Below are 72,089 nucleotides of genomic sequence, written 5' to 3' on the forward strand. Positions count from 1 at the left end.
TGACATCCCTTCCCTTCCATACAGGCATAACTGCGACAAGCAGTCAAATACCAACAGAAAACAGCTACTACAGCTCTGTTGAAACCTGGGTCTGTACATTGTCAATGGTAGGTTCATAGGAGACCTCCTAGGAAGATCGACCTATTGCTCACCTCTTGGCTGCAGCACAGTAGACTATATGATTACAGACTTAGACCCATCCTCTTTCAGAGCATTCACAGTCAAACCACAAACAACACTGTCAGATCACAGTCAAATTACTATGTTCCTCAAAAAGACAGAAACAAACAACATAGAAACACAACCCAGTAAACTGTACAACACCAAAAAATCGTACAGATGGGCCAAAAACGACACGGAAAAATACCAGAAAACAATTAGCAATGCATCAACTCAAGCTCTCTTAGACACCTTTCTGGATAACATATACACTCACAATAAAGAAGGCGTAAACCGGGCAGCTATTAAACTAAACAATATTTTTGATAATTTGGCAACAAATGCAAACTTGAAAGCTCGCAAGAACAAACCCAAAACAAAAAACTATGAAAAATGGTTTGACCGAGATTGCCATAACATGAGGAAAAAACTTAGAAAAATATCAAACCAAAAACACAGACATCCAGAAAATGAGGAATTACGCCTTACTTATTGTCAGACACTAACACAATACAGAAACACACTCAGAACCAAAAAAGAGCAATATATTAAGAATACACTCAGCTCCATGGAGGAATCCATTGACTCCAATTGTTTCTGGGAAAACTTGAAAACACTACACAAAAAACAACACGACGATTTGGCCATTCAAAATGGGGACACATGGGTAAACCACTTTGAAAAATTATACCAGAAAAACACACTAAGACCAGAGCAACACCAAATATGCAAAAAACTGGAAAAGCTAGAAATGGCCATAAAAGATAACCAAAACCCGCTAGACGCCATAATAACAGAAAAAGAACTTCTTGAAAAACTCAAGGACCTGCGACCAGGTAAAGCCTGCGGGACAGACGGCATACTAAACGAGATGATTAAACACACAGACAACAAAATGAAACTGGCTATCCTAAAACTCTTCAACTTGGTTCTGAGTGTCGGTTATTTCCCTGATATCTGGAACAAAGGACTCATAACGCCCATATACAAAAGTGGGGACAAAATCGACCCAAACAACTATCGAGGCATCTGTGTAAACAGTAACCTGGGGAAGGTATTCTGTAGCATCATAAACAAAAGACTTATAAACTTCCTTGAGGAGCACAATGTCTTGAGTAAAAGCCAAATTGGATTCCTGCCAAACTATAGAACATCCGATCATATCTTCACCCTACAGACCCTAATTGACAAACACGTTCACCATAACAAAAGCAAAATCTACGCATGCTTTGTAGATTTCCAGAAGGCTTTCGACTCCATCTGGCATGACGGTTTATTCCTAAAACTTATCGAAAGCGGGGTAGGAGGGAAAACATATGATGTAATTAAATCAATGTATACAAACAACAAATGTGCAGTTAAAATTGGAGACAAACAAACAAAATACTTCCCACAGGGGCGGGGGGCGACGCAGGGCTCGCCAGTCTCACCGACACTCTTTAATATTTACATTAATGGATTGGCAAAACTACTTGAACAATCTACAGCACCCGGCCTCACCCTATATGAATCCAAGGTTAAATTCCTCCTCTATGCAGATGACCTGGTTCTGCTGTCACCAACTAAAGAGGGTCTACAGCAGAACCTGGACCTGCTGGAGTCGTACTGCCAGACTTGGGCCCTGACAATAAATCCCCAAAAAACCAAAGTCCTTGTGTTCCAGCAAAGATCCAAACATCAGGGACCCAAAATAAATTTCACATTAGGAACAACCAAAATTGAACAAACCACTAACTACACATACTTGGGCTTAAAAATCAGTTCTACGGGAAACTTCAAACTGGCTGTGAATGAACTGAAAGAGAAGGCAAGAAGGGCTTTCTATGCCATCAAAAAAATCAATCCAAATAGAAATCCCAATTAGCATTTGGCTCAAAATTTTCAAATCAGTAATTGAACCAATTGCACTCTATGGCAGTGAGGTATGGGGACCGCTAACTCAACAAGAATTCGCAAAATGGGACAAACACCCAATTGAGATCCTACATGCAGAATTCTGTAAAAGTATCCTCCGGACTCAAAGGAAAACAGTAAACAATGCATGCAGGGCGGAACTAGGCCAATATCCATTAATAATCACTGTCCAAAAAAGAGCCACCAAATTTTGGAATCACCTACAAATGAGCAATCCCCAATGCTATCACTACGACGCCCTGAAATGCCAAGAGCTGACCATAAAGAAGAATACCCTCAGTCAACTAGTCCTGGGACTCAGTGAAGTAACCACTAACAATACTAACAATAACCAGCCCCAGGACAGTGACAGGGTAACACAAAGAATTCGACCCAACACAATCGTCGCTAATCAAAAGGAAAAATATCTGACATATTGGGCAGAAACAACAAAAACCCAAAGCAAACTCAATTGCTACTTGGCCCTAAACAGACAATACAACATAGCTCATTACCTGACCATGGTAAAGGATAACAAACTGAGAAGAAGCTTGACAAGGTACAGACTTAGCGAACATAGCCTAGCGATCGAAAAAGGCAGACACAGGCAGACCAGGCTGCCAAGAGAAGACAGGATATGCTCTCACTGCAGTCAGGGAGTAGTGGAGACAGAGATGCACTTCCTCACAGCCTGTGGAAAATATCAGGACATCAGGGAGAATTTCTACCAAAAATTCTCACAAATATGCCCTGAATTCAGAAATCTGAATGACAACCAAAAACTCCCATTCCTACTGGGAGAGGAGAGAAGCTGTGTAACACTGGCGGCACACTATGTTACAGCTTGCCATGAACAGAGGGACAACCAGTAAACTAAGAAAAGAATATATATAAACAATGCGAATGTATATTTATACACTCAGGGATATACCTGTTTATACACTGTATGAATAGAACTGCGTTTATGTGCTCAACCATAAATGTATTTTGATGCTTTGGCAACATAAGATGCAACTTATCATGCCAATAAAGCGATTTGAATTGTGAACTGTGAATTGTGACTGGGTGTACAGGGGGTTCCGGGGGATTCAGTGGGTGTACAGGGGTCCCGGGGGATTGACTGGGTGTACAGGGGGTCACGGGGGATTGGCTGGGTGTACAGGGGGTCCCGGGGGATTGACTGGGTGTAGAGGGGGCCCCGGGGGATTGACTGGGTGTACAGGGGCTCCCGGGGGATTGACTGGGTGTACAGGGGGTCCCGGGTGATTGACTGGGTGTACAGGGGTTCCCGGGGGATTGAATGGGTATACAGGGTGTTCCGGGGGATTGACTGGGTGTACAGGGGGTCCCGGGGGTTTGACTGAGTGTACAGGGGGCCCCGGTGGATTGACTGGGTGTACAGGGGGACCCGGGGGGATTGACTGGGTGTACAGGGGGTCCCGGGGGATTGACTGGGTGTACAGGTGTCCCAGGGGATTGACTGGGTGTAGAGGGGGTCACGGGGGATTGTCTGGGTGTACAGGGGGTCCCGGGGGATTGACTTGGTGTACAGGGGGCCCCGGGGGATTGACTGGGTGTAGAGGGGGTCCCGGGGGATTGACTGGGTGTACAGGGGGTCCCGGGGGATTGACTGGGTGTACAGGGGTTCCCGGGGGATTGACTGGGTATACAGGGGGTCCCAGGGGATTGACTGGGTGTACAGGGGGTCCCGGGGGATTGACTGAGTGTACAGGGGGCCCCGGTGGATTGACTGGGTGTACAGGGGGTCCTGGGGGATTGACTGGGTGTACAGGGGGTCCCGGGGGGATTGACTGGGTGTACAGGGCGTCCCGGGGGATTGACTGGGTGTACAGGGGGTCCCGGGGGATTGACTGGTGTACAGGGGGTCCCGGGGGATTGACTGGGTGTACAGGGGTTCCCGGGGGATTGACTGGGTATACAGAGGGTCCCGGGGGATTGACTGGGTGTACAGTGTGTCCCGGGGGACTGACTGAGTGTACAGGGGGCCCCGGTGGATTGACTGGGTGTACAGGGTGTCCCGGGGGATTGACTGGGTGTACAGGGGGTCCCGGGGGGATTGACTGGGTGTACAGGGGGTCCCGGAGGATTGACTGGGTGTACAGGGAGTCCCAGGGGATTGACTGGGTGTATAGGGGGTCCCGGGGGATTGACTGGGTGTACAGGGGTTCCCGGGGATTGACTGGGTGTACAGGGGGTCCTGGGGGTTTGACTGGGTGTACAGGGGGTCCCGGGGGATTGACAGGGTTTACAGGGGGTCCCGGCGGATTGACTGGGTGTACAGGGTGTCCCGGGGGATTGACTGGGTGTACAGGGGTTCACGGGGGATTGACCGGGTGTACAGGGGTTCCCAGGAGATTGACTGGGTGTACAGGGGGTCCCGGTGGATTGACTGGGTGTACAGGGGGTCCCGGGGGATTGACTGGGTGTACAGGGGGTTCCGGGGGATTGAGTGGGTGTACAGGGGTCCCGGGGGATTGACTGGGTGTACAGGGGGTCACGGGGGATTGTCTGGGTGTACAGGGGGTCCCGGGGGATTGACTGGGTGTACAGGGGGCCCCGGGGGATTGACTGGGTGTACAGGGGGTCCCGCGGGATTGACTGGGTGTACAGGGGTTCCCGGGGGTTTGACTGTGTATACAGGGTGTCCCAGGGGATTGACTGGGTGTACAGGGTGTCCCGGGGGATTGACTGAGTGTACAGGGGGCCCCGGTGGATTGACTGGGTGTACAGGGGGTCCCGGGGGATTGCCTGGGTGTACAGGGGGTCCCGGGGGGATTGACTGGGTGTACAGGGGGTCCCGGGGGATTGACTGGGTGTACAGGGGGTCCCGGGGAAATGACTGGGTGTACAGGGGGTCCCGGGGGATTGACTGGGTGTATAGGGGGTCCCGGGGGATTGACTGGGTGTACAGGGAGTCCCGGGGGATTGACTGGGTGTATGGGGGTCCCGGGGGATTGACTGGGTGTACAGGGGGTCCCGGGGATTGACTGGGTTTACAGGGGGTCCTGGGGGATTGACTGGGTGTACAGGGGGTCCCAGAGGATTGACTGGGTGTACAGGGGGTCCCGGGGGATTGACTGGGTGTATGGGGGTCCCGGGGGATTGACTGGGTGTACAGGGAGTCCCGGGGGATTGACTGGGTGTATGGGGGTCCCGGGGGATTGACTGGGTGTACAGGGGGTCCCGGGGATTGACTGGGTTTACAGGGGGTCCTGGGGGATTGACTGGGTGTACAGGGGGTCCCAGAGGATTGACTGGGTGTACAGGGGGTCCCGGGGGGATTGACTGGGTGTACAGGGGGTCCCGGGGGGATTGACTGTGTGTACAGGGGGTCCTGGGGGGGGGATTGACTGGGTGTACAGGGGCTCCCGGGGGATTGACTGGGTTTACAGGGGGTCCTGGGGGATTGACTGGGTGTACAGGGGGTCCCAGAGGATTGACTGGGTTTACAGGGGGTCCCGGGGGATTGACTGGGTGTAAAGGGGGTCCCGGGCGATTGACTGGGTGTACAGGGGGTCCCGGGGGATTGACTGGGTGTACAGGGGGTCCCGGGGGATTGACTGGGTGTACAGGGGGTCCCAGGGGATTGACTGAGTGTACAGGGGCTCCCGGGGGATTGCCTGGGTGTACAGGGGGTCCCGGGGGATTGATTGGGTGTACAGGGGTTCCTGGGAGATTGACTGGGTGTACAGGGCGTCCCGGGGGGATTGACTGGGTGTACAGGTGGTCCCGGGGGGATTGACTGGGTGTACAGGGGGTCCCGGGAGATTGACTGGGTGTACAGGGGGTCCCGGGGGATTGACTGGTGTACAGGGGGTCCCGGGGGATTGACTGGGTGTACAGGGGTTCCCGGGGGATTGACTGGGTATACAGAGTGTCCCGGGGGATTGACTGGGTGTACAGTGTGTCCCGGGGGACTGACTGAGTGTACAGGGGGCCCCGGAGGATTGACTGGGTTTACAGCTGGTCCCAGGGGATTGACTGTGTGTACAGGGGGTCTCGGGGGGATTGACTGGGTGTACAGGGGGTCCCAGGGGATTGACTGTGTGTACAGGGGGTCCTGGGGGGATTGACTGGGTGTACAGGGGGTCCTGGGGGATTGACCGGGTGTACAGGGGGTCCCGGGTGATTGACTGGGTGTACAGGCGGTCCAGGGGGATTGACTGGGTGTACAGGGCGTCCCGGGGGTTTGACTGGGTGTACAGGGGGTCCCGGCGGATTGACTGGGTGTACAGGGAGTCCCGGGGGATTGACTGGGTGTAGTGGTGGTCCCGGGGGATTGACTGGGAGTACAGGGGGTCCCGGGGATTGACTGGGTGTACAGGGGATCCCGGGGGATTGCCTGGGCGTACAGGGGGTCCCGGGGGATTGACTGGGTGTACAGGGGGTCCCGGGGGATTGACTGGGTTTACAGGGGGTCCCGCGGGATTGACTGGGTGTACAGGGGTTCCCGGGGGTTTGACTGGGTATACAGGGTGTCCCAGGGGATTGACTGGGTGTACAGGGGGTCCCGGGGGATTGACTGAGTGTACAGGGGGCCCCGGTGGATTGACTGGGTGTACAGGGGGTTCCGGGGGATTGACTGGGTGTACAGGGGGTCCCGGGGAGATTGACTGGGTGTACAGGGGGTCCCGGGGGATTGACTGGGTGTACAGGGGGTCCCGGGGGAATGACTGGGTGTACAGGGAGTCCCGGGGGATTGACTGGGTGTATGGGGGTCCCGGGGGATTGACTGGGTGTACAGGGGGTCCTGGGGATTGACTGGGTTTACAGGGGGTCCTGGGGGATTGACTGGGTGTACAGGGGATCCCAGAGGATTGACTGGGTTTACAGGGGGTCCCGGGGGATTTACGGGGTGTACAGGGGGTCCCGGGGGATTGACTGAGTGTACAGGGGGTCCCGGGGGGATTGACTGTGTGTACAGGGGGTCCTGGGGGGGGGATTGACTGGGTGTACAGGGGCTCCCGGGGGATTGACTGGGTGTACAGGGGGTCCCAGGGGATTGACTGAGTGTACAGGGGCTCCCGGGGGATTGCCTGGGTGTACAGGGGGTCCCGGGGGATTGATTGGGTGTACAGGGGTTCCTGGGAGATTGACTGGGTGTACAGGGCGTCCCGGGGGGATTGACTGGGTGTACAGGTGGTCCCGGGGGGATTGACTGGGTGTACAGGGGGTCCTGGGGGATTGACTGGGTGTACAGGGGGTCCCTGGTGATTGACTGGGTGTACAGGGGGTCCCGGGGGATTGACTGGGTTTACAGCTGGTCCCAGGGGATTGACTGTGTGTACAGGGGGTCTCGGGGGGATTGACTGGGTGTACAGGGGGTCCCAGTGGATTGACTGTGTGTACAGGGGGTCCCGGGGGGATTGACTGGGTGTACAGGGGTCCCGGGGGATTGACTGGGTGTACAGGGGATCCCGGGGGAATCACTGGGTGTACAGAGTGTCCCGCTGGATTGACTGGTTGTACAGGCGGTCCAGGGGGATTGACTGGGTGTACAGGGCGTCCCGGGGGTTTGACTGGGTGTACAGGGGGTCCCGGCGGATTGACTGGGTGTACAGGGAGTCCCGGGGGATTGACTGGGTGTAGTGGTGGTCCCGGGGGATTGACTGGGAGTACAGGGGGTCCCGGGGATTGACTGGGTGTACAGGGGATCCCGGGGGATTGACTGGGCGTACAGGTGGTCCCGGGGGATTGACTGGGCGTACAGGGGGTCCCGGGGGATTGACTGGGTGTACAGGGGGTCCCGGGGGATTGACTGGGTTTGCAGGGGGTCCCGGGGGATTGACTGGGTGTACAGGGTGTCCCGGGGGTATTGACTGGGTACACAGGGGGTCCCAGGGGATTGTGTGGGTGTACAGGGGTCCCGGGGGATTGCCTGGGTGTACAGCGGGTCACGGGGGATTGTCTGGGTGTAGAGGGGGTCCCGGGGGATTGACTGGGTGTACAGGGGGCCCCGGGGTATTGACTGAGTGTACAGGGGGTCCCGGGGGATTGACTGGGTGTACAGGGGGTCCCGAGGGATTGATTGGGTGTACAGGGGTTCCCAGGGGATTGACTGGGTATACAGGGGGTCCCGGGGGATTGACTGGGTGTACAGGGGGTCCCGGGGGATTGAATGAGTGTACAGGGAGCCCCGGTGGATTGACTGGGTGTACAGTGGGTCCCGGGGGATTGACTGGGTGTACAGTGTGTCCCGGGGGGATTGACTGGGTGTACAGGGTGTCCCGGGGGATTGACTGGGTGTACAGGGGGTCCCGGGAGATTGACTGGGTGTACAGGGATTCCCGGGATATTGACTGGTTGTATAGGGGGTCCTGGGGGATTGACTGGGTGTACAGGGGGTCCCGGGGGATTGACTGGGTTTACAGGGGGTCCCGGGTGATTGACTGTCTGTGCAGGGGTTCCCGGGGGATTGACTGGGTGTACAGGGGGTCCCGGGGGGATTGACTGGGTGTATCGGGTGTCCCGGGGGATTGACTGGGTTTACAGGGGGTCCCGGGGGATTGACTGAGTGTACAGGCGGTCCCGGGGATTGACTGGGTGTACAGGGGGTCACGGGGGGATTGACTGGGTGTACAGGGGGTCCCGGGGGGATTGACTGGTTGTACAGGGGGTCCGGGGGGATTGACTGGGTGTACAGGGTGTCCCGGGGGATTGACTGGGTGTACAGGGGGTCCCGGGGGATTGACTGGGTTTACAGGGGGTCCCGGGGGATTGAGTGGGTGTACAGGGGGTCCCGGGGGATTGACTGGGTTTACAGGGGGTCCCGGGGGATTGAGTGGGTGTACAGGGGGTCCCGGGGGATTGACTGGGTGTACAGGGGGTCCCGGGGGGATTGACTGGGTGTGCAGGGGGTCCCGGGGGATTGAGTGGGTTTACAGGGGGTCCCAGGGGATTGACTGGGTGTACAGGGGGTCCCGGGGATTGACTGGGTGTACAGGGGGTCCCGGGGGGATTGACTGGGTGTACAGGGGGTCCCGGGGGGATTGACTGTGTGTACAGGGGGTCCCGGGGAGGGTTTGACTGGGTGTACAGGGGGTCCTGGGGGATTGACTGGGTGTACAGGGTGTCCCGGGGGATTGACTGAGTGTACAGGGGGTCCCGGGGGATTGACTGGGTGTACTTGGGGTCCCGGGGGGATTGACTGGGTGTACAGGGGGTCCCGGGGGATTGATTGGGTGTACAGTGGTTCCCGGGAGATTGACTGGGTGTACAGGGGGTCCCGGGGGGATTGACTGGGTGTACAGGTGGTCCCGGGGGGATTGACTGGGTGCACAGGGGGTCCCGGGGGATTGACTGGGTGTACAGGGTGTCCCGGGAGATTGACTGGGTGTACGGGGGTTCCCGGGGGATTGACTGGGTTTACAGGGGGTCCCGGCGGATTGACTGTGTGTACAGGGGGTCTCGGGGGGATTGACTGGGTGTACAGGTTGTCCCAGGGGATTGAGTGGGTGCACAGGGGGTCCCGGGGGGATTGACTGGGTGTACAGGGGGTCCCGGGGTGTTGACTGGGAGTACAGGGGGTCCCGGGGGGATTGACTGGGTGTACAGGGTGTAATGATATCAGCAAATAGAGATGGTATTTGCCTGTTCGATTATGATGCCTTAATTGCATGTTTGCATGTATTGATTGCTTTTGCCTGACCAGCAGAGGGCATGTGACCGAGAGAAGCAAGGCAGTTAGTTTGGTTTCGGTTTCATTCTAGATGCATCACTAGAATGGTGTCTCCTGAAATGCTGTATAAAGAGTTGAACAGACTTTAGATTAAAAGACATTCTCTTTCATAAATGTCTCGTCATTGAACCCACAAAGAAATCAATACATGGTGTCAGAAGTGATTGAAAGAGATGAAAAGGAAAAATCTGAAGTTAAATCAGCTCTCCACAGATTAGCAAGCAACATCGTTACTTACCATTAGAGAATAGCTAACGAAGTGAAAAAATGGAAGGTTTACACCCACCGGCGATGCTTCAGTTGACAGGTAATGTGGCTGAAAATTGGAGGAGATTCAAACAACGTGTGGGGTTGTATTTAGCGGCAATTGGAGCTGACGAGAAAAGTAATAATAAGAAATCGTCAGTGTTCTTACATGTCGTGGGTGATGAAGCGCTGGAGGTGTATAATAACTTCACATTCGCTGTTGATGGAGACAAAATGAAACTAGATAAAATAATGGAACGGTTTGAGGCCTACTGCATACCTAAACGTAACGTGACGTTTGAGAGGCACAGATTTTTCACATGTGTACAGAAAACAGGTGAGACTATTGATCAGTATGTGACTGAACTGAGAAACAGAAGCAAATCGTGTGAATTTGGGGGACTGACAGACTCGCTGATAAAAGACAGACTGGTGTGTGGTATTACAGATAATGATCTAAGGGAAAGACTGCAAAGAAAGCAAGATCTAGACCTGGGAAAAGCCATAGCACTGTGTAGGGCTACAGAGACTGTGAAGTTGCAGGCAAAGGAGCTGTTCAGTGACAGTAGCTGCAACGTGGATGCAGTGAGAAAGAACGGATACAAACCGTTTAACAAAAAGAGTGCCAATGTGAAAAAAGCGGCTTGGCCAGCGAACGAAAATGAAAGGGACAATCGAAAGTCATGTCGTCGATGCGGTACACAGCATCCACCAAGAAAGTGTCCAGCATATGGTAAAACATGCAATAGTTGCAACAAGAACAACCATTATGCCCGTTGCTGTAAGAACCAAGCGCAACAAAGCAAGGTCCATGCAGTAGATGAAAGCGAGATAAAGGAGTTCAATGTGGATGTTATGTCTGATAACAAAAAAGAAGAAAGAGACTGGATGTTGACACTAAAAGTGAATGACATACACATTCCATTTAAATTGGATACTGGAGCACAAGTTAATGTGATATCAGAGACTGATTTTAAGAAAATTAGACCCAGACCAAAGTTACATGGAATAAAAGTGAAAGTGACAGGATACTCAGGTACTGATATACCAGTGAAAGGAAGATGCATTGTCAAAGTTAACACACAAGGACAGAGAGCACACGCTAGCATTAATCGTGGTGCCAAAGGATGTGCAAGCCATACTAGGTTTAAAAGCCTGTGAGAGACTGAACCTGGTAAAGAGAGTCCTCATTGTGGAAAGCGAAGGAGAGACAGTCTATGATGAACTCATGAAAGAGTACAACGACCTATTTAAGGGTCTAGGCTGCATTCCAGGAGAACACATGATCAGAGTAGATATAAGTATGACACCGGTCATACATCCATGCAGAAAAGTCCCGTTTGCTCTTCAAAAGCAACTGAAGGCAGAGTTGGACAGGATGGAAAGCCTGAACGTGATTCGGAAGATAGATGAGCCAACCGAGTGGGTGAGTTCCCTCATCGTAGTGGACAAAATGAATGGAAAGCTCAGAATTTGCCTGGATCCAAGAGATCTAAACAGAGCAATAAAGAGAGAGCACTTCAAGCTTCCTACACGTGAGGAAATCATGGCACAGTTTGCAAATGCAAAGTATTTCAGCAAGTTAGATGCACCATCAGGATTTTGGCAGATGAAACTGGACGAAGCAAGTTCAAGACTGTGCATGTTCAACAGTCCATTTGGCAGATACAGATTCCTAAGGTTACCATTTGGCATTGCCTCAGCTCCTGAAGTGTATCACAAAACTATCCATATGATCTATGAGCACCTGGAGGGAGTTGATACATCAATGGATGACATCATAGTATGGGGAACCACGAGAACTGAGCATGACGAGAGACTGAAAAAAGTGCTGGAAGCAACAAGGAAAACAAACCTGAAGCTGAATAGAGAGAAATGCCAGCTCGGGGTGACAGAACTGACATTCGTGGGAGATATCCTTAGCAGTGAGGGCATCAGACCAGATCCCAGAAAGGTGTCCGCCATTGAGAATATGCCAAAGCCACAATGCAAAAAGGACGTGCAGAGGTTTAATGGAATGATCAACTACATGGGGAAATTCATATCCAACCTCTCAGAAAAGATGGCGCCACTGAGAAGACTAACTGAAAAGAACATAGAATGGGAATGGAATCATGAGCATGAGAAGTCATGGAGCGATCTAAAGAAACTGCTCACAGAGGAACCAGTTCTGAGGTTTTATGACCCAGCGAGACCCATCAAGATATCATCAGATGCATCACAGAGTGGGCTCAGTGCCGTTCTTCTGCAACAATATGACTACTGGCAACCTATTGCATATGCATGGCGCTCAATGACAGACGCGGAGACGCGATATGCTCAAATAGAAAAGGAGCTGCTCAGCATCACATACGCCTGTGAAAGATTTCACCAGTTTGTGGCAGGACAAGCAATCAGTGTAGAGACTGACCATAAGCCCTTGATTGCATTGTTCCAAGAGCCACTAAATAGCTGTCCGCTTAGAATACAAAGAATGATGATCAGGCTGCAACGCTATACACTGAATGTTGCGTAAACACCGGGTAAACTGATGTATACAGCAGAGACGTTGTCCAGAGCTGTTGACCCAAGTGAGCCCGCAAACACCACAATGGATGAAAAAGTGAATGCCTATGTGGACATGATCACAAGTGCACTGCCCATAGCAGATGCAAAAATGGAGCTCATAAAGACTGAGACAAACAAAGATGAAACAATGAGACGACTGAGAAAAAGCATCTTGGATGGATGGCCCAACATGAAGCAAGACTGCTCACCTGACATGGCAGAGTACTGGAACTGCAGGGCGGAACTATCAGTGGTCGAAGACATCATCTACAAAGGAAGTAAAATAGTTATCCCAAAGAGTCTGAGAAAAGAGATGTTAAAAAAGATCCATGGAGGACATCTGGGAATCGAAAAGTGTAAGAAAAGAGCACGAGAGGTGATGTACTGGCCACGAATCAACCAATATGTGACAAATGAGGTGTCAAACTGCACAATATGCCTGAAATATCGAGCAAGCAATCCGTTAGAACCACTAAAGCCACACCCAGCGCCAGACAGACCTTACCAGAAGGTAGGCGCTGACTTATTCGTATGTCAAGGGAAGGACTATCTTGTAGTCACAGACTATTACTCCCTGTATCCAGAGGTTTGTAGACTGTACACCACCACTGCAGATGCTGTGATAACATGTATGAAAGCCATATTCTCCAGACATGGCGTGGCAAGCGTGGTCTTCACAGACAACGGACTCCAGTTTTACAATGCAAGTTTCCGACATTTTGCCAAAGAGTGGGACTTTGTCCACACAATGTCAAGTCCTCACTTTCCACAGTACAATGGTCTGGTGGAAAAATCGGTCCAGACAGTGAAAAGACTGATGTACAAGGCAAAAGACAGTGGAACTGACTTCTACCAGAGCATGCTTGTATACCGCACAACGCCGCTCGAGTGTGGTATGTCACCAGCCCAACTCCTGATGGGACGTTGGCTAAGGTCAAACCTACCCATCCCGGAGAACCTCCTGAAAAGAAAAGAGGGGGAGAAAGTGAGGAAGTTCAAAGAGCAACAGAAAGAAAAGCAAAAGTACTACTATGACAGAGGAACACAAAGCCTACCTGAACTCCACACTGGTGACCAAGTAAGGTTCAAAGACAAAACAAACACATGGACTCAGAAGGGAACTGTCCTGAGTGAAGTTCAACCAAGATCATACACCATTCAGACAGATGAGGGTGCTGTTCCGAGAAGAAATCGTCGAGATCTTCTCATGGGACCAGCCACAGCAGGTCAAGAGACTGATACTGTTGAACAACCTGATCACACAGCTGAGAATCAATCATCTGAGGCAACAACTCAGATTCAAGGACAATCAATCAGAAAATCCTCAAGACACGTGAAGCCTCCTGAGAGACTCATTGAGCAAATTTAAGGACTATTGTTATAGAAGGAAGTAATGTTATCTTATTCTTTCTTCAAGTTCTAGTGTATTGACATATTTCATGTGAACACACAAAGCAAGGCTAAAAAACCTTGATCAGGATAATGATAATGTAAGTTCATTAAGTGTTACAGTTAAAATGCAGATTAATACAAAGAAAACATCTTGTTAGTTAAAAGCAAAATACTTCTGTTTTAAGAAAAGGAGATGTAATGATATCAGCAAATAGAGCTGGTATTTGCCTGTTCGATTATGATGCCTTAATAGCATGTTTGCATGTATTGATTGCTTGTGCCTGACCAGCAGAGGGCATGTGACCGAGAGAAGCAAGGCAGTTAGTTTGGTTTCGGTTTCATTCTAGATGCATCACTAGAATGGTGTCTCCTGAAATGCTGTATAAAGAGTTGAACAGACTTTAAATTAAAAGACATTCTCTTTCATAAATGTCTCGTCATTCAACCCACAAAGAAATCAATACACAGGGGGTCCCGGGGGATTGACCGGGTGTACAGGGGGTCCCGGGGGATTGACTGGGTGCACAGGGGGACCCGGGGGGATTGACTGGGTGTACAGGGGGTCCCGGGGGATTGACCGGGTGCACAGGGGGCCCCGGGGGATTGACTGGGTGTATAGGGGGTCCCGGGGGATTGTCTGGGTGTACAGGGGGTCCCGGGGGATTGACTGGGTGTATAGGGGGTCCCGGGGGATTGACTGCTTGTACAGGGTGTCCCGGGGGGATTGACTGGGTGTACAGGGTGTCCCGGGGGATTGACTGGGGGTACAGGGGGTCCCGGGGGATGGACTGGGTGTACAGGGGGTCCCGGGGGGATTGACTGGGTGTACAGGGGGTCCCGGGGGGATTGACTGGGTGTACCGGTGGTCCCGGGGGGATTGACTGGGTGTACAGGGGGTCCCGGGGGATTGACTGGGTGTACCGGGGGCCCGGGGGGATTGACTGGGTGTACAGGGGGTCCCGGGGGATTGACTGGGTGTACAGGGGGTCCCGGGGGATTGACTGGGTGTACAGGGGGTCCCGGGGGATTGACAGGGTGTACAGGGGCTCCCGGGGGATTGACTGGGTGTACAGGGTGTCCCGGGGGGATTGACTGGGTATACAGGGGGTCCCGGGGATTGACTGGGTGTACAGGGGGCCCCGGGGGATTGACAGGGTGTACAGTGGGTCCCGGGGGGATTGACTGGGTGTACAGGGGGTCCCGGGGGATTGACTGGGTGTACAGGGGGTCCCGGGGGATTGACTGGGTGTACAGGGGGTCACGGGGGATTGACTGGGTGTACAGGGGGTCCCGGGGGATTGACTGGGTGTACAGGTGGTCCTGGGGGGATTGACAGGGTATACAGGGGGTCCCGGGGATTGACTGGGTGTACAGGGGGTCCCGGGGGGATTGACTGGGTGTACAGGGGGTCCCGGGGGGATTGACTGGGTGTACCGGGGGTCCCGGGGGGATTGACTGGGTGTACAGGGGGCCCCGGGGGATTGACTGGGTGTACAGGGGGTCCCACAGGAATGACTGGGTGTACAGGGGTTCCCGGGGGGATTGACTGGGTGTACAGAGGGTCCCGGCGGATTGACTGGGTGTACAGAGGGTCCCGGCGGATTGACTGGGTGTACCGGGGGCCCGCGGGGATTGACTGGGTGTACCGGGGGTCCCGGGGGATTGACTGGGTGTACAGGAAGTCCCGGGGGATTGACTGGGTGTACAGGGGGACCCGGGGGATTGACTGGGTGTACAGGGGGTCCCGGGGGATTGACAGGGTGTACAGGGGCTCCCGGGGGATTGACTGGGTGTACAGGGGGTCCCGGGGGGATTGACTGGGTATACAGAGGGTCCCGGGGATTGACTGGGTGTACAGGGGGTCCCGGGGGATTGACAGGGTGTACAGTGGGTCCCGGGGGGATTGACTGGGTGTACAGGGGGTCCCGGGGGATTGACTGGGTGTACAGGGGGTCCCGGGGGATTGACTGGGTGTACAGGGGGTCCTGGGGGGATTGACTAGGTGTACAGGGCGTCCCGGGGGATTGACTGGGTGTACAGGGGGTCCCGGGGGATTGACTGGGTGTACAGGGGGTCCCGGGGGATTGACTGGGTCTACAGGGGGTCCCGGGGGATTGACTGGGTGTACAGGGGGTCCCGGGGGATTGACTGGGTGTACAGGGGGTCCCGGGGGATTGACTGGGTGTACAGGGGGTCCCGGGGGATTGACTGGGTGTACAGGGGGTCCCGGGGGATTGACTGGGTGTACAGGGGGTCCCGGGGGATTGACTGGGTGTACAGGGGGTCCCGGGGGATTGACTGGGTGTACAGGGGGTCCCGGGGGATTGACAGGGTGTATGGGGGGTCCCGGGGGGATTGACTGGGTATACAGGGGGTCCCGGGGGGATTGACTGGGTATACAGGGGGTCCCGGGGATTGACTGGGTGTACAGGGGGCCCCGGGGGATTGACAGGGTGTACAGTGGGTCCCGGGGGGATTGACTGGGTGTACAGGGGGTCCCGGGGGATTGACTGGGTGTACAGGGGGTCCCGGGGGGATTGACTGGGTATACAGGGGGTCCCGGGGATTGACTGGGTGTACAGGGGGCCCCGGGGGATTGACAGGGTGTACAGTGGGTCCCGGGGGGATTGACTGGGTGTACAGGGGGTCCCGGGGGATTGACTGGGTGTACAGGGGGTCCCCGGGGATTGACTGGGTGTACAGGGGGTCCCAGGGGATTGACTGGGTGTACAGGGGGTCCCGGGGGATTGACTGGGTGTACAGGTGGTCCTGGGGGGTTTGACAGGGTATACAGGGGGTCCCGGGGATTGACTGGGTGTACAGGGGGTCCCGGGGGGATTGACTGGGTGTACAGGGGGTCCCGGGGGGATTGACTGAGTGTACCGGGGGTCCCGGGGGGATTGACTGGGTGTACAGGGGGTCCCGGGGGATTGACTGGGTGTACAGGGGGTCCCACAGGATTGACTGGGTGTACAGGGGTTCCCGGGGGGATTGACTGGGTGTACAGGGGGTCCCGGGGGATTGACTGGGTGTACAGAGGGTCCCGGCGGATTGACTGGGTGTACCGGGGGCCCGCGGGGATTGACTGGGTGTACAGGGGGTCCCGGGGGATTGACTGGGTGTACAGGAAGTCCCGGGGGATTGACTGGGTGTACAGGGGGTCCCGGGGGATTGACTGGGTGTACAGGGGGTCCCGGGGGATTGACAGGGTGTACAGGGGCTCCCGGGGGATTGACTGGGTGTACAGGGGGTCCCGGGGGGATTGACTGGGTATACAGAGGGTCCCGGGGATTGACTGGGTGTACAGGGGGTCCCGGGGGATTGACAGGGTGTACAGTGGGTCCCGGGGGGATTGACTGGGTGTACAGGGGGTCCCGGGGGATTGACTGGGTGTACAGGGGGTCCCGGGGGATTGACTGGGTGTACAGGGGGTCCTGGGGGGATTGACAGGGTGTACAGTGGGTCCTGGGGGGATTGACTGGGTGTACAGGGGGCCCCGGGGATTGACTGGGCGTACAGGGGGTCCCGGGGGATTGACAGGGTGTACAGTGGGTCCTGGGGGGATTGACTGGGTGTACAGGGGGTCCCGGGGTATTGACTTGGTGTACAGGGGGTCCCGGGGGATTGACTGGGTGTACAGGGTGTCCCGGGGGATTGACTGGGTGTACAGGGGGTCCCGGGGGGATTGACTGGGTGTACAGGGGGTCCTGGGGGATTGACTGGGTGTAAAGGGGGTCCCGGGGGGATTGACTGGGTGTACAAGTGATCCCGAGGGGATTGACTAGGTGTACAGGGCGTCCCGGGGGATTGACTGGGTGTACAGGGGGTCGCGGGGGATTGACTGGGTCTACAGGGGGTCCCGGGGGATTGACTGGGTGTACAGGGGGTCCCGGGGGATTGACTGGGTGTACAGGGGGTCCCGGGGTTTGACTGGGTGTACAGGGGGTCCCGGGGGATTGACTGGGTGTACAGGGGGTCCCGGGGGATTGACTGGGTGTACAGGGGGTCCCGGGGGATTGACTGGGTGTACAGGGGGTCCCGGGGGATTGACTGGGTGTACAGGGGGTCCCGGGGGGATTGACTGGGTGTACAGGGGGTCCCAGTGGATTGACTGGGTGTACAGGGGGTCCCGGGGGATTGACTGGGTGTACAGGGTGTCCCGAGGGATTGACTGTGCGTAGAGGGGGTTCCGGGGGATTGACTCGGTGTACAGGGGGTCCCAGGGGATTGACTGGGTGTACAGGGGGTCCCGGGAGATTGACTGGGTGTACAGGGTGTCCCACGGGATTGACTGGGTGTACAGGGGTTCCCGGGGGGAATGACTGGGTGTACAGGGGGTCCCGGGGTATTGACTGGGTGTACAGGTGGTCCCGGCGGATTGACTGGGTGTACCGGGTGTCTCGGGGGGTTTGATTGGGTGTACAGGGGGTCCCGGGGGATTGACTGCTTGTACAGGGGGTCCCGGGGGATTGACTGGGTGTACAGGGGGTCCCGGGGGATTGACTGGGTGTACAGGGTGTCCCGGGGGTGTGACTGGGTGTACAGGGGGTCCCGGGGGATTGACTGGGTGTACAGGGGGTCCCGGGGGATTGACTGGGTGTACAGGGGGTCCTGGTGTGTTCAATGGGCTGGGTATACAGGGGGCTGTGGAATGTACCTGATGTCCCCGCCCCACAACGATGCAATAAAATGACATCAATACCCAAACAAGTCTCTGTGACTCTCACAGCTTTTTAAAAAAAACATAGCGAGATAGTGCGCTACACTCCAGCTTAAATTATATTACCTTTTTACGAAATTAATGTTCAGGCTCTGTGTTGTTTAGGCATGTAGTAAGCTTCTTTCAACCTCATACTGAGTCTCGCATAGGTGAGGTGCGAGAGCAGGGAGGGAGCAGAGGGGAACATATTCTCGTGGAGCCGGCCCTGCTGTCTGATTAGAATTACATTACATAGAATGTGTAAGGGGTTTTAGATCGCGGAGGTTTCTCTCTCTAGAGGCCTCTCTCTCTTGCACAGTAAAACTTTGAGTGGTTCGACCCACTCACCCCTTAGGTTCTATACACTGGCCTTTGAGGCAGGAACTACAATGTAGAGAATGCTCTATAGACCAGGTTTAATGGAAACAAAATGAAATTTTATTGCATAAAGAAAAAACAAATCAAATGCAAGTCAATAAAAGGGTACATGGGAGGGAAAAACAAATCATAACACAGCACTAGCTAAGATATATACAGGCATATTGTACTTTACAAAAGTCATCACGAAATGGGGAAACACACAGAACATCGAGGGACAACAACTCATGTTAATTATCCCCTAAAATGCCCACCCCCTAAACCTATCTAGATCAGATTATGAGGGGCCAGAAACATGCTCACCAGTCCCAGTTAGAAAGTATAAGGTTGTGAAAGGTCTGCGTTTTGATCCTCTCAGGCGTCCTGTCTCCACGTGGTCAACGCTGCGGGCTGCGACATTCTCTCTTCTCCCTCGAGGTGAAGGTCACGGACAGGCTGGATGTTAGCAGGCCTGGACATCGGCGTGGACAGAGACCAACTGCTTGACCATTGTCATATGGGTTTCGTCGCAGAGCCCAGCTGTTTCACCATTTTCATATGGTCTCTTCACGAAGGGTCACTGTCCCTGGTCTCGTCAACAGCCCGGGGTTGGTCGATGATCTCCCGATGGCTACCCCGGGGCTGGACGCAGACTCGAATCACCTTCTTGACTGGTCTCCGGATCGACGTTCCTCAATGGCCGATCCACGAAGTTCTCCAAAAGGCTGTGTTCCCGCTACCGAAAGGGGTCTTCAAAAGCGCAGCAAAAGGCTTCCGTCCTGATAGCTATCTCGGGGTCCCCAATTATACTTCTCATCGAGGCCCTTATCTCGCGCCACATCAAGGTTAGTCTTTGTTTAACTTTTGGCGAGCTTGTAGCACAGCGGGGTAGTTATTATATTTAAAGTACTTTCGGGATGGCCGGTAATGGCCATCTCTGGTCTGGAATGACCTTGTATTGTCTTGAATGTCTTCTTGATGTCTTTAATGGGTCTTTGATGTTCCCCCTATGAATATGAAACTGTTTCCCTTTGTCTGGGTAAACATTTAGATGGCCTTTATCTACAGGCCGATCTGACTGGATCTGCATCCAATCCATATGTATGTGTTCTGTCTGGTTTCGTTTTCACCGAAACGGCCTTCCAGAACTTACTGTGGGCTGAATCCACAAAGGCTGTCTGTGGACTACAGGAACCATTTAAAAATGTCCCAAAAGCTGGTCAGGGGGTCTGGCGGCCATTTTGTGTGCCCTTTTTCCTGGGCTTCTTTTAAAACAGTCTTTAAAATCAAGGCCTTTTTTGCCAATAGACCCTTATAGGACAATGTTCAATTTTGCGAATCTTACAAATGTACAGCACAGAAAGAGGCCATTTGACCCAACTGGCTCATGCCAATGTTCATGCTCCAAACAAGCCTCCTCCCACCCTACCTCATCTAACCCCATCAACATAACCTTCTGTTCCCTTCTCCCTCGTGTGTTTACATAGCTCCCTTAAAAACATCTATACTCTTCGCCTCAACCACTCCCTGTGGTAGCCAGTTGCACATTCTCACCACTCTCTGGGTAAAGAAGTTGCTTCTGAATTCCTCATTGGATTTTATATATTATGATATCAATTATATTATTATATACAATTGAGACACGAGGCAGAATATAGAGAGAGGATTGACTCAGTCAAATAACCATCGGCAGGTACAATATTAACACTGTTAATGCTGGCGATCATTACTTTATATCTCCACGAGAATGGAGGAAGGGGAAAAGGTGATTTACTCCGTCTCCACCGCGCGGAGCTCCACCTCTTGCTCCAGGACCCAGTGGGGTGGGAGGGTTAAATTCCCTCATGTTGGATCGGCCGCCCCGGCTCCTGCAGTCAACGGAAAGGAAAATCGTGCGGGGTGTCTAACGGGCGGCAGATATGATATCGCCCGATTTACACTGTGGCCAAAAGATCAAATTACCCCCATCGATACTGAATGCTACTGAACTTTGTTACAATTCCCAACAGCAAATATCAATGAATGAGTGAAAGGGCCCCGCGCTCTGTGGCTGCAGTGACTGTAAACTCTTGTACACAGAATGCAGCTGTTGATTTAAACCATCACATAACCAGAAGCGCCTCGCATCACCTTCAGCCCAGCCTCTGAGAGCTGAGGAACAGCGAGCGACAGAACCCCCGCTCCCCCCGTCAACTCAGTGCGAGCGATTCAGGAACCCGCTAAATCTGCCAATCTGGAGCGCTCCAAGGGCCAGAGGGGATCTCGACTTTGGGCGAATAGTGTAAAACAGGCGATAGCGAACCGACAGCCCTTTTTGCAACTCCCCCCCATTCGTATTTCCATTGAAGTCATTGGGGAGAGACGCAAAACGGACTGCCGACTCGTTATCGCCCGTGAGACACCATCGCACAAAGCGAAGGTCTACCCCACAACATTGTGCAGGGCTTCAGGAACTCGCGGCCAAAGGGGTCCCGATCCCGGGGCTACAGTCCGAGGGGCCGACCAATGGGGCTTGCCGGCTGCCTCGGAGTCCCTGGTCGTGCTCAGTGTCATATCGCCCGTCAGTGTGTCCCATGGAGGGTCCTGGTCCTTTCACTGGATCCGCTCAGAGTCCGTCAGCGTGCGCAAGTTCCACGGCCTCGAACGCTGACCGTTGAAATCGGGCCGATTGTCACTTTTCTCCCGCCTCAAAACCCATTGTCTGTCCCTTCCCACCCAACCAGGAAGTCGATCCAGTTCCCTGTTGAAAGAGTCAGCTCAGGCACTTCACCCTCTCTCCCCCTTCTGTACAAAAGCATAAAGGCTCTCTGGAGGTCCCTCCCTTGTGTCGGGCGCTGGTGCTGGTGTTGGTGGGTTTCTGGACTCAGCCAACTGTAGAAGGGAATACATGTGCTCGCCATTCGCTGTCGACTCCCGACCCTGCACAGAACAGAAAGGGGCAGCTTAGAAAATGTGAAAATAAAAAGGCCGAGAAAACTGTTGAAAAGGCACAACGGGGCAGTCAGCCTCTAAAAGAGGAAAGATAGGTTATTGCTTAAGTTAACTTTATCTTTCAGAACCTCTGATGTGGAAAGTTTTCCGATAAACGGGTGCAAAATGGCTCAGCTTTTGTCTGTCTTTTGTTTACCTGTGAGAAACATTCGGAACAGGAGGAGGCCAGTCAGCCCCTCGAGCCTGCTCCGCACATTTAGTTAGATCATGGCTGATCTGCACCTCAACTCCATTTCCGCCGATACCCTTACCCAACAATAATCTATCGAAATAACAACAGAAAATGCTGGAAAAACTCAGCAGGCCAGGCAACATCCCTGGAGAGAGAAAGAGAGTCAACGTTTCAGGTCGAAACCCTTCGTCAGGACTGAAAAAACACAGGAAATGTATCTATCGATCTCCGTCTGGAAGGCTCCAATCGTTCCCCAGCAACCACAGCCTTTTGGGGGAGAGAGTTCCCCAATTCTACTACCCTGTGTGTGAAACAGTGCTTCTTGATTTAATTCCTCAACGGCCAGGCTCTAATTTTAAGACGATGTCCCCTCGTTCTTGATTCTCCCCACCAGAGGACGTAGTTTCTCTATATCTCCCCTACCGAATCCATTTATCATTTTAAAGTCTTCAATCAGATCTACCCCAGAGAGCTGTGGAGGCGGAGTCATTGAATATATTCAAGGCAGAGATAGACATATATTTTTGAGCTACAGGGGAGTCAAGGGTTATGGGGAGTGGGCGGGAAAGTGGAGCTGAGGCCAAGATCAGATCAGCCACGATCTTATTGAATGGCGGGGCAGGCTCGAGGGGCTGAATGGCCGACTCCTGCTCCTATTTCTTATGTTCTTATGTTCACCTCTCAATCTTCTATACGTGAAGGAGAGTTGGAGGTCCGGATTTTCCGTTGCAGCGTTCCTGGTACCACCAAGAGTGCATTTTGGAAAATTCCGCAACCTCCGGCCTGTGATTTTCCAACCAATAATTGGAATGACCAGAAAACCATAGGTTAATAGCGCAGAATACCTGGGGAGTGCTGAAGTAGAGTATCTGGTCCAGAACTGCTACAGAAGCCAAGTTAAAGAGCTTGACATGTTTTACCTGTGCACCATCAAGAACCATTGAGGTTTACAGCACAGAAGGAGGCCATTCAGCCCCTCATGCCTGTGCCGGCTCTTTTGAACGAGCGGTCCAATTAGTTCCACTCCCCCGCTTTTCCCCTATAGCCCTGCAAATTTTTCCTTTTCAAGTATATATCCAATTCCCCTTTGAAAGTTACTATTAAATCTTGCTTCCAGCGCCCTCTCAGGCAGTGCATTCCAGTGCAAAACAGCTCACTGCATACAAAGAATTTCTGCTCATCTCCCCTCTGGTTCTTTTGCCAACTATCTTAAATCTGTGTCCTCTGGTTGCCGCCCCTCCCACCAGTGTAAAGTTTCTCCTTACTTACGCTATGAATGCCCCTCATAATTTTGAACGCCTCTATTAAATCTCCCCTTCACCTTCTCTGCTCTAAGGACAACAATCCCAGCTTCTCTAGTCTGCCCACATAACTGAAGTCCCTCATCCATAATTCCCCAGGCGTTATCCCGGTTCTGGTAACTGGAAAGAAAAAGGCATTTGGGATTGGTTTATTTCATCTGGACCGTCTCATTGTATATCAGACATGTATGGGAGAATTTTAACCAAACTTGCTGAGCGGGAATCACACGAGATCGGGTGGAACGTCAGAACATGGGAGTATGATATTGTTGCTATCACGGAGACATGGTTCAGGGAGGGGCAGAACTGGCAGCTCAATATTCCGGGGTATAGAATCTTCAGGCGAGACAGAGGGGGCGGTAAAAGAGGAGGGGGTGTCGCAATATTAATTAAGGAGTCAATTACTGCTATAAGGAGGGATGATATATTAGCAGGTTCCTCTAATGAGGCCATATGGGTAGAACTTAAAAACAAAAAGGGGGTAAGCACTTTGCTGGGAGTGTACTATAGGCCCCCAAACAGGTCGTTTTCCGAGTGGCAGGCAGTGACTAGTGGGGTACCGCAAGGATCGGTCCTAGGACCCCAGCTGTTCACAATATATATTAATGATCTGGACGAGGGAATTGGACGTAATATCTCCAAATTTGCAGACGACACAAAGCTGGGTGGGAGGGTAAACTGTGAGGAGGATGTCGTGAAACTCCAGTACGATTTGGACAGGTTGGGTGATTGGGCAGAAACATGGCAAATGCACTATAATGTGGATAAGTGTGAGGTTATCCACTTTGGTGGCAAAAACAGGAAGGCAGATTATTATTTGAATGGCAATAGATTGGGAGAAGGGGAAGTGCAAAGAGACCTGGGTGTTCTTGTGCACCAGTCGCTGAAGGTAAGCATGCAGGTGCAGCAGGCGGTTAAGAAGGCAAATGGTATGTTGGTCTTCGTAGCAAGAGGGTTCGAGTACAGGAACAAGGATGTCTTGCTACAGTTCTACAGGGCCTTGGTGAGACCGCACCTTGAGTATTGTGTGCAGTTTTGGTCACCTTACCTGAGGAAGGACGTTCTTGCCATGGAAGGAGTGCAGCGAAGATTCACCAGGCTGATACCTGGGATGGCAGGAATGACGTATGAGGAGAGATTGTGTCGATTGGGCTTATACTCACTGGAGTTTAGAAGATTGAGAGTGGATCTCATCGAAACCTATAAAATTCTGTCAGGCATGGACAGACTAGATGCAGGAAGCATGTTTTTGATGGCCGGGGAGTCCCGAACCAGAGGTCATAGTCTAAGGATAAGGGGTAAGCCATTTAGGACTGAAATGAGGAGGAATTTCTTCACCCAGAGAGTGGTGAACCTGTGGAATTCTCTACCACAGAAGGCAGTTGAGGCCAGTTCATTAAATATATTCAAGAAGGAGTTGGATATATTTCTTAAGGCTAAAGGGATCAAGGGATATGGGGAGAAGGCAGGGACAGGGTACTGAATTTGGATGAGCAGCTATGATCTCATTGAATGGCCGACTCCTGCTCCTATCTTCTATGTTTCTATGTCAGTTTTACACCCCGCCCAATATTACTCTCCACTGACTTCAACAGAGAGCAAAATTGGGTGGGGTATAAAACCAACATCGCTCCCAGCCCCGTCAGCTTCCCGATGGGCGGGTTAGGTTAAAATTGCCCCTTAGGAGAACCGGGCCCCCGCGGGGCGGAAGGGCCACATTTGCCGAAATTGATAATGGGGCAGAAATTCAGATCGGGGGCTTGCCGCGCGTGCAAGCCCCCGATCTGCACTTACCCAACATGCCTGCCGTTCACCTCCAGGGACGCCTGGAATTCCTTTTAGAAAGAGAAGAATCCCGGGCAGCGTCTGACATCACGCCACCCAGGAGTGCAGCCAGCACGAAGCCTGGAGCGCGCTGTGCAACTGAGACACGCCCCTTGAGGTCTCAGTTTAATAGGACACGCCCCCAATGTTTCTCACAAGCTGAAAAGCATTTTTACATGCAGAGCAGCATTTCAAATAGGTTTTTGGTATTTTTAATGAAGCTTTTGGTAACTTTTATAAACTTTTAAAAATGTTTACATTATTTTGAAGAATCTGAAGTAGTTTTAAACAGAATTAAAGCAGTTTAAAGACTTTTAAAAGCCCTGAAAGAATTTTTTTCATTCCATTTATTTATTTAGCAACGTCGTCGTCATACGTGTCTTCACACTGTTCCCTTTGGGGAACTGTATGAAGTGGTGGAATGATTTATGGCCGTGATTAACGCTCATTCCGTGACCGTAACCATCTTTGAACCAGCCATTAGGGTGGTTAGTCCTATGGTGGGAGGGTTTTACGGGCTCCCACAAGCTATACGAGGAGGGGGGGCCACCCACACCCACGGACGCAAATATCCCACTGGATGTCAACCCAGAATTTAGAGCCGGAGCTCCGACTCCACTTGCCGGGACTGTCTGGAGCGGGGTTCGAAACCCTACCCCGTCTGGCCCAGCGGCGGGGATCCTACCGCTACACCAAAGGCCCAATCCGATTAGCAACGTGAAATGGCTGGAATGAGCACAATTCACGGCATTAAAAGAACTCACAATTGAACTGATGATGATCTCAGCAATCTCCTCAACGAGGTGGAGGCGCAGCGCCTGCTCATCATTGGTAATGAGAAGTCAAAGGCGCCGCAAAAAGGACAGATGATAGCTTGGTCTTTCAAGTGGCAGCATAGGGCTCCAGTCACGGGGAGGGAAAAGGCGCAGGAAACGTATGGGTGTCACCTTTTGCGTGGAGTGGGCCTTTTGCGTAGCGGTAAACATCCCCGCCGCTGGGCCAGAAGGAGTAGGGTTTCGAACCCCGCTCCAGACAGTCCCGGCAAGTGGAGTCGGAGCTCCAACTATAAATTCTGGGTGGACATCCAGCGGGATACTTGCGTCCGCGGGTGTGGGTGGCCCCCCCCTCAGATGGGTTGTGGGAGCCCGTAAAACCCTCACGCCATAGGACTAACCACCCTAATGGCTGGTATGAAGATGGTTATGGTCACGGAAGGAGCGTTAACGTGGCCAGAAATCCTTCCACCACTTCATGCAGTTCCCGAAAGGGAACAGTGTGAGGATACGTATGACGATGACCTCTTGCGCAATGCACCTCCTTGGACCCTCAGTCGCAGATGCGAGGGGGCAAATCATGCAATTGTTAAATTTTTCATTTTATTGACATGTAAAATGTTGGCCCAGTAATTCCGTTCCAAAGGCGTGAGTACGGTCGGGGTACTCACGCGTCTGGCCGGAGGAAATGCCGGTTTTCAGCATACACAGCGCATGCGGGGAAAACCGGCATTTCCTGTCCTCTGAACGAAGGGGTTCAGAGGCAGAACGCGTGCGACTGCACAGGCAGCGCGTGCGCAGTAAAATTCACCGGTTTCATTCATGCTTTCAGTGAGGTTAAGTCCTTACAACTTACACATGAAAAAAGCATGAGTACAGTTGCTCCAGAGGCTGCGGAGGAAGATATATTTTATCGTGGAGCTTCTGAAAGGCAATATTTTTGTTTGGGAAAGGGAGGAAAGTTATTTTAAGAAATGCTGAGGTAAGTTTTAAAGTTTATTTTTGTTTTTTAAAATGGGTTTTCAGTACTGTAGGTAGAAGGAGCAATTGTGGCTATGTGAATTGAATTTGCTGTGTTTATTAAATGTGAAAATGACTCCAACATTTTTAAGAAAGAAACTTTTCATCAGTAATATATTCTTTTAAGTAATTATGTATGTATGTCTGTATATATTCCTCTGCGTATATGTGTGTATATATTCCTTTACTTATGTGTATGAATGTATGTATTTAATTATGACTTTCAGAGAAAGTAACTTATTGGAAAATCATAATTAAATACATACATTCATACACATAAGTAAAGGAATATATACATATACGTAAAGGAATATATACGGACATACATACATAATTACTTAAAAGAATATGTTACTGATGAACAGTTTCTTTCTTAAAAATGTTGGAAATGTTACATTACTCATTTTAGAACAGTCATTTTCACATTTAATAAACACAGCAAATTCAATTCACACAGCCACAATTGCTCCTTCTACCTACAGTACTGAAAACCCGTTTAAAAAAAAAAAATTAAACTTTAAACCTTACCTCATCATTTCTTAAAATAACTTTCCTCCCTTTCCCAAACAAAAATATTGCCTTTCAGAAGCTCCACGATAAAATATATCTTCCTCCGCAGCCTCTGGAGCAACTTTACACATGCTTTTTTCATGTGTAAGTTGTAAGGACTTACCCTCACTGAATCCATGAATGAAATCAACGAAGTTCACTGCGCACGCGCTGCCTGTGCAGTCGCACGCGCTGTGCCTCTGAACCCCTTCGTTCAGAGGACAGGAAATGCCGGTTTTCCCCGCATGCGCTGTGCATGCTGAAAACCGGCATTTCCTCCGGCCAGACGCGTGAGTATCCTGACCGTACTCACGCGTTTGGAACGGAATTACTGGGCCATTGTTTATTTTTTTGACAAGCATCTCGACTCCGGCTAACCCACTCCCTTCTTACCTCAGCCAAGTCCTGCCTCATTCCTTCCATTGGCGGAACAGACGCTTCCATGGCAACTGAATCATGTCGTAGGCGACAACCTGAATTAAAACATTCAGACAGGAACATAATTTCTTGCATCACATGTGAATGATTAAACTTAAAAGCTATTTAAAGCGTGATAAAGACACTACTATATAAGGAGATGGCAGCCACACAGCAGCACGACCCCGCTAATACTTTTTAATTGGTCACCGCAAGCTCCAATTTTGTATTCGGTAATTGGACTGATTGTGATTTCTTTCAGCTAAGGAGAGTATTACCTGAGAAACTGACCGGTTATCAATTACAGACACAAAGCCCCAATCCCTGGCTTTACATGGACAGTTAATAGTTAAACATTTGTCCCATATAAAGAAGTGAGACAAAGTCCAGCCAGACTGCAAGAACTTCCATCAGGTCCAAGAAAGAATTTGGTGCAAACTCGGTTAAACATTTTCTAAGATTCGTTGTGCATACATTGTTTGAAGACATACCACAATTGGAGAGAATTCAGATAGCCCATAATTATAGCTTACTGTTCCCTGCCAACTATCTTTGCTGGTGTCATTCTTCTGCAGCATTATTTCAGTAGCAGTGTCACACACTTTGTAAATGTGCAAATCCATCGTGCCCAGTAGTGTAAATCAATAGTTCACATCCCATAGTCGTGCAAATCAATGGTTCATGACCAATCGTGGTGTAAATCAACAGTTTGCACCCAGTAGTGGTGCAAATAAATAGTTCATATCTAGACGTCGTGCAAATCAATGGTTTGTGTCGAGTAGTCATGTAATCCAATGGTTCACGTCTGGTAGTCATGTAAATCAATGGTTCATGTCTATTCTGTTTTGTTTAGTTTAGAATGGTTAAGGTCTCCCTTCAAGTAACAGATAGAGGACTATCTTACCAATGCCCTAAGTGTTCATTCCCCTAATAGAAACATAGAAGATAGGAGCAGGAGTAGGCCATTCGGCTCCTCGAGCCTGCTCCGCCATTCAATGAGATCATGGCTGATCATCCAAATTCAGTACCTTGTTCCTGCCTTCTCTGCATATCCCTTGATCCCTTTAGCCTTAAGAAATATATCCAACTCCTTCTTGAATATATTTAATGAATTGGCCTCTCCTAAATGGCTTACCCCTTATCCTTAGACTGTGACCCCTGTGTTGTGTATGTACCTTTAAGAGAAGAACAGATTTTATACTGCAGTACTGGCAGTGACCACACCTGTATAAAAAGCCCTAGCAGTCTTCTGTATTTCAGTCTTGAGTTACTCTCTGTTCAGTAAATACCTGTTTTATTGTTCTCCTGCAGTCTGAGTATTATTGATCCTCGGACACTACACTGGCGACGGGCAGGTTTGAACTCACCTGCAGTACTGCATCACCTCACGGGGATCTTTTCCCTGAAGAGAAGCTTCTTGGAGGTCGAAGTCAGAATGGCGGGCGTCGACCGCGGGCAACCGCCCAGGGATCCATCGGAGAATTGCAGGGGAGGCTGTGGAGAGCTGGGCCTGGCTCCCCAGTCGAGGTGTTCCAGCAAGTCGTGCTGGTAGCAGGTAGTGCGCTGACCCTTCCGGACTGCGGCGGGCTCGGGCTCGAGCTCGATCGAGCGGCTCTGCAAAGGGGCCGTGCAGTGTCGTCGGGAGGAAGAGAGAGAGAGAGGGTGGAGCGCACAGCGCACGGTCGGTGCTCAAGAACCGGGCAGCGTGGAGAGGATAGAATGAGGGGAAGGAAAAGTGATACGCGCTGAAGCCGCGGGTCGCCGCCATTACCCTGTAGAACGCTAGGAGCAGCGTGGCAGCAAGGGGAAGAAGGAAAAGCACGGGAGGCGCCATTTTATTCCATTGGGAAAGAAGGAAAAGTGCGGGAGGCGCCATTTTAAATCACTCAAGTTACCGAAGAGTGGCAGTATCACTGCTTTCAACAACGAGGTAGAAGACTGGACCACGTATGTGGAAAGAATTGAAGTGTACTGCAAGGCAAATGAGGTGGCCGATGGAAAGAAGGCGTCGGTGTTATTACATTTGATGGGCGCGAGAACGTACGGCCTATTGCGGAATTTAATTACCCCAGCTAAACCAATGGAGAAAAGTTTTGAAGAGATTGTTAATATCTTACAGGAACACCTAAACCCTACACCGCTGCTGATAGCAGAAAGATTCAAGTTCCATAAAAGAAACCAGCACAAAGATGAGAGCAATGCTGACTATCTTACGGAACTACGCAAGTTATCGAAGCACTGCCAGTTCGGAGCAGGACTGGCAGACACCTTACGGGATAAGTTTGTCTGTGGGCTCCAGAGTGAAGGAACCCAGAAACGACTACTTTCGGAAAAGGACCTGATGCTAGAACAGGCTTTCAGCGTGGCAGTATCCTATGAAGCAGCAGCACGGGGAGCTGTGGAAATAAAACAGAAACCACAAGAATACAGTGCTAACGAAATGGCGTATGGAGCAGAAAAGTGCTATCACTGCGGCAGAACAACCCATGATCAGAAGGACTGCTGGGTTAAGGACAAAGTATGCAGGAAATGTGGGAAAATGGGACACATAGCTAGAGTCTGCAGGTTGGGAAAGAAAACCAAAACTACAAGAACTACTAAGGAAAAGTACAAGAAAGTAAAGAAATTGACAGACAGTAGTTCGGAAGATCAGGAGAGTGATAAGGACTCCGGGAGCAGGAGACTAAGTTGTCTAAAGTTACACAATGTGATCGCAAAGGAGGATCACCGAACTATTTGGGTCACCCTCATGATAGCAGGGTCCCAAGTAAAGATGGCATTGGATAGAGGATCAGCCCTAACTGTCATGAATCGATGAGACTATGAGCGGCTATTCTCACACATACCCTTGAAGGACACGTCCATTGCATTGAAGACATACACGGGGCAAAAAGTCTACCCCAGAGGAAAAATAAGTGTGCCAGTTAAATACAACGGCAAGGAAACACAGAAACTGTATCTATATATAATACAAGATGGAGGACCTCCATTATTGGGACGTGAATGGATCCGAAAAATACAATTGGATTGGCATTCCATTCAGGCGCTAACTGTGACTGACAAAAAAAATGATGACGTCACACCTGGACGACTGTCAAAAATTCTAACTGACGTGAAAGAGGTGTTCCAACAAGGACTTGGGACTCTAAAAGGAGTAAAGGTAATGATAAAAATCGAAGATAACGCAAACCCAAAATTTTTTAAGGCCAGACCGGTACCGTACGCGATCCGCCCAGCCGTTGAAGCAGAACTGGAGAGTCTGGAGCGTTCGGGTGTGCTGTCCAAGGTGGACTGGAGCGAGTGGGCCACACCCATCATTCCTGTAATGAAGAAATCATTGAGCAGCACGCCTGGGGAGCCGAAGAAGGTTCGCATCTGTGGGGACTTCAAGGTAACTGTGAACCCAGTCCTGCACATAGCACAATATCCTCTTCCACGGATAGAAGATATTTTCGCCTCACTATCTGGAGGGAAACGCTTTACGAAGATTGATCTGGCCCAAGCGTATCTACAAATGGAGGTGGAAGAAGCATCTAGGAAATACCTCACCATAAACACTCACAAAGGCCTTTACCAGTACAATCGACTGGTATTCGGGGTAGCATCAGCCCCGGCTATTTGGCAGAGGGCGATGGAACAAGGGATCCCGGGGACCCAGTGTTATTTGGACGACATCCTGGTTACGGGCGAAAATGACAGTGAACACCTTGCCAACCTGGAGCAGGTGCTCACTAGATTACAGGACTATGGGCTACGAGCCAACCGCCCCAAATGCGAGTTCTTCAGGAGACAAATCTCGTATTGTGGCCACATGATTGATGAAGAAGGGTTGCATAAGTCACCAGACAAGATTGAGGCTGTAGTCAAGGCTCCAGCACCGGAAAATGTGTCGCAACTGAGGTCGTTCCTCGGGTTGGTGAACTATTACCATAAGTTCTTGCCGAATTTATCTACAATTCTGCACCAAACAGAACGCCCTGCTGCAAACTGGAGTAACATGGAAATGGAGTGATGAGTGTAAGCGTGCTTTCAGAAAGGTAAATGCCTAATCACTTCAAAAGAAGTATTGGCCCACTACAACCCAACACTACCGATTCGGTTGGCATGTGATGCGTCTCCCTACGGCATTGGAGCGGTGCTGTCACACAAATTCCATGACGGTTCAGAGAGGCCAATAGCTTTTGCGTCGCGCTCGTTAACCTCAGCCAAGCGTAACTACGCCCAGATTGACAGGGAGGCCCTCAGCCTGGTGTGGGGGGTGAAGAAGTTCAATCACTATCTGCACGGGCAGAAATTCACCCTACTGACTGATCATCAGCCCCTGGTCTCCACTTTTAACCCAAAGAAGGGCGTTCCGGTGATGACGGCGCAACGGCTGCAAAGATGGTCACTTTTTCTAGGGGCACATCAGTACGGCATAGAGTACAAGGGTACGAAACAGCATGGAAACGCTGATGGGTAGTCGCACCTACCGTTGCCTATGGTAGAGGAAGCACCTGCAGTGGACCCTGTTGAGATATTCCATGCGACCATAGTCGAATGTCTGCCTGTTACAAACTCAAGTATAGAGAAGGAAACCCAAAATGACCCGACACTCTCTCGGGTCTATGATTTGACGATGAAGGGATGGCCAGCACATGGTGACTCACTGTTGCCAGCACTCTCGCCAAGGAGAGAACAGCTGTCAGTGTGCCGCGGGACCTTGATGTGTGGATCCCGAGTGCTAATTCCACCCAAGTTGAGAGATAGAGTGCTCAATGAGCTTCATGAGGGTCATCTGGGAGGGGTAAAAATGAAAAGCCTAGCCAGGGCTTTTGTGTGGTGGCCGGGAATCGATTAAGAAATCGAGGATATGACCAAGAGATGCACAGGATGCCAGAAGGTCCAAAACGCTCCACCTCAGGCCCCGCTACACCCATGGGAGTGGCCCTCATCTCCATGGCAACGGGTACACATTGATTTTGCTGGTCCATTTATGGACTCAATGTTTCTAATCGCCGTGGATGCCCATTGGAAATGGCCAGAGGTCATCAAAATGTCCTCCACCACCACGGAGAAAACTATTGCAGTCCTACGGACCATCTTCACCAGGAATGGCTTGCCAGAACAGATTTGCTCTGACAATGGGCCACAGTTTGTGTCTGAGGATTTCCGAAGGTTTCTGAGGAATAATGGGGTGAAACATTACACCCCTGCCCCATATCATCCAGCCACAAATGGATTGGCTGAGAGGTTTGTTCAGACCTTTAAAAAGGCAATAAAGGCGATGTATAACGACGACATACCACTACAACACAAGGTAGATCATTTCTTGTTTGCTTACCAGAATGCGACACATGCAGTCACCAACCAAGCTCCAGCCATAATGTTCTTCAACCGAAGGCTAAGATGTCGCCTGGATTTGCTCAAACCAAACATAAGACGAGATGTTGAGGATAAGCAATTCCAGCACATCAATGAGAAGCCAACCAGGAGCTTCAAGATAGGGCAACCAGTCTTGGCCCGCGACTACCGAACAGAAAAATGGCAGCCAGGAATGATATGCACACAGCAGGGACCACTAATGTACACAGTGGACATTGGAGAGAGCATCGTGAGACACCATGCTGACCAGATTCTAGAGTCACAGGAACAAGCCAAACCTGTACCACAAGCATGTGCACCTGGTAATGAGCCCGAAGTACAGATTGCGTCTACCTCAGAAGCAGGGGTATTGGAAGCTGACGAACCAACCAATGACAATGAGCCAGAATGGACTTCACCGCCAGAACAGGATACTCGAGAAAGGCACTATCCAGTCCAGATCAGGAAGCCTCCTCAAAGACTGAACTTATAAATGACTATTTCAGTTGATGTATATATTACTGAGAAAATTGTAATTGTAATTAGTTATTATTTAGTTGTTAAATGAATGTTATGTACTGTTTATCTAAAAGGGGAGGAATTGTTGTGTATGTACCTTTAAGGGAATAACTGATCTTAGACTGCAGTACCGGCAGTGACCACACCTGTATAAAAAGCCCTAGCAGGCTTCTGTACTTCAGTCTTGAGTTACCCTCTGTTCAGTAAATACCTGTTTTATTGTTCTCCTGCAGTCCGAGTATTATTGATACCCGGACACTACACCCTGGTTCTGGACTCCCCGACCATCGGGAACATCCTTCCAGCATCTAGTCTGTCTACTCCTGTTAGAATTTTATAAGTTTCGATGAGATCCCCTCTCATTCTTCTAAACTCCAGCGAGTACAAGCCCAATCGCCCCAATCTCTCCTCATACGTCATTCCTGCCATCCCAGGTATCAGCCTGGTGAATCTTCGCTGCACTCCTTCCATGGTAAGAACATCCTTCCTCAGATAAGGCGACCAAAACTGCACACAATACTCAAGGTGTGGCCTCGCCAAGGCCCTGTACAACTGCAGTAAGACATCCTTGTTCCTGTACTCAAACCCTATCGCTATGAAGGCCAACATACCATTTGCCTTCTTAACTGCCTGCTGCACCTGCATGCTTACTTTCAGCGACTGGTGCACAAGGACACCCAGGTCTCGTTGCACTTCCCCTTCTCCCAATCTATTGCCATTTAGATAATAATCTGCCTTCCTGTTTTTGACACCAAAGTGGATAACCTCGCATTTATCCACGTTATATTGCATCTGCCATGCTTCTGCCCAATCACCCAACCTGTCCAAATCATACTGGAGTTTCTCGGCATCCTCCTCACAGCACACACGCCCACCCAGCTTTGTGTCATCTGCAAACTTGGAGATGTTAAATCTAGTTCTCTCGTCCAGATCATTAATATATATTGTGAATAGCTGGGGTCCAAGGCGGTACCCCACTAGTCACTGCCTGCCACTTGGAAAAAGAGCCATTTATTCCAACTCTTTGCTTTCAGTCTGCCAACCAGTTCTCTAGCCAAGTTAATACCTTGCCCCCAATCCCATGTGCCTTAATTTTACACGCTAATCTCTTATGCGGGACCTTATCAAAAGCCTTTTGAAAATCCAAATACACCACATCCACTGGTTCTCCCTTATCTATTTTACCAGTTACATCCTCAAAAATTTCCAGTAGATTAGTCAAGCACAATTTACCTTTTGTAAAGCCATGTTGACTTTGTCCGATCCGGTCACTTTTTTCCAAGCGCTCTGCTATTACATCCTTTATAATGGACTCTAGCATTTTCCCCACTACCGATGTCAGGCTTACCGGTCTGTAATTCCCCGTTTTCTCTCTACCACCCTTTTTGAACAGTGGGGTAACATTAGCTATCCGCCAATCCATGGGTACTGTTCGAGTCTATCAAATTTTGGAAGATGACCAGCAATGCATCTACTATTTCTAGGGCCACTTCCTTAATACCCTAGGATGTAGATTAGCAGGCCCTGGTGATTTATTGGCCCTCAATCCCATCAATTTCCCTAACACCATTTCCCTACAAATATCTGAAACCATATTTTCAAGGCTTCTCTCTCATTTCTTTACGACTCACTCCCCCTACCTACAAGCCCAAGATACAACCCATCGGCCTATCATTGAATGCCAGCTCACACTGAAGTGTATTGGCTGCTGGCCATTGGTGAAATGAGGCAGATCACTAACTGCACCGGTAGTTAAACCACCACAGCATCTGTGCAACAACAACAACAACTTGTATTCATATAGCGCCTTTAATGCAGTAAAACGTCCCCAGAGGCTTCACAGGAGTGTTATAAAACAAAATTTGACACCGAGCCACATAAGGAGATATTAGGGTAGATGACCAAAAGCTTGGTCAAAGAGGTGGGTTTTAAGGAGCGTCTTCAAAGAGGAGAGAGAGGTAGAGAGGCGGAGAGGTTTAGGGAGGGAATTCCAGAGCTTAGGGCCTAGGCAACTGAAGACATGGCCACCAATGGTTGAGCGATTAAAATCGGGGATGCTCAAGAGGGCAGAATTCGAGGAGCGTGCATTTGGTCCATGCGTTCATCGTTCAACATCGGTCCACTCTCAGACCATCATCCCAACTCTTCCTCCTTTCCTTATAGGTGTCGTGCTGGAAAGGGAGCCCTCTACCCTGCCTAGCGACACTCAGGGAGCCAATGAGGGGAGGGGCATCCAGAGGAGCCACATATCAGATGATCATCTGAGGTTGGAATGAAGGACAGGAGTATGGGGGCAGTGCAGGAGCTGAATGTCCCTCACTCCCCACCCCACGGGCTGAGTAAATGCTCCAGAATGGCAGTTGGCTCATTCGGTGACCTGACCTGTGACTTTAACTGTGGTCGATAGTGTAAAATCGCCAGTATTGAATTAGCTGCCCATTATATGCCCTGCCGATCTTCCTTTCCACTGAACTCAATATAAGTGAAAATCGGGCGGGTGGCCGATTCAATATCGCCCATTATAGACCATTACCCAAAGTTAACATTAGCCCCATTAGACTAACTAGAGCCACGATCAGCACTTTCCGCCTCTCCGCAGTTTGCCAATAATCATTCACTGTGGTAAGTTCTACTCACCAAGAGCTGCCGCTTACCTCTGTGTGCTTTGGTCATCAATAGGCACAAGCAGGTGGTGAGGACAATGAGGAGGCACACAATAGCAGGGACACTGTTATACATGGCATTGTCCTTACTGTCAGAGGGTGTTGTTGTGTTGTTCGGTGGGGTAGTAGAATTCTCACTGTCTGTAACAAAACACTTGGATTATTCTAATAACTGGAGCCATAGCTGGAAATTACTAACAGTAAACCTATTGGCAATTTATAGTTAGACCCTATTAACGTTGGAAAATTGGAGTTCATTCAGTTAAGTAAACATGGTGGTATGAAATTGGACATGGGTGGGCCGCAAAATGGGCAGTATCACATCGGTAGCCCGTTATATGCCCGATACTCGGTGCTGTTGACTTTAATTGCACCTTCCCCAGTGCCTCTATATCCTTCTTATAATAGAGGCCAGAACTGTTCAGTGTACTCCAAGTGTGGTCTAATCAAGGTTCTATACAAGTTTAACATAATTTCTCTGCTTTTCCATTCTATCTCTCTAGGAATGAGCCCCAGTGCTTTGTTTTTTTTTTATGGCCTTATTAACCTGTGTTGCTACTTTTAGTGATCTGTGTATCTGTACCCACGGATCACTCTGCTCTGCCTCCCCATTCGACACTTATTTTCCAAGCAGTATGTGGCCTCCTTATTCTTCCCACCAAAATGCATTACCTCACACTTATTGCAGTTCATTTGCCAATTACACGCCCATTCTGTACGTTTATTAATGTCTTCCTGTATTTTGTCGCAGTCTTTCTCTGGATTAACTACACCCTCAATTCGGTGTCATCCGCAAATTTTGAAATTTGACTTCCGATTCCAAATCGTTTATGTGACTGGTGAACAACAGTGGTCCCAGCACCGATCCTTGTGGAACACCACTTCCCACCTTTTGCTCATCTGAGCAACTACCTTTAACCCCTACTCTCGGTTTTCTGTTTTGTAACCAGCTTGTTATCCACTCTGCTACCTGTCCCCTGACTCCACTCTTCTGACTTTAGTCACGAGTCTAATATGCGATACAAAACTCTGGTTAGACCACACCTGGAATACTGTGAGCAATTCTGGGCTCCATAGGAAGGATATATTGGCCTTGGAGGGAGTGCAGCGTAGGTTTACCAGAATGATACCTGGACTCCATGGGTTAAGTTACGAGGAGAGATTACACAAGTTAGGATTGTATTCCCTAGAATTTAGAAGGTTAAGGGGTGATCTGATCGAAGTTTTCAGGATATTAAGGGGAACAGATAGGGTAGATAGAGAGAAACTATTTCCACTGGCTGGGGATTCTAGGACTAGGGGGCACAGACTAAAAATTAGTGCCAGACCTTTCAGGAGTGAAATTAGGAAACACTTCTACACACAAAGGGTGGTAGAAGTTTGTAACTCTGTTCCGCCAATGGCAATTGATGCTAGATCAATTGTTAATTTTAAATCGGAGATTGATGGCTTTCTGTTAACCAAAGGTATTAAGAGACATGGGCCAAAGGCAGGTATATGGAGTTAGATCACAGATCAGCCATGATCTCATTGAATGGTGGAACAGGCTCGAGGGGCTGAATGGCCTCCTCCTGTTCCTATGTTCCTAATGAAGGCCTTTTGGAAATTTAAATAGTTAAATTAATTCTCCCGTATCCCGTGGGTTAAATAATCAGCCTGTGAATTCCTACCTGTCCCGGGATAGACTGTTAATGTCACATTGCCTTTACTGGTTGAGTCCCCAACACTGTAAACAGATATCACATACACGCCGCTGTCACTGGGCTGCAGATCCCGCAGCGACAAGGATCCATTCTCCGGGTAGATGTGGACTCTCTCCATGTGGGAAGGAGCGACCATCTGGTAATCTGAACAGTTATAACCGGGTCTGTCAGGGTCTGGAGAGCAGTTTGATCGGGTCAGTGTCACGAATGGAGTCTCTCCGGGTAATAAAAACCACTCTATCTTTAAAGTGGAGTAGGGAGTGAGTGTGGAGTAGGAGACGGGGAGAAGGACAGACTGGTTCACGGTCCCCTTCACTTCTCTCTGACCGACGCTCACAGTAACATGGCTTCCAGAGGCTGCAACAAAATAAAAAGAATAAATGAGTTTCCAATCACATTGTGCAGTGTTATCCCATCAGTAAGTTAAATTCTAAACACCCGGCTTTTCAGAAAGAGAAACAGAGAAGGCCTGAGGCAGTCAGAAGATCAGGCAGCGTCGGTGGAGAGATCGCGAGTCAGTCGCCGTTTCAGCTATTGACCCTGCCTCATGACTGGGATATTACAGATAGTACAGCACTTAAACAGAAACAGAGCAAGGGAAGGAGGACGGGGGAAAGACACAATAACCCACACACAGGAAAAGTAATAGAATCAGTATTGCCAACCTCACTGCCTCATAAATCAAGACAGAAACTCTTTTAAAAAATTTAAATCTCACTGCCTCTACCACCCTTTCAGGCAGTGAGTTCCAGACCCCCACCACCCTCTGGGTGAAAAAAGTTCTCCTCAACTCCCCTCTAATCCTCCGACCAATTACTATAAATCTCTGCCCCCTGGTTGTTGACCTCTCTGTCAAGGAAAATCGGTCCTTCCTATCCACTCTATCTAGGCCCCTCATAATTTTATACAGCTCAATTAGGTCTCCCCTCAGCCTCCGCTGTTCCAAAGAAAACAACTCCAGCCCATCCAATCTTTCCTCATAGCTAAAGTTCTCCAGTCCTGGCAACATCCTCGTAAATCTCCTCCGTACCCTCTTTAGTGCAATCGCATCTTTCCTGTAATGTGGTGACCAGAACTGCACGCAGTACTCTAGCTGAGGCCTAACTGGTGTTTTATACAGTTCAAGCATGGGTTGAATGGCCTCCTTCTGTGCTGTAAATTTCTATGATTCAAACCTCCCTGTATTTATATTCTACGCCTCAGCTAATAAAGGAAAGTATCCCGTATGTCTTCTGAACTACCTTATCTACCTGGCCTGCTACCTTCAGGGATCTGTGGACATGCACTCCAAGGTCCCTCTGTCCCTCTACACGTCTCAGTATCCAACCATTGATTGTGTATTCATAATTTTAAAAAGGAGTTCCGCTGACGCAATGTTTTCTGGCAGTTTTAAATTCCATTCACATGGTCACTGCAATTAAACAACAGTAAACCAGCCGCTGTGTTATACTCTATCATAACATCGCTAAGTGGTTTTGGAAATAAGTGATCAGATATTACATTTTAAGCATTTAGGCTAGGATGCGGGGTGGAGGTTTTGGTTGTGATGCGCGTTAAGGAACTTTCTGTCCAATTATCACGTTAATAACGGTGTGGGTCGTTTGCATGCTGTTACTTTTTCCGTAGGTTCTGGCCTGTTATCCTTTGACTTTTATTGCACGTTTTGCTACACCTACCCCAAACCCCCTTTATTTCTCAAATAGAGATCTAATGGAGAGTGCTTCAGATCTCCACGACCCTTTGTGTGGAAAAAGTGCTTCCCGATTTCCCTCCTGAATAGCCTAGCTCCAATTTTAAGCTTGTGCCCCCTTGTTCTGGATTTCCCCACCAGAGGAAATTGTTTCTCTCTAACTAATTCCTGTTTTCATTTTAAAGACCCCAATTAGATCACCTCAGGTGTAAACTCAAGGGAATACAAATAAAGTTTATGCAACTTTTATGATGAATTTTGTGCCTGTGTCCTAGACTTTAGTGATTTGTGTACCTGGATACACAAAACTCTTTTCTTAAGGTAGGGGGTCAATAGAATCATAGAATCGTAGAATGGTTACAGCACAGAAGGAGGCCATTCGGCCCGTCGAGCCCGTGCTGGCTCTCTGCAAGAGCACTTTAGCTAGTCCCACTCCCCTGCCCTGCAATCTTGTTTCCCTTCAGCTACTTAACCAATTCCCTTTGGAAAGCCATGATTGAATCTGCCTCCACCACCCTTTCAGACAGTGCATTCCAGATCCTAACCACTCGCTGAGTATAATAGTTTTTCCTCATGTCGCCTTTGGTTCTTCTGCCAATCACGTTAAATCTATGTCCTCTAGTTCTCGACCCTTCTGCCATTTAACTCAGAAAAGAAAAATCTTGCATTTATATAGCTCCTTTCACAGCCAAATCCCATTAGTTTGAAATCACAAAATACCTGCAATTTCATCACAGAATAATGAAGTGAGAATTTACATTAATACGTGCCTTTATCTCCTCGGCGTGTCCTCAAACATTTTCTCTACAGAACAATGACTGCACAGAACAAAGAGAAAGACTTCAGGGAGGACAGCCACCATGCAGACCAAGGCACCACAAGGCTCAGAAGGCTGTCCAATGGGCGGGGGGGGGGGGCAAATAGAAATGTGGTAGTAATAGGGGACTCTATAATTAAGGGGATAGATAGCATCCTCTGCAGCCAAGAACGAGAATCCCGAAGGGTGTGTTGCCTACCCAGTGCTAGGGTAAGGGATATCTCACAGTGGCAGAAGAGGAACTTGGAAAGGGAGGGGGCAAATCCAGTTGTCATGGTCCATGTTGGAACAAACGATACAAGTAGGAACAGGGAGGATGTCCTGCTGAAAGAGTATCGGGAGTTAGGATCTAAATTAAAGAGCAGGACCTCGAGGGTAATAATCTCTGGATTATTACCTGAGCCATGTTCAAATTGGTATACAAGTAGACAGATCAGGAGAATTAACACGTGGCTAAAGGGCTGGTGTGGGAAAGAGGGGTTCCTTTTCATGGGACACTGGCACCAGTTCTGGGAGAGGAAGGAGCTGTACCGATGGGATGGGCTCCACCTGAAATGGGAGGGGCTCCACCTGAAAAGGGTAAATAGGGAGGTGGCAAAGGTTTAAACTGGTAAAATGGGGGGAGGGATCTACAAGAAAAGTAGCCAGCCTAAATATAAACAAAACAAGAAAAGAAAGAATAGGCAAGATTAAAGTAAGTGAGGACATTGATGGCAAGGGAATAGATAGAGTTCTAGAACAGGAGTGTAAAAAGATGGTTAAACATAAAGTGAGAGGAAATCCTATTAAAAATGAGTTAAACTGTTTGTACAGCAATGCACACAGTAATAAAATAGGGGAGCTGGCGGCAATCATGCATTGCGAAGAACCAGACATAATAGGGACTACTGAGATGTGGCTACAGAAACATCAGGACTGGGAATTAAACATTGCAGGGTATAACAGATTTAGAAAAGATAGGGAGGGAAAAGGGAAGGTGGAGTAGCTGTCCTTACTAGGGATAATATGATGGCAGTAGAAAAAAGAGACGCAGAGTTCAGTAAGACAAAAATAGAATCCATATGGATAGAGAGAAAAGATAATAAACGATCAATCACACTAATAGGTGTAGTCAACAGACCACCTAATAGTGGAAGGGAGATGGAGGAAGAAATATGCAGTTAAATTAGGAAATGAGTAAAAAACATAGAATAATAATCATGGGGGATTTCAACTACCCCGATATTAATTCGACAGAAGAGGTAGGTAAAGGGGATAAGGGAATGGAGTTCCTACAATGTGAACTGGACTCCTTGCTAACCCAATATGTAAAAAGCCCAACAAGGGAGGATTCGCTATTGGATCTAGTAATGGGGAATGAACCAGAGCAGATAAGAGAAGTAAAAGTAGGGGAACATCTAAGCAATAGTGACCGTAATATAATACGCTTTAAGATGATAATTGAGAAGGACATAAGTATGACAAAACCAGGTTAATAGATTGGAGAAAAGCTGATTTTGAGGGGCTGAGAATAGAACTTGGGGAAAAAATGGGCAACAATATTAGCAAACAACGATGTAGAACAGCAATGGGAAACATTTAAAATGGTGTTCAACAGAGTGCAGGAAAAATATATTCCAATAAAAGGAAAGAACAAACTAAACGATAATGAGACTCCATGGATGAATAAAGCCATAAGGGAACAATTGAGGTTAAGGAAAGAGGCATAGATTAAGTACATAGACAGCAGGGGAGTGCATGATATGGGAGAATATGAAGCGATTAGAAGAGAAGTAAAAAAAAACAGTTTGGGAGGGAAAGAGGAACTATGAAATTAAATTATCAAGGAACATAAAACAAAATAGTAAAATATTTTATAGGCACATCAATAAAAAAAGGAAGGTTGGGATGCGAATAGGGCCATTAAGGGATAGGAATAGGGCCATTAAGGGATAGACAGGATAATACCACAGGTAACGATAGAGAGATGGCAGAAATATTAAATAATAATTTTGCTTCAGTATTTACCAGGGAGATAGAACAGGTGGACATGACCTTGGATGATGAGATTAGTAATGAGATAAGTGCATTGAAAATAAAAAGGGGGATATATTAAATAAACTAATCAAACTCAAAGAGGATAAAATCCCTGGTCCAGATGGACTGCATCCATGCATTTTAAAAGAATCTAGGGAAGAGATAGCAGAGGCATAACTACATATATTTAATAATTCGTTAGAAAAACAGTGTAGTGCCATCGGACTGGTGGATAGCTAACGTAATACCTATATTTAAGAAGGGGGATAGAACATGTCCAGGGAATTATAGACCAGTCAGCTTAATATCGGTGGTAGGAAAAATAATGGAAACCTTACTAAAGGAGAAAATAGAAGAACATCTAGCAACCAAAAATATAACAATGAATAGTCAGCATGGATTTCAAAAGGGAAAGTCTTGTTTGACCAACCTTACTGAATTTTTTGAAGAGGTAACAGAGAGAGTAAACAATGGTAATGCAGTAGATGTAATTTATCTAGATTTTCAAAAGGCCTTCGATAAGGTGCCCCATAATAGACTGATGAGTAAGGTCAGGGAATGCGGAGCCAGGGGACAAGTAGCAGAATGGATAGCTCGCTGACTTCAAGACAGAAAGCAGAGAGTAGGAGTAAAGGGTAGCTATTCACAGTGGCAGGAGGTGGGTAGTGGTGTTCCACATGGATCAGTGCTGGGACCACTGCTGTTCACAATTTACATTAACGATTTAAACTTTGGTATCAAAAACACAATTTCTAAATTTGTGGATGACCCCAAATTGAGGGGGGGTAGTCAATACTGAGGAGGACTGCAACAAATTACAGGAGGACATTAATAAACTTGCAGAATGGGCATATAATTGGCAAATGAATTTCAACTCATAAATGTGAGGTATTACATTTTAGTAGGAAGAATAGGGAGGTCACGTATCACTTGGAGGGTGTGAGTCTAGGTGGGGTAGAGGAACAAAGGGATCTCGGAGTACAAATACACAAATCACTAAAAGTTGTGACACAGGTTAGCAAGGCCATAAAAAAGCAAACCAAGCACTAGGGTTTATTTCTAGAGGGATAGAATTGAAAAGTAGGGAAGTTATGCTAAACCTGTATCGAACCTTGGTTAGACCACACTTGGAGTACTGCGTACAGGTCTGGTCGCCATATTATAAAAAGGAGAGAGTGCAGAGAAGATTTACAAGGATGATACCAGAAATGCGAGGGTATACATATCAGGAAAGGATGAAGAGGCTGGGTCTCTTTTCTCTTGAAAAAAGAAGGCTGAGGGGTGACCTAATAGAGGTCTTTAGAATTATGAAAGGTTTTGATAAAGTGGATACAGAGAGAGTGTTTCCACTTGTGGGGAAGAGCATAACTAGAGGCCATCAATATAAGATAGTCACCAAGAAATCCAATAGGAAATTCAGAAGAAACTTCTTTACCCAGAGAATGGTGAGAATGTGGAACTCGCTACCACAGGGAGTGGTTGAAGCGAATAGTATAGATGATGCATTTAAGGGGAGGCTGGACAAACATATGAGGGAGAAGGGAATAGAGGGTTACGCTGATAGATTTAGATGAGGAAAGACGGGGGGAGGCTGGAGTGGAGCATAAATGCCAGCATGGACTGGTTGGGCCGAATGGCCTGTTTCTGTGCCGTATATCCTATGTAATCCTATGTAATCCTACATACACTTCAAAAATAGTAACTGCAGCAAACACCACAACCAATTTGGCCAAAAACTGCAAACTAAAAAAAGACTTGCATTTATACAGCGTTTTTTACAACCTCAGGACGTCCAAAGCGCTTTACAGCCAATGAAGTAATTTTTGAAGTGTAGGCACTGTTGGAATCTAGGAAAGGCAGCAGCAAATTCACGCACAGCAAGCTCCCACAAACAGCAATGTGATAATGGCCAGATAATCTGTTTTTAGTAATGTTGGTTGAGGGATAACATTGACCAGGACACCAGGGAGAACTCCCCTGCTCTTCTTCAAAATAGTGTTGTGGGATCTCTTGTGTCCACCAGAGAGAGCAGACAGGTTAACATTTCATTTGAAAGACAGCACCTCCGACAATGCAGCACTCCCTCAGCACTGCACTGGAGTGTCAGCCTAGATTTTGTGCTCAAATCTCTGGAGTGGGACTGTGAACCTTCTGACTCGGAAGCAAGTCATAGAGTCATATGGCACAGAAGGAGGTTATTCAGCCCATTGAGTCTGTGCCGGACTCGATGGTGCTACCAACTGAGCCACAGCTAACACCTGAAATGAGATAAGTGACCATCTAGCCTGGTGTGGAGGCGTTGGTTGAAGGATGAATACTGGCTAGTTCACTGGAGAATTCTCAGCTCTGTCTTTGAGTAGCTCCTCGGGATCTTTTAACTCCACTCGAAGAGGTAGAGGAAGACTCCCCAGTGTAGAGGAAGACCGCGCAGTGTAGAGGAAGACCCCACGGTGTAGAGGAAGACCCCCCGGTGTAGAGGAAGACCCCCCAGTGTAGAGGAAGACTCCACAGTGTAGAGGAAGACCCCCCGGTGTAGAGGAAGACCCCCCGGTGTAGAGGAAGACCCCCCGGTGTAGAGGAAGACTCCACGGTGTAGAGGAAGACCCCCCGGTATAGAGGAAGACCCCCCAGTGTAGAGGAAGACTCCACGGTGTAGAGGAAGACCCCACGGTGTAGAGGAAGACCCCACGGTGTAGAGGAAGACTCCCCGGTGTAGAGGAAGACTCCCCGGTGTAGAGGAAGACCCCGCCGTGTAGAGGAAGACCCCGCCGTGTAGAGGAAGACCCCGCAGTGTAGAGGAAGACCCCGCAGTGTAGAGGAAGACCCCGCAGTGTAGAGGAAGACCCCGCAGTGTAGAGGAAGACCCCGCAGTGTAGAGGAAGACTCCACAGTGTAGCACTCCCTCCGTACTGAATTATCAGCCCAGATGATGTGCTCAAATCCTGGGTGAACCCACAACCTTCTTACTTACAAACAACTGATCTAACTGATCCAAGTTAACACAGTTATACATTTTAACACAGCACAGCCCAGAACATCTGACACATTCGTAATTAAATAACAATTGAATAAAGACTTGTGGGAGATCGGTTCATTCATTAATAAGTCCCAGCTACAGTTAGAGGTTCAGGTAACTCACAGTGTCGGACAGTAACTGGAGCGCAGATGGTGAGCGGGAATCTACCTGTTCAGAGGAGCCCGACTGAATGAGACTGAAGATCTCAGGGAATGAGCTGAGCTTCATTCACTTTAGATCAGTGAGCGATTGAATTCCAGCCCCGATTAAAGACAGTCAGCAGAAGTCACACAGAGTCAAGGGGAACATAGAAATAAAATTACATTTATACTAAGAAGTGAAAGAAAAAAACTTACCGGAGAGGGAAATAAAATAACTGATGAGAGGGAAAATGTTGGCGAATTGAAAGAGATTTATTTCGCTGCACATAGTGAGCTCCGGGTCACCCGCCGCCCCGATATCACAGTAACGGGACACCGACTGAGACGAAGGAACAGTTTCTCGTGTGATGCAGGGTCTGTGTTCACGGCAGGAAGTGACCAGAACAAAGTCACTGCATTCTGACAGACATGTAAATTAAACGAAATAACATCAGTTCAGCGGGAGCCCCGGCCAGTAAACACGCATTGAGCCCGGTGGATGTGACACATACAACAACAACTTATAACCATATAGCGCCTTTAACAGAGTGAGGCGTCGCAAGGCGCTTGAGTGACACAATTGCTCATTGAGAAGGGGTTCTGGGCGCAGCCTGATGTACGTGCAGGTTCAGCTCCCTCTCTCAACCTCAGCTCCGGCTCCGGCCCTGTTCGTGTTACCCTGTGAACGAGGTGCTCTTCCTTGCTCCCTCCCACGGCCACCGGCTCAGGACTCATCCTCGCAGCCTCTTGTGGTCTCTGGACTCGTGTGGCGGTGCAATTGTTATGCTGCAGACTTGTACAGAGCAAGCCCTCGGAAACAAAAGCTGCATTTTGTCTGCACGTCTGACTTAAAATATTTTGTGACTAATTTCCGGCTGCCACTTGCTGCATGCAGCAGAGTGAACCCAGTTTCTAGGCAGGACAGCTGATATGGAAAGGACGGGGTAAGTAATGAAAGATTTGCCACCACTAATGCAGTGCGATGTAGTGCCATGGGATCCTTTACGACCACCTGAGAGGGCAGATTGCCTCGGCATAACGTCTCATCCTGAAAGATGGCACCTCCGACAGTGCAGCACTCCCTCAGTACCGCATTGAATTGCGGCCTCGCTAAGGGGCCGAGTTTCTGCTTGTTCCTGGCTAGTAACGTCAGCTCAGTCCGGGCGGAATTGGCAGAATTGATACAAAAGAGCAGGGAATTTTAAACGTGAGTCACGCTCGAAAGCACTCGCGCTCGAGTTTTCTGCGATCTTTTACGCTGATTTCTAGTGTCAGCCATGGCTCAGTGGGTAGCGCACTCGCCTCTGAGTCAGAAGGTTGTGGGTTCAAGTCCCACTCCAGGGACTTGAGCACATGAAGTCTAGGCTGACATTCCAGTGCAGTGCTGAGGGAGTGCTGCACTGTCTGAGTTGCCATCTTTCAGATGAGATGCTAAACCGAGGCCCCGTCTGCTCTCTCAGGTGGATGTAAAAGATCCCATGGCACTATTTCGAAGAGGAGCAGGGGAGTTCTCCCCAGTGTCCTGGGCCAATATTTCTCCCTCAACCAACATAACAAAAACAGATTATCTGGTTATTTTCACATTGATGTGTGTGGGAGCTTGCTGTGCGCAAATTGGCTGCTGCGTTTCCCACATTACAACAGTGACTACACGTCAAAAAGTACTTCATTGGCTGTAAAGAGCTTTGAGACGTCCGGTGGTCGTGAAAGGCGCCATAGAAATGCAAGTCTTTCTTTCAATTTAAGATTCCATTTGCCCTGATCAGACCATAAACTGGCCGCGACCCCCACCCCCAGATCAACATTGCGAGATTCTGCCGCTTGTGCTTGTTCATAGAAACATAGAAGATAGGAGCAGGAGTAGGCCATTCGGCCCCTCGAGCCCGCTCCGCCATTCAATGCGATCATGGCTGATTGTCCAAATTCAGTACCCTGTCCCTGCTTTCTCCCCATATCCCTTGATCCCTTTAGCCTCAAGAAATATATCTAACTCCTTCTTGAATATATTTAATGAATTGGCCTCAACTGCCTTCTGTGGTAGAGAATTCCACAGGTTCACCACTCTCTGGGTGAAGAAATTCCTCCTCGTCTCTGTCCTAACTGGCTTACCCCTTATCCTTAGACTGTGACCCCTGGTTCTGGACTCCCCGGCCATCGGGAACATCCTTCCTGCATCTAGTCTGTCCAGTCCTGTTAGAATTTTATAAGTTTCAATGAGATCCCCTCTCATTCTTCTAAACTCTAGCGAATATAAGCCCAATCGACCCAATCTCTCCTCATATGTCATTCAGGGAAGGCTCTTCAATTTGCGCTCATTTTCTTTGTTGCACAGGCACTAGTAGGCACTTTTTAAAAGTTTTTTTCATATCCAAAAATATTGGACCTGAGTTTGTGGCCGGATGCCTCCGATCAGCAATATTTCTACAAACCTGCCTTCTGCCTCGGGATCCACGGCGATTCGCGCTCCTGGGCCTCTCCGGGTACCCACAGGAAGAGGTCCACGTACCCCACGGGTACAGGCGGTTCACGAGCCCCTGGGATCACATGCGCTGGCCCAGCCAATAAAAGAAGTATGTACAGAGACCCCATAAGTATGAATGAGAATACCTGAAAAAATACCTCAAGTAAATAAAAATTAAAAATCATATCTTTAAAATTAATTAAAATGGTATTTAATTAAATAAATGTACATGTTTTAAAGGGGCTAACAATAAACTTACCTTATTTCACAGGTTTTTAAAGGTATAAATTATTGAAAACATTTTATTTTTCTGTTTTTTAAAACTCTTACGCTGGTAAAAACAGGCCTGACACTGATGTTTTTACCAGGTGTAAGAATTTCACGGGCATTCGCTGGGCAGAAGCTGGGCAAATAGCCCAACTCTCCGACCGCAGAGGCTCCTCTTCCCGGGGATGTGGAGGATCAGTCAAGAAGATTCTTGACAGATCACAAGTTCCGGGTTTTAGCACATGCACTTTGTGTGCCTAAACCTGGAACTTGCGAGGGCCTTACGGGCACGTCTGCCCCACGTACACAGCCGTAGGGGCTGGAAAATCCAGGCCAATATTTAATATTCTAGGAAACTGACTGCTGTATACCAATGGAACCATTAAATAGTTCAGTGTAGTTGTTTTCATGGTATTTTCAGTGATTTTAAATCAGGTTACTCACATGTGAAGGACTTAATAAAATTGCTTATTTTTTGATGATAAACCCATTTTCAGGAGTATTAATAAAACTGCACCAGGTTACCATTCTTAAATACATCGAGGAATACCTTTTAACAGAAAGAGAAAAAAGAAACAATTACATTCTATTGTGCTACCCCATTGAACATTTTACATGTGTGATTATGCAAATGAATTTTAGCCGAAAGTTGAGCTGGAACCTAACCAGCGCAATTGGTCCCGAAAATGAAACTCTACCCCATAGTTTCCAAGTCCCTGGAGCGGGACTTGAACCCACAACCTTCTGACTCAGAGGGAGACTGATACCCACTGAGCCCAGGCTGACTGTGCACAAGCTGCATTACAACAGTGGGTTGCAAAAGTCCTTCATTCATTGTAAAGCACTTTGACACCATTTTTCTTTTAGTGCGGGACCCGATCACTGGCCATTTACCAGATTTGTTCTGTGCGTTTAGTAAGATGTGTCACCATATGAAAGGCACCGATCTCTAGGAGTAAAATAGCCATGACGGTAGTTTGGAAACACAAGTGGTTGTGTCACTGGGCAAAACAATTCAACTTTCAGGGAATAAAAGGGGGATTTGATGTAATAGATCAGTAGGTGGGGATAGATGTAACAAAACGTGCAGTAAGAGTCAAAGGATAATGGGCCAGAACTTGCTGAAAAAATAATGGTGTATAAATAAAACACACCGTTATTAACGGGCTAATCGGCCAGCAATTTCCTTAATCAGCTTCGCAACCAAAACCTCCACCCAATACAATACAATACAAATCGCTTTATTGGCATGATAAGGTACATCTTATGTTGCCAAAGCATCAAAATACATTTATGGTTGAACACATAAACGCGGTTCCATTCATACAGTTTATAAATATACAATATACTCTTGTCTTAGTTTACTGGTTGTCCCTCTGTTCATGGCAAGCTGTAACATAGTGTGCTGCCAGTGTTACACAGCTTCTCTCCTCCCCCAGTAGGAATGGGAGTTTTTGGTTGTCAGTCAGATTTCTGAATTCAGGGCATATTTGTGAGAATTTTTGGTAGAAATTCTCTCTGATGCCCTGATATTTTCCACAGGCTGTGAGGAAGTGCATCTCTGTCTCAACTACTCCCTGACTGCAGTGAGAGCATATCCTGTCTTCTCTTGGCAGCCTGGTCTGCCTGTGTCTGCCTTTTTCGATCGCTAGGCTATGTTCGCTAAGTCTGTACCTTGTCAAGGTTCTTCTCAGTTTGTTATCCTTTACCATGGTCAGGTAATCAGCTATGTTGTATTGTCTGTTTAGGGCCAAGTAGCAATTGAGTTTGCTTTGGGTTTTTGTTGTTTCTGCCCAATATGACAGATATTTTTCCTTTTGCTTAGCGACGATTGTGTTGGGTCGAATTCTTTGTGTTACCCTGTCACTGTCCTGGGACTGGTTATTGTTAGTATTGTTATTAGTTACTTTATTGAGTCCCAGGACTAGTTGACTGAGGGTATTCTTCTTTATGGTCAGCTCTTGGCATTTCAGGGTGTCGTAGTGATAGCATTGGGGGTTGCTCATTTGTAGGTGATTCCAAAATTTGGTGGCTCTTTTTTGCATAGTGATTATTAATGGGTATTGGCCTAGTTCCACCCTGCATGCGTTTTTTACTGTTTTCCTTTGAGTCCGGAGGATACTTTTACAGAATTCCGCATGTAGGATCTCAATTGGGTGTTTGTCCCATTTTGCAAAATCTTGTTGTGTTAGTGGTCCCCAGACCTCACTGCCATAGAGTGCAATTGGTTCAATTACTGATTTGAAAATTTTGAGCCAAATGCTAATTGGGATTTCTATTTGGATTGATTTTTTGATGGCATAGAAAGCCCTTCTTGCTTTCTCTTTCAGTTCATTCACAGCCAGTTTGAAGTTTCCCGTAGAACTGATTTTTAAGCCCAAGTATGTGTAGTGAGTGGTTTGTTCAATTTTGGTTGTTCCTACTGTGAAATTTATTGTGGGTCCATGTTGTTTGGATCTTTGCTGGAACAGAAGGACTTTGGTTTTTTGGGGATTTATTGTCAGGGCCCAAGTCTGGCAGTACGACTCCAGCAGGTCCAGGTTCTGCTGTAGACCCTCCTTAGTTGGTGACAGCAGAACCAGGTCGTCGGCATGGAGGAGGAATTTAACCTTGGATTCATATAGGGTGAGGCCGGGTGCTGTAGATTGTTCAAGTAGTTTTGCCAATCCATTAATGTAAATATTAAAGAGTGTCGGTGAGATTGGCAAGCCCTGCGTCACCCCCCGCCCCTGTGGGAAGTATTTTGTTTGTTTGTCTCCAATTTTAACTGCACCTTTATTGTTTGTATACATTGATTTAATTACATCATATGTTTTCCCTCCTACCCCACTTTCGATAAGTTTCAGGAATAAACCGTCATGCCAGATGGAGTCGAAAGCCTTCTGGAAATCTACAAAGCATGCGTAGATTTTGCTTTTGTTATGGTGAACGTGTTTGTCAATTAGGGTCTGTAGGGTGAAGATATGATCGGATGTTCTATAGTTTGGCAGGAATCCAATTTGGCTTTTACTCAAGACATTGTGCTCTTCAAGGAAGTTTATAAGTCTTTTGTTTATGATGCTACAGAATACCTTCCCCAGGTTACTGTTTACACAGATGCCTCGATAGTTGTTTGGGTCGATTTTGTCCCCACTTTTGTATATGGGTGTTATGAGTCCTTTGTTCCAGATGCCAGGGAAATAACCGACACTCAGAACCAAGTTGAAGAGTTTTAGGATAGCCAGTTTCAGTTTGTCGTCTGCGTGTTTAATCATCTCGTTTAGTATGCCGTCTGTCCCGCAAGCTTTTCCTGGTCGCAGGTCCTTGAGTTTTTCAAGAAGTTCTTTTTCTGTTATTATGGCGTCTAGCGGGTTTTGGTTATCTTTTATGGCCATTTCAAGCTTTTCTAGTTTTTTGCGTATTTGGTGTTGCTCTGGTCTTAGTGTGTTTTTCTGGTATAATTTTTCAAAGTGGTTTACCCATGTGTCCCCATTTTGAATGGACAAATCGTCGTGTTGTTTTTTGTGTAGTGTTTTCAAGTTGTCCCAGAAACAATTCGACTCAGTGGATTCCTCCATGGAGCTGAGTGTATTCTTAATAAATTGCTCTTTTTTGGTCCTGAGTGTGTTTCTGTATTGTGTTAGCGTCTGACAATAAGTAAGGCATAATTCCTCGTTTTCTGGATGTCTGTGTTTTTGGTTTGATAGTTTTCTAAGTTTTTTCCTCATGTTATGGCAATCATGGTCAAACCATTTTTCATAGTTTTTTGTTTTGGGTTTGTTCTTGCGAGCTTTCAAGTTTGCATTTGAAATGAAATGAAACTTTTTCCCCACTTTAGACACTAAAAACACTAAAATCTCAGCAGCCCATCTTCAGCGTGTGTATTCACTCCGTCTGCTACTCCGTCAGCCTAAATGCTTAAAGTGTAATATCTGATCACTTATTTTCGAAACCATTTAGCGATGTCATGATACAGTATAACACAGCGGCTGGTTTTCTGCTCTTTAATAGTAATGACTGTGTGAACGGAATTTAAAACTGCCAGAAAACTTTCCGTCAGAGCAAGTCCTCCTCTTTAAAATTATGAAGAGATTCAATAGGGTGGATGTGAAGAAACTGTTCCCACTTGTGGGTAAATCCAAAATCAAGGGGGCATAAATATAAGACAGCCACTAACAGATCTAATAAATAATTTAGTGGTAATTTCTTTACACACAGAGTGATGAGATTGTGGAACTCGCTGCCACATGGAGAGGTTGAAGCAGACAGCATTGACGCATTTAAAGGGAGGCTTGATGCTCAGCATCTCACCCTTAGCCTCCCCGTTATTTTTAAGAACTTGCTGGATTTGCACATTAAATGCTCGTTAAACTCGCCACTCAAAGTTAAGTCTAGTAATTAATAGCGTAAGTATGCTTTCAGCAACATGATAATAGTTAATGATTGTCAGTCAACCTCTCTGGCCCAGAAATTGAACAATTTAAACAGTGAAGTCTCATTCCATCAAGTAGTGAATTATTAGAGATATTAAAATTGTCAAATTTTAAATTTTCAATTGTTTTCTCACTTTACCTTTCTATCTTTTTTCTCTCTCTTTTAATCCAATCTTTCCCTCGCTTTATTTCTCTTTCTGTACCTGGTTTGACTTTACTTCGCCCTCCTGCTCCGTCATTCCTCTGTTTCTTTCTCAATCCTTAAGTCTCATTGCTTAGTGAGATAGACGGTTGGTCCCATCGTTCTCTCAGGTCCCAGGCGTCCCGTTGCCCTCGCTGCACCGTTATCAGCTCACACTTCCAGCCAGTTACACCACAAAAACATTTTGAGCTGAAGGGTGAGGGAAAAAGTCTAACTGGCAGCGCACACCAAGAGATGCCCATTATTTGATATTTAACACTTGCCAGGGAGGGATGTAAATAACTGCTGAAACGGGGAAATGTTGGTGAATTTAAAGAGGTGGGTTATTTCTCTAATGAAGCTCAGTAACTCAGACATTACAGTAAAGGAAAAGGAGAAGATCAGAAAGGGGACAGTTTACATTACAGTCAATATTTGAATTTCTGCCCTGACAGAGTGACCGAGTGCAGTGCAAAAAGGGTCAATATTTTAGCAAACGCGGCCATTTCAGCTTTGAGCGATGGTGTAAAATGGGCCATATCAATTTAGCCGACTATTATACACCCACATAGTTTTCCATTCCATTAAAGTTAATAGAAGGGAAAATCAGGCAGGTGTATAACAGGTGGTCAACTCGATACTGCCCACCTTACACCATCGCCAAAAGTGAAAATGACCCCCAAACACTTCTAAAGATTTTCCGAGGCGTTAATTCTGATGAGTTCCTATCTTTTTTTTCATTTCATTGTTAGGATGTGGGTGTCACTGACAAGGCCGACAATTATTGCCCATCCCTACGCCACTTCAGAGAGCATTTAAGAGTTAACCATTTGGGACTGGAGTCGCATACAGGCCAGCCCATGTAAGGACGGCAGGTTTCCTTCCCTGAAGGATATTAGTCAACCAGTTTCATTCCCCACCTCACGAGTTATTTTATCTCTTGATTCTTGTGCACTTTCTCCCCCTTCCCTTGTTCTGTTCCTTTTTAAATGCTGTAACATCTCTCAGTTCTGAGGCAGGGTCCTTTTCACTCATTCTTGGGATCCCTAGTTGTCCTAAATGGTGGTGGTTTGTAGTTTGATACGACTGAACAACCCATGGTGGTGTGGGACTGGAGTTACGTATAGGCCAGACCGGGTGAAGGGAATTAGTGAACCAGTTGGGTTTTTCTGACAGTCCAGTTGATCTAATGCACTATTACCTCATTCAAATCCTCAAACCGCTATAGTGGGATTTGAACTTCTGTTCTCTGGATTAAAGAAAGAAAGATTTGCATTTATAGCGCGCCTTACACAACATCAGGATGTCCCAAAGTGCTCTACAGCCAAATTAAGTACTTTTGAAGCTGTTGTAATGTAGGAAACCTGGCAGCCAATTTACGCACAGCAAGGTGCCACAAACATTAACATGATAATGACCTGATAATCTGTTTTAGTGATGTTCGTTGCGGGATTAATACTAGGCCACCGGGGAGAACCGCCCAGCTCTTTTTTGGGGGGAAATAGTGCCACCTGGGCCTTGCTTTAACATCTCATCTGAAAGACGACAGCTCCGCACTGGGAGTGTCAGCCTAGAATGTCAGCTCAAGCTCATGGAGTGGGACTTGAAACCACAACCTTCTGACTCGGGGGTGAGAGTGCTACCCACTGAGTCACGGCTGACACCTCCCACTAGGCCAGTAGCAGAACCGCTACAGTACCGTACACTGGTAACTATTTAAAGCAGTTCACTAGAGCATGTTGTTGACGTGCAGGGTCTGATTTCTGCAGCCTGCGCTAGGAGCAGTTCCACCTACTGCAGCGATAACCACAGCAAGGCCACAAACTGCTTCCTGAGTACAGCCGCTTCATGCAGCCCGTCTTTTAGGTGTGAAAACCCCGATTACCCCACTGCTCGTGGACCTCACACAGATCCTCTGTAAAACCCTGAGGAAGGGTACTGGATTTAATGGGCCTCTACCAGCATATTACCATAGCCCTCTTCTGGACCCCGTCTGCCCTCTCCGGGGATGTAAAAGATCCCATGGCACTGTTTGGAAAAGAAGAGCTGGCAAGTTCTCCCAGCCAACATTTATCCCTCAACCAATGTCACCAAAAGCAGTTTAATTAGTCATTTGTCTCATCTCTATTTGTGGGAGCTTGCTGTGCGGTTAATTGGCTGCCGCGCTTCCCACATTATAACATTGACTACACTTCAAAAGTACTTCATTGGCTGTGAAGTGCTTTGGGACATCCTGAGGTCCACGAAAGGTGCCATATCCTTCATTCTTTTCTGAGTTACATCAACCCCTGCCTCAAGTATTGGAATACTTAATTTAATGACTGGCTGAATATTACTTTTGTTGAGGGGATTTACTATATCTTAATCTGCTACATTCTGAAAATGAATCTTGAAATAGTAGTCTTTAAAATTTCCAGCAAATGTTACAGCTGGCACCTCCAAATGTGGCTAAATCATACGCACCAGCTGGCAAGCATGGTATTTCCCAACCAGAATCTGAAGCTGAATCACAAAGGACATCTAAACAGTTAGATATTCATCTCACATCCCAGCCAAAACCTTAACCAGTATCCCAGACACAACCTTAACCAGTATCCCAGACACAACCTTAACCAGTATCCCAGACACAACCTTAACCAGTATCCCAGACACAACCTTAACCAGTATCCCAGACACAACCTTAACCAGTATCCCGACCAGAACCTTAACCAGTATCCCAGACACAACCATAACCAGTGTCCCAGCCAGAATCTTAACCAGTATCCCAGCCACAACCTTAACTGGTATCCCAGCCACAACCTTAACCAGTATCCCAGCTAGAACCTTAAACAATATCCCAGCCCGAAACTTAACCAGCATCCCAGCCAGAATCTTAACCAGTATCCCAGCCAGAAACTTAACCAGCATCCCAGCCAGAGCCTTAACCAGTATCCCAGCCACAACCTTAACCAGCATCCCAGCCAGAAACTTAACCAGTATAGAAACATAGAAGATAGGAGCAGGAGTAGGCCATTTGGCCCTTCGAGCCTGCTCTGCCATTTAATGAGATCATGGCTGATATCCAAATTCAGTGCCCTGTCCCTGCTTTCTCCCCATATCCCTTGATCCCTTTAGCCTTAAGAAATATATCTAACTCCTTCTTGAATATGTTTAATGAATTGGCTTCAACTGCCTTTTGTGATAGAGTATTCCACAGGTTCACCACTCTCTGGGTGAAGAAATTCCTCCTCATCTCTGTCCTAAATGGCTTACCCCTTATCCTTAGACTGTGACCCCTGGTTCTGGACACCCGCCAACGGGAACATCCTTCTTGCATCTGGTCTGTCTAGTCCTGTTAGAATTTTATAAGTTTCAATGAGATCCCCTCTCATTCTTCTAAACTCCAGCGAGTATAAGCCCAATCGACCCAATCTCTCCTCATACGTCATTCCTGCCATCCCAGGTATCAGTCTGGTGAATCTTCGCTGCACTCCCTCCATGACAAGAACATCCTTCCTCAGATAAGTCGACCAAAACTGCACACAATACTCAAGATGTGGTCTCACCAAGGCCCTGTGCAACTGCAGCAAGACATCCTTGCTCCTGTACTCGAATCCTCTCGCTATGAAGGCCAACATAACTTTTGCCTTCTTAACCGCCTGCTGCACCTGCATGCTTACCTTCAGCGACTGGTGCACAAGGACACCCATGTCTCGTTGCACTTCCCCTTCTCCCAATCTATTGCCGTTCAGATAATAATCTGCCTTCCTGTTTTTGCCACCAAAGTGGATAACCTCGCATTTATTCACATTATACTGCATCTGCCATGCATCTGCCCAATCACCCAACCTATCCAAATCATACTGGAGTTTCTCGGCATCCTCCTCACAGCACACACGCCCACCCAGCTTTGTGTCATCTGCAAACTTGGAGATATTGTCAAAATCTCGACTCCGAGTAAGATTCAAACACACAAGCAGTAACGTCAGATTGTTAGTTTATTTTACTTGTGTACAAGGGGAGAGTGCCTAGTCAAGGGCTAGGCTAGCAACTCCGAAAATCATCAGTAATTGCAGCATATTTATACACTTAAGTAAACAAGTTCCTCAGTGATGTTATTCTTATCTAATTAACCACTTTAACAGTGTTATCAAATCAACACTCGTCTTTGCCCGGTAACAGTTACCATCTCCTTATAGGGACTAGCCTTTTCTCGATTCTTACTCATTGTTGTGTCTGGTTTCGGTTATCACATCCTCATTGTTGTTACAACTACTGACAGCTTGTCTGGTATTAGTTGCTGAAGTAAGCTCTAATTCTAAGTTGACCGAATATAATATCCCAGCAAGCCTTGCAATCCATAGTTGCCCCCTTTCTCTATATTTCCACATTCCTCCCTTTTGTCCTTACAAGGACAATAACTTTAGTCTAACTGAATTTTACAGAGTCTTTCCATCTCCATGGTTTCTGCCTTCTCTGAGGTTCCTGAGGTTGTTGCTATCATCATAGTGGCTGCCCCCTCCGGTACAGCTGCAGCCCTTAGTAGCACACAGCAGCATTTTATCAGGACAAATACCAAATATAGGACAAAGATAATGATCAGGAATATGATCAGCCCTTGTACTAAGAACTGACCTATAGGCCCCAACCATCTGCCTGCCCAATCAAATATGCCCCAAGAACCTGGTTCTTTTAACTTTTCAACTTCTTTCCAGATGTGGTCCACTAAGTCACCTATTTCTTCAGAATTGTCAGGAATGTATGTGCAACACTCAGATACTATCAGGGCACATGTTCCACCCTTCTCTGCTAGCAGATAGTCTAGAGCCATTCTATTCTGTAGGGCAACTGTGCGCATTGCCACCATCTCGGTGTTGATTTTACTCAGTGACTCAGCCGTGTCATTGGCTACTTCCTCAAGAATCGAGGCTGCAAGCTGAATTTCTTTTATTGCCCTGGTCACTCCATACCCAGGGAATAGGATAGCGAAGAATCATTCTGTTTCTGTAATAGCTCTTTTGGATCGATAATGGTGATGATTCGCTAGAGAGGGCAAGTGATGAATGTATGGCACCACATATGCCAGGTAACATGATCCTGTCCAGCCCCTTGGCAACCAGGGGTATGCCTTGTGGCCACAAATAAAGTATGTCCCATTGTACAAGGTGGTTTTATCAACATCAAACCCTGCGGATACCAGGGAGTAGTTGAAAGTACCTGTCTGGTTGGCGTATGGGACTTTCAGTGTACAACCATAATACTGAGAGGACGTATAAAGGGGGAACCCGTCAGCAGTACCAGTTACTGTAAAATTATACTCGCACCGACTAGTGCCTACGAATATTCCCCCAACCAAGTTCCTTACTAAACATATTAATGGCCCAGAAATTCGGCTCTCCCCGGGTGAGTACGCACGGGGTACTCACCCGTAGGGTGAATGGAAGTGCGGGTTTCCTGCATGCAATGCGCAATGCGCGGGAAACCGGCACTTCCGATCTTCTGAACGAAGGGGTCCAGAGGTCGAACGTGCGCGCAGGGGAGGCTGCGCGTGCGCTTTGAACTTCGTTTTTTTTGCAGGTTTTCACGCGAGGTTAAGCCTGTAGGATTTACACATTTAAAAAGCAGGCGTAAGGCCTGCTTTTTACAAGGTAAGTGGTCAATTAATTAAAATTAAAACATTTTTTCCACAGGTTTATTATTTTTAAATACTTTAAAGCAGGGTAAGTTTATTTTTAGCCCTGTTTTTTTATAAAATTATTTTTTTCAAAAATTTAAATTATTGTTTAAAATAGTTATTTAATGTAATTTGTAGTTTATTGAAAAAGTGTGATTTAAAAAAAAATGTATTTGAATGTTTAATGGTATTTTGGGGCCGTAGTATTCATAAGTTTAGACAGGTCTTCCTGTCAATCTTATGAATGGCCTTTTCCCTCCTCCGATTGGCTGCCCATGGCTCACGTGATCCCAGGGGACGCATCACACTAACTCCGCCCCGGGACACGCAAGCACAGCGCGCCGGCAGCTGGGCCAGGCCCCAGAGTGGAATTCCACAGGGCCCTACAGCTCAACTGCCGTCGCACAAGGTAAATGCATGTCGGGGGCTTGCACCCGCGGGAAGCCCCCGACCCGAATTTCTGGGCCATTGCCCCCGGTAGCCTTCCCAGCCTTGGTGAGGGTGAGGAAGGGAGGCTGTTGGGAGCGGTCATACCTTGGTTGGTACCACCCTTCGAAGGTGTTCAGATAATATCCCCCCGCTTCTCAGGGCTCTGCAGATATGAGGTAAAATGACAAACTAGAGGATGCCTCTCTCTTCCCGTCTGTTACCACAGACGCAACTCTTATCATCCTAGGGGATTGGCGTGTGCCGCTCTACTACTATATACCATTCTACTACTTCTGACAGATTAAGTGGGACAGGTCTAAGAGGAATCTAAAAGGAAATCTAAAAAGGTGACTCAACCGTGGATAACAGGGGAAATTAGAGACAGCATAAAATCCAAAGATAGGGCGTATAAAATAGCCAAAAAAAGCGCCAGAGCGGAAGATTGGGAACAGTTTAAGATAGAGCAAAGGAGGGCAAAGGGCATAATCAAGAGGGGCAAAATAGCTTACGAAAACAAGCTGGCGGAAAATATAAAAACTAACTCCAAAAGCTTTTATAAGTATATCAAAAGGAAAAGACTGGTGAAAACCAAAGTTGGTCCATTGCAGTCAGATACGGGGGAATATATAATGGGAAATAAGGAAATGGCAGATCAACTAAATGCATACTTTGGGTCAGTCTTTACGAAGGAAGACACAAAAAACCTCCCTGGGATATCGGGAAAAATAGGGACATTGGCAAAGGAGGAACTGACGCAAATCAATATCTCTAAGGATATGGTGTTAAGGAAGCTAAAGGGATTGAAGGTGGACAAATCCCCAGGGCCTGATAACATGCATCCTAGGGTACTGAAGGAGGTGGCCCTAGAGATAGCGGATGCACTAAGGATGATTTTTCAGAATTCATTAGACTCGGGAACAGTGCCGATGGATTGGAGGGTAGCTAACGTTACCCCACTATTCAAAAAGGGGGGTAGGGAAAAAGCAGGTAATTACAGACCTGTAAGCCTTACATCAGTTGTGGGCAAAATGCTGGAGTCCATCATTAAGGATGAAATAGCGGAGCACTTAGCAAATGGGGACAGGATAGGACAGAGTCAACATGGATTTACAAAGGGTAAATCGTGCTTGACTAATCTATTGGAATTTTTTGAGGGAGTAACTGGTAGAATAGATGGGGGAGAGCCAGTAGATGTGGTGTACCTGGACTTCCAAAAGGCCTTCGATAAGGTCCCACATAAAAGATTAGCATGGAAAATTGAGGCTCATGGGATAAAGGGGAAAGTTTTGGCGTGGATAGGGAACTGGCTGTCAGATAGAAAACAGAGAGTTGGAATAAACGGCTCATTTTCTGAATGGCAGGCAGTAACAAGTGGGGTACCACAGGGATCTGTCCTGGGCCCCCAGCTGTTCACAATTTACATTAATGACCTGGATCAGGGAGTCGGATGCAGCATTTCCAAATTTGCAGACGACACTAAACTAGGAGGGGGGGTGGGCTCAGAGGAAGAGACCAGGAAGCTCCAGAGCGATTTGGACAGACTGGGCGATTGGGCGGATAAATGGCAGATGCACTATAATGTGGACAAGTGCGAAGTTATCCACCTTGGGTGCAGGAACGGGAGGGCAAATTATTATTTAAATGGCAATAGATTGGGAGAGGGGGAAGTACAGAGAGACCTGGGTGTTCTTGTACACCAGTCACTGAAGGCGAGCATGCAGGTGCAACAGGCAGTCAAGAAGGCAAACGGTATGCTGGCCTTCATAGCAAAAGGGTTAGAATACAGGAACAGGGATACCTTGCTGCAGCTGTACAGGGCACTGGTGAGACCACACCTCGAGTACTGTGTACAGTTTTGGTCGCCTCATCTGAGGAAGGATGTTCTTGCCATGGAGGGGGTGCAGCGGCGATTCACCAGGCTGATACCAGGAATGGCGGGAATGACCTATGAGGAGAGACTATGTAGTTTAGGGATGTACACACTGGAGTTTAGAAGATTGAGAGGGGACCTCATAGAAGTGTATAAAATTCTGACAGGTCTAGACAGACTGGATGCAGAAGGAATGTTTCCCTTGGCGGGTGAGAACAGAACTAGAGGACATAATTTGAGGATAAGGGCTAAACCATTTAGGACAGAGATGAGGGGGAATTTCTTCACTCAGAGAGTGGTGAACCTGTGGAACTCATTGCCACAGAGGGCAGTGTACGCCAGCTCATTAAATATATTTAAGAGGGAATTAGATATATTTCTACGGGCAAAAGGGGTTAAGGGTTACGGAGAGAAGGCGGGGACGGGATACTGAATTAAAAGATCAGCCATGATCTCATCGAATGGCGGAGCAGGCACGAAGGGCCGAATGGCCTACTCCTGCTCCTATCTTCTATGTATCTATGAATCCCTCCCTTAGAGTGGATAGGGATTTGGGTACATACCCAACAACCTCCTTCCTTATTGTTTTCCGTAGCGTATTTGTGGGACATATACAAGAAGGTGTTTACATGCAATCCGGGCATTACAGGTATTATAAGTGTCACAAGGAAACATAGTCCTAATGTTCATTTCCATTTACTGATGGGGTTGGCAATTCCTTTTCCTCGTGTTCTGGAGCTCTTTGCAGTGCGAGGTGTGGATCCATGTTGGTCTCTCTTTCACCTTTACAGCAGTATTGGTGGTTAACAGGATCTGGAACGGACCCTCAAATCTTGGGTGAAGGCTACTCTTTCTCTTGAACACCTTTACGTAAATGAACTCGCCAGGCTCCAAGCTATGGCATCTCCCTTCGGCAGGGTCAACTTGGGCTTCTTTTACCTGTGAATGAAAACTAGAAATACATTTTGTTAGAGCAATGCAATAGTTTAACATATTTTCTTCCATTTTGTGAATGTCCATTTGTTTAAGCAGTAAACGGTGCAGAAAAAGGCAAACGTTGGGGACGTCCCATGACGATTTCATGTGGTGATAATCCTGTTGTTCTGTTTGTTGCTGACCGCATTACCATCAATGCCAGGGGTAACAGTTCGACCCATTTGAGTCCAGTCTCATCACATAACTTAGCTAACTTATTTTTCAACATTCCATTATATCGCTGCACCAGCCCAGCTGACTGTGGGTGATAGCTGCAGTGAAAATGCTGATTAATTTGCAAAGCCTTACACATCTCTTGCATAATTGTCCCAGTGAAATGTGACCCATGGTCACTCGAGAGTTGTACAGGTATACCAAATCGTGGTACAATTTCCTTTAACAAATATTTAGTGACAGTAACAGCGTCATTCTTTTTACATGGAAAAGCTTCAACCCATTTAGAAAACACATCTATAATAACTAATACATACTTAAAACCCATACATGCGGGTAATTCAATAAAATCCATTTGCAAATTTACAAAAGGTCCTGTTGGATTTGGGTGGGAGGCAGACTGTACTTTCTCCGTTTTTCCCGGATTCATCGTCTGACAGGTAGTACACTTTTCACTCATTTGTTTTGCAATTGCCGAAATACCCGGTGCGTACCATGTCTGTGCAATATAGTCTGCCATCCCCCCTTTGCCCGCATGTGTGAAAGTATGAACACAGTGGGCAATCCATGGGAGCAAAGATCTGGGCACCACCACGTGGCCGTCATGGTGAACCCACACTCCCTCAGGTGTTTTAATGCATTGATCTTGTGCCCAATTTGTCTTTTTCGGGAATGCGTAATGCAATCCAGTCCAACACCTGTTCCAGGAATCACCTTGTGGTCTTGTGGTAGGACCTGCAGCTTGATCTTGGCGATGGTTTAAGAAACCATCAAAATGCTGCTCTAACATTCTAAACTTAGACTCTTTAACCATGCTTTCATCAGTATTTCCCCATCCAAAATACTTGGTTCATGGCAAAGGACAATTGTTTTTAACTGTTCCAGTGCCTTTTCTAATTCTAATCTTGGGTCTGGAAGACCATCCACCATAGTTCTTAATTCACTTGGGGTCCAAGGTCGGTGGACCGCCACTGGTGGCCCTCCCGCTTGTTGGGTATTCGGAAAATATCTGAGCGGGAACATTCCAGGTGGGCCAGGATCCGATGTCAGTGCAGCCACTATTGGAGTTACTGACCCAGTTGCCTGGCCGTCATGTCCCGCCGCTCCCTGTCCTTCCAATTCCTGTCTTTGTTGTCCTAGTGACTGTGCTTGTTTTTCTTGCTGCTGTTGTTGCCTCAGGCGTTCCTGAGCCCTCGTATTATTTTCGGGTGCGCCTGACCCACCTACTTGTGCTGCGGCGCCGTGACCATCCCCGTTAGGGTTGTTGCCTGGTTGTTGAACCGGGGCAGGAGGTTTGTTTACTGGACCCTGATTTGGCCCACCTGGATTTTGGACTGGTTGGGGTTGGTATGGTGGCGGTGGATAGGGATTATATATTTCTTCCTCTACTTCTTCCTCCTCCTCGTCAGTCCAACGAGGGGCAGTTAGTCTATTTCTTCGTGTCCCCCTTAATATCATTTGTTTATGAATTCCTACATCCCCTTTACCTTCCTCAACTTGCTTTTTCTTTCTACGGCCTGCATTACCATCCTCGATACTTCGCTCACGTCTTTTCTCAGCTTCTCGTTTCCAGTCCCCAAACGCTGACCAGTTCACCTTCTTCTTACCACTCCTTCCTGGGTGTCCCTATTTAAGAGGCACTCCTCGAGACACGTTATCCTGTCGAGGTTAAATGTACCATCTGGTGGAAATGGCCTATTTCCCTTTTTGGTCCATTTTACCCATTTTGGTAAGTCATTTATTGATGTCTGACCACAATTCTGGAGCATATAACAGGCTGGTGTGCCTTTTTCTGGTATTTTACTTGCTCCGGCACCCATTCTTAATGGTTGAGGTTATCACAGGTATTCGGTATCACAATCCTTCCGTTCCAACCGAGTTCTCTATGCCCACTTCACCTGGCCGTCACGTGACCCAGTTGGGCTCTTAATTCGGGCTCAGTCTGGGTGTGTGAGATATTGTTGGACACGGACCACGGGTGTGTCGATCAACCGATCACTGTTTACTCTCCACCAATTTAAGTGTTTCTGAGACACAACCTCCCTTATTGAGTTGCCTGTTATGTCTTCCTACGAGCTCACAGACAATTGACGCACAAAAATACGCACATAATAATATTACGAAGGTAATAAAAATTGCGAAAACCCAAAGGGGTATACAGATCATAATCCTTATGCTCTAACTAAACATATAGTCAATTCTCAGTCTGCGTTGTATGCCCCGACAGACTGAGGCCTTAACACAGCAACTTAACAACTTTAAAATCCTATCACACAAGGATCGATCCTATCAAACAAGGATCATGTCCCTTCTTATTTCTCCCTGTCACACAAGGGTAATTGTTTCCATCACACAAGAAACAGGGACCTCTTAACGAACCTAGTTATTTAATAATTCTAAGATCCTATCCAACAAGGATCGGTCCGATCACACACGGACTCTGTCCCTTTTCAACTTTACCCTATCACACAAGGGTACTTATCCTATCACACAAGGATAATTGTTTCTATCACACAAGAAACAGGGACCTCTTAATGACGTCTTTTCTTACCTTCCCCTTATACAATCTGCCCAGCCTGTTTCAGGGTTCAAGTTTTTGGAATCTGTCTCCTTTTACCATCAAGCTGAAAGAGGAAGTGATTACAAAAATTTCAACTCAACCCTGAAATGAGTCTTACAGATTGCAGTACTCCCGCCGAGACAAACAGACTACACTCGCGCAATGTCCAAGGAAGATCCCCTTTAGTGACTAAAATATCACCGATAACTGGCCAGTTAGGGTCCTTCCTTAGAAAGTCCAAATACGCCACATCCACTGGTTCTCCCTTATCTATTCTACCAGTTACATCCTCAGAAAATTCCATAGATTAGTCAAGCATGGTTTACCTTTTGTAAAGCCATGTTGACTTTGTCTGATCCTGTCACTGTTTTCCAAGTGCTCTGCTATTACATCTTTTATAATGGAGTCGAGCATTTCCCCCACTACCGATGTCAGGATTACCAGTCTATAATTCCCCATTTTCTCTCTACCACCTTTATTGAATAGTGGGGTTACACTAGCTACCCTCCAATCCATGGGAACTTTTCCAGAGTCTATAGAATTTTGGAAGATGACCAGCAATGCATGTACTATTTCCAGGGCCAATTCCTTAAGTACCCTAGGATGTAGATTATCAGGCCCTGGGGATTTATCATCCTTCAATCCCGTCAATTTCCCTAACATCATTTCCCTACAAATACTGATTTCATTCAGTTCCTCCCTCTCATTAGACCCTATGTCCCCCGACATCTCTGGGAGGTTATTTGTGTCCTCCTTTGTGAAGACAGAACCAAAGTATATATTTAATTGGTCGGCCATTTCTTTGTTCCCCATTATGAATTCCCCTGATTCTGACTGCAAGGGACCTATGCTTGACTTCACCAATTTTTTTCTCTTCGCATATCTATAGAAGCTTTTACAGTCAGTTTTATGTTCCCTGCAAGCTTACTCTCATACTCTATTTTCCCCCTCTTAATTAATGCCTTTGTCCTCCTTTGCTGAATCCTAAACTGCTCCCAATCCTCAGGTTTGCTGCTTTCTATGGCCAATTTATATGTCCTCTCCTTGGATCTTATGCTATCCCTAATTTCTGTTGTTAGCCACGGTTGACTCACCTTTTTTGGGTTTTTTAATGCCAAAGAGAGATGAACAAATCCTGTAGTTCATCCATGCGAGCTTTAAATGTTTGCCATTGCCTATCCACAGTCAACTAACTCTTCAAGTAACATTCCCCAATCCATCCTAGCCAACTTGCGCCTCATACCATCGTAGTTTCCTTTATTTAAATTCAGGACCCTAGTCTCTGAGTCAAGTACTTCACTCTCCATCTTAATGAAGAATTCTATCATGTTATGATCGCTCCGACCCAAGGGGCCTCGCACAACAAGATTGCTAATTAATTCTTTCTCTTTACATAATACCCAGTCTAAGATGGCCTCATCTCTAGTTGGTTCCTTGACATATTGATCCAGGAAATCATCCCGTATACACTCCAGCAATTCCTCCTCCACATTATAGTTACTAATTTGGTTAGCCCAATCTATAAGTAGATTAAAGTCACCCATGATAATTGCTGTGCCCTTATTGCACACATCTCTAATTTCCCATTTAATGCCATCCCCAACCTCCGCATTACTGTTTGGGGGACTGTATACTCCTCCCACTAACGTTTTCTGCCCCATGGTATTTCTCAGCTCTACCTATACAGATTCCACATCATCAGAGCTAATATCCTTCCTTACAATTGTGCTAATCTCCTCTTTAACCAGCAATGCTACCCCACCTCCTTATTCTTTTTGCCTGTCTTTCCTGAATATTGAATACCCCTGGATGTTGAATTCCCAGCCTTGGTCACCCTGGAGCCATATCTCCATAATCCCAATCATATCATATCCGTTTACATCTTTTTGTGCAGCTAATTCATCCACCTTATTACAAATGCTCCTCGCATTAAGACACAAAGCCTTCAGGCTTGTTTTTTTAAAACTCTTAGTCCTTTTAGAATTATTATTTACTGTGGCCATGTTTGATTTAAAACCTTGATCTCTGACTGCCAATTTTGCTTTACTCCTTCCTGTCTTTTGCTTCTATCCTTGCTTCCCTTCCCCCTGTCTCCCTGCACAGGTTCCCAACCCCCTGCCATTTTAGTTTAAACCCTCCCCAACAGCACCAGCAAACACTCCCCCTAGGACATCTGTCCCGGTCCTGCCCAGGTGCAAACCGTCCAGTTTGTACTGGTCCCACCTCTCCCAGAACCAGTTCCAATGTCCCAGGAATTTGAATCCCTCCCCCTTGCACCATTCCTCTAGCCATGTATTCATCTGAAATATCCTTCTATTTCTACTCTGACTAGCACGTGGCACTGGTAGCAATCCTGAGATTACTACCTTTGAGGTCCTATTTTTTAATTTACCTCCTAACTCCCTATATTCAGCTTTTAGGACCTCATCCCAGTTTTTACCTATATCGTTGGTACCTATATGCACCACGACAACTGGCTGTTCACTCTCCCCTCCAGAATGACCTGCAGCCGCTCTGAGACGTCCTTGACCCTTGCACCAGGGAGGCAATATACCATTGTGGAGTCTCGTTTGTGGCCGCAGAAACGCCTATCTATTCCCCTTACACTAGAATCCCCTATCACTATAGCTCTCCCGCTCTTTTTCCTCCCGTCCTGTGCAGCAGAACCACCCACGGTGCCAGGAAGTTGGCTGCTGCTGCCTTCCCCCGATAAGACATCTCCCTCAACAATATCCAAATTGGTATATCTGTTTGAGAGGGGGATGGGCACAGGGGCCCCTGCAGTTCCTGCCTGTGCCTACTACTCTGCCTGGTGGTCACACTTTCCCTTCCTGCCTGTGCAGCCTTTACCTGCATTGTGACCAACTGATTAAACATGCTATCCATGACATCCTCAGCAATGCGAATGCTCCAGTACGTATCCATTCACAGCTCCAGCGCCGCAATGCGGTCTTCCAGTAGCTGCAGCTGGATACACTTTCTGCACACATGGTCATCAGGGATTCAGGAAGTGTCCCTGATTTCCCACATAGTGCAGGAGGCGCATGCCACGGGGCCGAGTTGTGCTGTCATGACTTACCCTTCAATTAATTTAAATTAAATTAAATCAAAACCACCAATTACACTACAATTAAATATACTCAAGGGCCCTTGGTTACTAGCGCTCCCTGATACACAACAGAGACCTTAGAAACTATAAACACAAAAATTAAGTCCTTCTAAACTTTATAAACTATGAACCTTAACTGTCAAACTATAGAGTAGTATAAATACCCACCCGGCCGTACTCACCCAATCAGCTGCTTCCTCTTGCCCGTGTCACTTTTTGAATCATGACGTGGCTCTGGAATGCCGCCGCCGGTCTTTGAGATTGACCAGCCTTGGAGAAAAAGCCCGCGAAAGTGAGTTTAAATACTCACTACTCTCCTGCTGCTCCCGACACTGGCCTCTTCCTACAGGGTGAAAAGTTAGGAAAAACAAAGGCAAAGCAAGGGAGTCCCTCCTTCCACTCCTCACCTAACTCCGACTCACCCAACTCGCAGCACTCTGTTGAAACCACACACAGTGCAAAATCGCACTTCAAAGCCTGTTTCATAGGCCTTGAAACAAGGGAGACTTGCTGAGCTCAGTGTAATGATATCAGCAAATAGTGATGGTATTTGCCTGTTTGATTATGATGTCTTACCAGCATAGTTGCCTGATTGATTACTTATGCCTGACCAGCAGAGGGCATGTGACAGAGACAAGCAGTTTAGTTTTAGTTTTGTTTTAGATGGATCTGTAAGATGGTGTCTCCTGTAAATGCTGTTAATCAGAGTTGAACAAACTTTAGATTAAAAGACATTCTCTTTCATAAATGTCTCGTCATTGAACCCACAAAGAAATCAATACATGGTGTCAGAAGTGATTGAAAGAGATGAAGAGGAAAAATCTGAAGTTAAATCAGCTCTCCACATATTAGCAAGCCAAAAGAGAACATCGTTACTAACCGTTGGAGAATAGCTAACGAAGTGAAAAATGGAAGGTTTACACCCACCGGCGAAGCTTCAGTTGACAGGTAATGTGGCTGAAAATTGGAGGAGATTCAAACAACGTTTGGAGTTGTATTTAGCGGCAATCGGAGCTGACGAGAAAAGTGATAAAGTGAAAGCGTCAGTGTTCTTACATGTCGTGGGTGATGAAGCGCTGGAGGTGTATAATAACTTCACATTCGCTGCTGATGGAGACAAAATGAAGCTAGATAAAATAATGGAACAGTTTGAGGCCTACTGCATACCTAAACGTAACGTGATGTTTGAGAGGCACAGATTTTTCACATGTGTACAGAAAACAGGAGAGACTATTGATCAGTATGTGACTGAACTGAGAAACCGAAGCAAAACATGTGAATTTGGGGGACTGACAGACTCGCTGATAAAAGACAGACTGGTGTGTGGTATTCCAGATAATGGTCTAAGGGAAAGACTGCTAAGAGAGCAAGACCTAGACCTGGGAAAAGCCATAGCACTGTGTAGGGCTACAGAGACTGTGAAGTTGCAGGCAAAGGAGCTGTTCAGTGACAGTAGCTGCAACGTGGAAGCAGTGAGTAAGAACGGACACAAACCGTTTAACAAAAAGAGCGCCAATGTGAAAAAAGAGGCGTGGCCAGTGAACGAAAATGAAAGGGACAATCGAAAGTCATGTAGTCGATGCGGTACACAGCATCCACCAAGAAAGTGTCCAGCATATGGTAAAACATGCAATAGTTGCAACAAGAACAACCATTATGCCCGTTGCTGTAAGAACCAAGCGCAACAAAGCAAAGTCCATACAGTAGATGAAAGCGAGATAGAGGAGTTCTATGTAGATGTTGTGTCTGAAAACAAAAAAGAAAAAAGAGACTGGATGTTGACACTAAAAGTGAATGACATACACATTCCATTTAAATTGGATACTGGAGCACAAGTTAATGTGATATCAGAGACTGATTTTAAGAAAATTAGACCCAGACCAAAGATACATGGAATAAAAGTGAAAGTGACAGGATACTCAGGTACTGATATACCAGTGAAAGGAAGATGCATTGTCAAAGTAACACACAAGGACAGAGAGCACACGCTAGCATTAATCGTGGTGCCAAAGGATGTGCAAGCCATACTAGGTTTAAAAGCCTGTGAGAGACTGAACCTGGTAAAGAGAGTCCTCGTTGTGGAAAGCGAAGGAGAGACAGTCTATGATGAACTCATGAAAGAGTACAATGACCTATTTAAGGGTCTAGGCTGCCTGCCAGGAGAACACACGATCAGAGTAGATAAAAGTATGACACCGGTCATACATCCATGCAGAAAAGTTCCGTTTGCTCTTCAAAAGCAACTGAAGGCAGAGTTGGACAGGATGGAAAGCCTGAACGTGATTCGGAAGATAGATGAGCCAACTGAGTGGGTGAGTTCCCTTGTCGTTGTGGACAAAAAGAATGGAAAGCTCAGAATTTGCCTGGATCCCAGAGATCTAAACAGAGCAATAAAGAGAGAGCACTTCAAGCTTCCTACACGTGAGGAAATCATGTCACAGTTTGCAAATGCAAAGTATTTCAGCAAGTTAGATGCATCATCAGGATTTTGGCAGATGAAACTGGACGAAGCAAGTTCAAGGCTGTGCACATTCAACAGTCCATTTGGCAGATACAGGTTCCTAAGGTTACCATTTGGCATTGCCTCAGCTCCTGAAGTGTATCACAAAAGTATCCACATGATCTATGAGCACCTGGAGGGAGTTGATACATCAATGGATGACATCATAGTATGGGGAACCACGAGAACTGAGCATGATGAGAGACTGAAAAAAGTGCTGGAAGCAACAAGGAAAACAAACCTGAAGCTGAATAGAGAGAAATGCCAGCTCGGGGTGACAGAACTGACATTCGTGGGAGATATCCTTAGCAGTGAGGGCATCAGACCAGATCCCAGAAAGGTGTCCGCCATTGAGAATATGCCAAAGCCACAATGCAAAAAGGACGTGCAGAGGTTTAATGGAATGATCAACTACATGGGTAAATTCATATCCAACCTCTCAGAAAAGATGGCACCACTGAGAAGACTAACTGCAAAGAACATAGAATGGGAATGGAATCATGAGCATGAGAAGTCATGGAGCGATCTAAAGAAACTGCTCACAGAGGAACCAGTTCTGAGGTTTTATGACCCAGCGAGACCCATCAAGATATCATCAGATGCATCACAGAGTGGGCTCGGTGCCGTTCTTCTGCAAAAATATGACTACTGGCAACCTATTGCATATGCATCGTGCTCAATGACAGACGCGGAGACGCGATATGCTCAAATAGAAAAGGAGCTGCTCAGCATCACATACGCCTGTGAAAGATTTCACCAGTTTGTGGCAGGACAAGCAATCAGTGTAGAGACTGACCATAAGCCCTTGATTGCATTGTTCCAAAAGCCACTAAATAGCTGTCCGCTTAGAATACAAAGAATGATGATCAGGCTGCAACGCTATACACTGAATGTTGCGTACACACCGGGTAAGCTTATGTATACAGCAGACACGTTGTCCAGAGCTGTAGACCCAAGTGAGCCCGCAAACACCAAAATGGAGGAAAAAGTGAATGCCTACGTGGACATGATCACAAGTGCACTGCCCATAGCAGATGCAAAAATGGAGCTCATAAAGACTGAGACAAACAAAGATGAAACAATGAGACGACTGAGGAAAAACATCTTGGATGGATGGCCCAACATGAAGCAAGACTGCTCACAAGTTCATTAAGTGTTATAGTTAAAATGCAGAGTAATACAAAGAAAACATGTTGTTAGATAAAAGTAAAGTACTTTTGTTTTAAGAAAGGGAGATGTAATGATATCAGCAAATAGTGATGGTATTTGCCTGTTTGATTATGATGCCTTACCAGCATAGTTGCCTGATTGATTACTTATGCCTGACCAGCAGAGGGCATGTGACAGAGACAAGCAGTTTAGTTTTAGTTTTGTTTTAGATGGATCTGTAAGATGGTGTCTCCTGTAAATGCTGTTAACCAGAGTTGAACAAACTTTAGATTAAAAGACATTCTCTTTCATAAATGTCTCGTCATTGAACCCACAAAGAAATCAATACACTCAGCTACAGGAAAACCAGCTTAATCTAGTTTCCCTAATTAACTGCCTTCAA

General features: G+C 47.5%; 1 protein-coding gene across 1 annotated transcript; it reads right to left on the minus strand.

Moving 5' to 3' along the window:
- Positions 1-19,056: 19,056 nt before the first annotated feature.
- Positions 19,057-46,774, minus strand: LOC147095824 (uncharacterized). The gene is made up of 5 exons (XM_085974830.1): positions 46,163-46,774; positions 38,235-38,624; positions 36,556-36,705; positions 28,016-28,095; positions 19,057-21,911 (listed from the first exon to the last, which is right to left on the minus strand). Exons 1-5 carry the CDS (start codon positions 46,233-46,235, stop codon positions 21,759-21,761), a joined length of 846 nt encoding a protein of 281 aa, XP_085830956.1. The 5' UTR covers positions 46,236-46,774; the 3' UTR covers positions 19,057-21,758.
- Between the last annotated feature and the right edge of the window lie 25,315 nt (positions 46,775-72,089).

The sequence above is a fragment of the Somniosus microcephalus genome, unplaced genomic scaffold, assembly GCF_052327205.1.
Source record: "Somniosus microcephalus isolate GS21.2 unplaced genomic scaffold, FLI_Smic_1.0 unresolved_chr1, whole genome shotgun sequence".
Taxonomy (NCBI): Eukaryota; Metazoa; Chordata; class Chondrichthyes; order Squaliformes; family Somniosidae; genus Somniosus; species Somniosus microcephalus.

Bases quoted from the DNA above. Each gene is read 5' to 3' on its own strand.
- LOC147095824 (XM_085974830.1), bottom strand. From the start codon at position 46,235: ATGTGCAGCGAAATAAATCTCTTTCAATTCGCCAACATTTTCCCTCTC. The intron at 36,706-38,234 runs GTAGGAATTCAC...GTTTTGTTACAG, and splicing joins AACAGTCTATCCCGGGACAG to ACAGTGAGAATTCTACTACC. The intron at 21,912-28,015 runs GTAAGAAGGGAG...TGTTCTGTGCAG, and splicing joins TGAGGCAGGACTTGGCTGAG to GGTCGGGAGTCGACAGCGAA.